At 36.3% G+C, this 65,000-nt stretch overlaps 1 protein-coding gene and 1 non-coding gene across 3 annotated transcripts; both read left to right on the forward strand.

The window, feature by feature from the left end:
• The first annotated feature begins 11,605 nt into the window (after window positions 1–11,605).
• Window positions 11,606–43,303, forward strand: LOC115224228 (alcohol dehydrogenase). 2 transcript variants are annotated; one of them, XM_029795012.2, is made up of 9 exons: window positions 11,606–11,758; window positions 33,828–33,962; window positions 34,501–34,682; window positions 37,132–37,292; window positions 37,748–37,866; window positions 38,480–38,543; window positions 39,267–39,385; window positions 40,506–40,655; window positions 41,613–43,303. In XM_029795012.2, exons 2-9 carry the CDS (start codon window positions 33,837–33,839, stop codon window positions 41,736–41,738), a joined length of 1,047 nt encoding a protein of 348 aa, XP_029650872.1. In that variant the 5' UTR covers window positions 11,606–11,758; window positions 33,828–33,836; the 3' UTR covers window positions 41,739–43,303. The 2 variants fall into 2 exon arrangements, with proteins under 2 accessions (XP_029650872.1, XP_029650871.1); XM_029795011.2 differs by lacking the exon at window positions 11,606–11,758 and having other exon boundaries at window positions 33,373–33,962.
• Window positions 43,304–52,824: 9,521 nt separating this feature from the next.
• Window positions 52,825–52,899, forward strand: Trnai-aau. The gene has a single exon. It is a non-coding gene; the product is annotated as a tRNA-Ile (tRNA).
• Window positions 52,900–65,000: the final 12,101 nt, after the last annotated feature.

Consider the following 65,000-nt stretch of genomic DNA (forward strand, 5'->3'; position numbering starts at 1 on the left):
TAGGACAGCATTCCTCGGACTATAATTCCTCTTCAGCTCCCAACGATTACTGACATTCTACAAAGCTCAAGTGAGGATCAAAATGGAGTACTGCAACCACATTCTGGGCCACATACAGAGAAGGATCATTCAACTGATTGGTGCCAAATCATCCACAGACACGCCCCAGATAATCGACCCCAAAAGCGTACTGTCTCCTCACTAGGTCTTTTCCATCCCTACTATAATGACCCCTGGCCTTCAAAGCTGATAGATCTTGTACGTCCTACATTCGTTTCTCTGACTCATATCTCAAGGTTGACATAAGACAGAGAGTCAACCAGAAGTCCCATGCAAAGCACTATGTCGAGTTCTTTGGGTTTTTTTTTTTTTACCAAAATATAAGCAAGTTTGAACGGAATCGTTATGCCTTAAGATGATTGGTTTGGGGTTCTGAAGGGTCATGGGATCTGTCTCTGGCATCAGACTCAGTAGATAGAGGGAGTTTCTGTTATTCCTTATAATGTCAACAGCTTCTTGCTTCTCTGCCAGTCCTTCTTTTAAATATATTATAAGGTATTTCTTTAGCTCTGTAGGAACATTTCCACTTCGCTCGATTGTTGAATACTGAGTCACAAGAATATAAAACGCCATTTGACTGTGCTTCAACTAGACCAGCGGTTCTCAACTAGGGGCCACATGGCCCTCGGGGATCCATATAAGATTTTGTTGTTAAATTTTAAGTGCAATAAATTACTCTCTTTTACTCTCTTTTACTTGTTTCAGTCAGTTGACTGTGGCCATGCTGGAGCACCGCCTTTAGTCGAGCACGTCGAACCCAGGGCTTATTCTTTGTTAGCCTAGTACTTATTCTACCGGTCTCTTTTGCCGAACCGCTAAGTTGCGGGGACGTAAACACCAGCATCGGTTGGCAAGCGATGTTGGGGGGGGGGACAAACACAGACACACAAACATATACACACACACACATATATATATACATATATACGACGGGCTTCTTTCAGTTTCCGTCTACCAAAATCCACTCACAAGGCTTTGGTTGGCCCTGGCTATAGTAGGAGACACTTGCCCAAAATGCCACGCAGTGGGACTGAACCCGGAACCATGTAGTTCATAAGCAAGCTACTTACCACACAACCACTCCTGCGCCTATATTTGTCAGCAACTAGCCATGAGACTCGAACTTGCATCCTTTTGATTACTGGTCAAATGCTTTATCAATTATGCTAAACTGCCCACTGACATTGGTTAAATTTCTACAATACACAAGATATTTTAACAATTTTTCATAGAATTCCAAATAATATTCAATCATGAAAATATAATAGGACTTTTTTAGACATCGAACAGCTATAAGGATCTACCGAAGTAAAACAAGTATCAAAGGGATCCATAGGTAAAAACAAATGGTTGAGAACCACTGATCTGGATCTTTAACCCTTTTGTTACCATATTTCTGTTGAGATGCTCTGTGTTTCTTTCAATTAATTTAAAATATAACAAAGAATTTAGTAAAATAACTTAGTTATCATTAAGCTTCGGTACATAAAGCTTCGGTACATTGAGGTACAGCCCAAATTTCTCACTCTCCCTCTTGACCAGCAGGACAAGATCCTCCAGATCCTTACCACTCTCCGCCAGCAGGGTTGTATCATCTGCATAGCGAAGGTTATTAATATTTCTTTCTCCAATCCTCACTCCAATGCTGTTATCCCCCAGGCCTGCAGTCCTCATGACCTTTTCAGCGTACATGTTGAAGGCTGCTGGTGACACGATGCAACCTTGCCAAGTACCTTTTCCAATCTCAAACCAATCAGTGTCGCCAAGAGTGATACCGGAATGGACATAGCGAATCTGAAATAAGCGGCCCAGGATAGAACTGACTGGAGGACACTGATCCATGGAGTAACCGAGGGTCGACTTCGACTGAGCGGATAGATAGATAGATCATTAAGCTAGTGTTAGGAACACAAATTGTGATTAAGGTTTGGTGGAAGATTTTAATTCATAACTTATGAAAACAAGACATTTGTACTACAGAGCCAGAGCCGGTTTTGGCCAGGTTGGTAACGAAAGGGTTAAGAGGGGAGATATGACACAGAAGTCTCTTTGTTACCTCTGTTTTGTTTTTTTTTAGCCTTTTCCAGAAAGTTCATCTCTTATAGTCTTTTAGTGACTTTGGATTGTTGACACAATTCACATGCGTGCGGCTGATCCCATTATCTCCACTTGTATTACTTCCAAACAATAACACTAATTCATCTTTAGCAACTAAAAAAAAAAGATCTTAGCATTAAAAATTTATCATTGCTCTGTCTATGAGATTTCTTGCTGGTATGCGCCTCCAAAATTGGCGTCTTTCATTATCATTAACAATTTGTGGAACATGTGAAACTATAGTCTTCTGTTATTTCTTTCAATTATTCCGTGAATATGTTTGTTGCTGAAATATCAGCTCTCGCAGCTTCCTACAATTCTTGCCAGCCAGCTCATAAAAGCAGTCATTGCATACTGTACATGTTTCTTTACAGCCACATTTTTTCTTGTCTTTAAGTAACTTAAAAATAGAGAAAGCCTTAACACAACAGTTTATGGACGCGTGCAAGTATCGTGTTTAATCGGTTATCCATCTCGATAACTGCAAGAAATTCGGCTGACTATTTCTGAATCATGCACTCTTGTAGACCGTAAAGCTTGCGGACTTTTCATTTGTTTCAGACAGTTTTTGATCTATTATAATCGCACACGTAGCTAATTGAGCAAGAAAATTTGAAGGTTATATTTTATATGTGTGTGTGTGTGTGTGTGTGTGTGTGTGTGTGTGTGTGTGTGTGTGCGTGCGTGTGCGTGTGTGTGTGTGTGTGTGTGTGTGTGTGGTGTGTGTGTGTGTGTGAAGGCTCGTCGTTCAGTGAGTTCGTTTCCCGGATTGGGCTGTGTTGTGTTCTTGAGCAAGACACTTTATTTCACGTTGCTCCAGTTCACTCAGCTGTAGAAATGAGCTGTTACGTCACTAGTGCTAAGCTGTATCGGCCCCTTTGCCTTTCCCTTGGTTAACATTGGTGGCGTAGAGAGGGGAGGCTGATATGCATGGGCGACTTTTTGCCTTCCATAAACAACCTCACCCGGACTTGCGCCTAAGAGGGTAACTTTCAAGGTGCAATACCATGGTCATTCATGACCGAAGGGAGTCTTTACCCTATTTATATTCACACGCATTTATATTCGCCATGATTGATCGCTAGCCACTAAACCATTTTCCATTTTCTCTCTCTGTTTATTTCTGTTACTTTCTGTTGAAGAGCGTAGGCTCGAAACGTAAAAGACTTTCTAACTTCCCAAGCGTTAAACTAATACATTTGTTTGTTGTTTACGCACTCGTCTTCGTCTTTTGTTTTGTTTGTTTCTTTTTTGGGAAATTCCAACTATATATATATTTAAATAATGAGGGAGATAAATTTAATATTCATTTAATTAATATCAATTTAAAACCAGTAGCCTAGCATACAAAAATCTGAAAAATCAGAGAAAATTCTAATACATGTGTATATTCAAAGGGCAAGACTACAAGGTAGTCGGCCGTATGCTAGAAATAGATCACCTACGATCAAACTACAAAGAAAAGAATGTTCTCTTGAGGAAAATTCAGCGGACACCAGAACAATTAGGCGGGCAAGACAGATGAAAATTCAGAATTACTCACAGACCAGCGGTTTCATCTATTAACAAATGAATTGCTTATATAATCCAATTGTCCGTAGACTCGTCAGTGCGATCGTTCCACAGGTAATGTAATTTGTAAAACTAACCACCAGCTTTCCGTACCAAAACAGACACGTGTTTAGTTTTACCGATTACATTAGGGATAATTTCAAATGTCTAATACATGTGTATTAAAAAGACTCGTTTGAAACAGCTGTAGTGAATGAACCAATTCCCATCTGTTGTTTTATATATATATATAAAACAACAGATGGGAATTGGTTCATTCACTACAGCTGTTTCAAACGAGTCTTTTTATTGATGAACAGAGTTATTACAGCATGCGAAATAAAAACATTTTCTTCGGGTGAATATACACGAATTCAACATCTTTTAAAAAAAAACATTTCAATAGTCAACATTATGTGCCACTTCATAATTCATGGCTAGCTTCAGCTAAAGAATGATTCACTTACCTTAGTTAGTAGTTTATACAGGAAAAAAAATTAGGGTGACAGGAGGGGAAAGGAAAGTAGGGAAGAAATAGTAGTGGAAGTAAGAAAACAAAATGGGAAGGCGTATAAAATATTCTGCTCTAACTACAAAAGATCAGGTAATTATATCTTACCTATAATCTTTAGCTCTCTGGGCGACAAAGTTCAAGTAAAACAAAGAGATAATGGGGGAGGTAAAAGGTATGTTGTATAGGGAGAAGAGGATATATATATATATATATATATATATATATATATATATATATATATAATATATATATATACTTTATTTAAAAGCAGCAGAAAATTCAACAAAACCTTTTACTCTGAGTTTCACGTTCCCGTTCGTCGGACAGTTTCTGCTGCTTTTAAATAAAGCATATTACTCTACCCCTGGTATTTGAGTACTCTTTTTTTCACCTTGTTTCACATTTATGTGTTTACTCCGGTATATATATATATATATATATATAAAATGAGATAGGGGTTGAAAATTCAACCCACCATGGGATAATATATATCCATATACTGCTAGATAGGTACCCAACAAAATTATACATAGATGTTAAAATTGTCAAACAATCAGTTCATCTATTGCATTATATGGGTAAAGGTAATATATAACCGTAAATTAATACTACAAAATTAGAGAATGGAGAAATATACTTAAATCAGTAAAACATCAACTATCCGATGATACTCAATCCATACTTTAATACACATTACATATGAGTAAAGGCAATACATAAAATGAAATGAATATACAGTAATAGTAAAAGATAAAGAGATATAAGTAAAAAATTTTTCAAATATAATATGCAAATAAATCAAAACTGACAGCTGTTTCGGCAGTGAGACAGTCATACCTCATTTAACCTATAAGCCATAAAGGCAGGTATAAATAGGCATTAAAAGGATGCCCCACGGCCTCTTCAGAGAATTAAATTAAATTTGTTATAATAGTGAAAAATATTATACAATCATATACATATAAATATAAAAATATAAAAATTAAAATATAAAAGCTTATACATCATAAAGCTACACTTATATAATATAAACACATTTGTACAAAAAAGGAAGGTAAACAGAACAAAATAAAAAATATATAATAGTGTATATATTAATATCAATAAGTACCGATATTATACATATTGGCTAATAGTTTTTTTATATATATAAAAAAAAGGCTAACATATATGGAGATGAAAAATAATAATTAAATCCGTGGTACAGTTCATAAGATTCTAAAGCTATAAAAGTTAATAAAAATTACTATTAATAATAATAATAATATAATAATAATAATATAATAATAATAATAATAATAAAAAATATAATAAAAAATAGATACAGTTAAGTTAGCCCCAAGTCCATCCTTACAAGATCGAAATAACTATGAGTTAAGAAATGCTGACCACTCAGTGGTCAGCATTCTTAACTCATAGTTATTTCGATCTTGTAAGGATGGACTTGGTGCTAACTTAACTGTATCTATTTTTTATTATATTTTTTTTATTATTATTATTATTATTATATTATTATTATTATTATTATTATTATATTATTATTATTATTAATAGTAATTTTTATTAACTTTTATAGCTTTAGAATCTTATGAACTGTACCACGGATTTAATTATTATTTTCATCTCCATATATGTTAGCCTTTTTTTATATATATAAAAAAAACTATTAGCCAAATATGTATAATATCGGTACTTATTGATATAATATATACACTATTATATATTTTTTTTATTTTGTTCTGTTTACCTTCCTTTTTTGTACAAATGTGTATTATATTATATAAGTGTAGCTTTATGATGTATAAGCTTTTATATTTTACATTTTTATATTTTTATATTTATATGTATATGATTTATATATTTTTCACTATTATAACAAATTAATTTAATTCTCTGAAGAGGCCGTGGGGCATCCTTGTTAATGCCTCATTTATACCTGCCTTTATGGCTTATAGGTTAAATGAGGTATGACTGTCCTCACTGCCGAAACAGCTGTCAGTTTTGATTTATTTGCATATGATATTTGAAAAATTTTTTACTTATATCTCTTTATCTTTTTTACTATACTGTATTCTCATTTCATTTTATGTATTGCCTTTACTCATATGTAATGGTGTATTAAAGTATGGATTGAGTATCATCGGATAGTTGATGTTTTACTGATTTAAGTATATTTCTCCATTCTCTAATTTTGTAGTTATATATATATATATATATATATATATATATATATTTATAACTCTTTTTCTTTACCCTTTTTATTTGTTTCAGCCATTTGACTGCGGCCATGCTGGAGTACCGCCTTTGGTCGAGCAAATCGACCCCAGGACTTATTCTTTGTAAGCCTATTACTTATTTTATCGGTCTCTTTTGCCGAACCGCTAAGTTACGGGGACGTATACACACCATCATCGGTTGTCAAACGATGTTGGGGGAGGGAAAACACAGACACACAAACATATAGACACACACAAACACACACACACATATATATATATGCCAAGCTTCTTTCAGTTTCCGTCTACCAAATCCACTCACAAGGCTTTGGTCAGCCCGGGGCTATAGTAGAAGACACTTACCCAAGGTGCCACACAATGGGACTGAATCCGGAACCATGTGGTTAGGAAGCAAGCTACTTACCACACAGCCACTCCTGCGCCTATATATATATATATATATATACATACATACATACATACATACATACATACATACATACATACATACATACATACACATACACACATACAACATACATACATACATACATACATACATACATACTGAGCGAATGGACAAATGAAAGAAAAGGGCAATAAACACATTTAATAAGAGTTACATGTATTTTTTAAAACAATTTGATTCGAAATCCATGCTACTTCAAGTTTCGCAAGCCCCTAACGGAGCCTAACTCGTTCAGGCTTCTGGAATAACCAAATCCCAAATCGAAGACCCTTTACAAATCCCTGCATCAAAGTGACCTCCACCAAAGTCGTGAGTCGACCAAGCAGTTATTCCAGAAGCCCGAACGAGTCGGGTACGGTTAGGGGCCTGCGAAACTTTAAGTAGCATGGAAACCGATTCAAACTGTTTCAGATGAGGGTTAGGGTGTATCTCCACCGGTAGCACATACAAAAAAAATTACATAAAGATCACAGAGTTCTTCAGTACTACAGCCTATTCCATCACTGCTATCTGGAAAACAACGCGACACTTTCAAAGTATGTTTGGAAATCGAGAGCCAAGTAGTGATAAGAACTTGTGAAAGTGCCGTGTCAAATGTCTATCTGAAAAACACCATATTATTTGACTTAATCCATTAACAAGTGTAATACCTATTTCTTTATTACACACAAGGGGATAAACACAGAGGGGACAAACAAGGACAGACATAGGTATTAAGTCGATTACATCGACCCCAGTGCGTAACTGGTACTTAATTTATCGACCCCGAAAGGATGAAAGGCAAAGTCGACCTCGGCGGAATTTGAACTCACAACGTAACGCAGACGAAATACCTATTTCTTTATTACCCACAAGGGAAACATAGAGGGGACAAACAACGACAGACATAGGTATTAAGTCGATTACATCGACCCCAGTGCGTAACTGGTACTTAATTTATCGACCCCGAAAGGATGAAAGGCAAAGTCGACCTCGGCGGAATTTGAACTCACAACGTAACGACAGACGAAATACCGCTAAGCATTTCGCCCGGCGTGCTAACGTTTCTGCCAGCTCGCCGCCTTTTAATACTACCGCTTCGTTCATACTTGACTTTGATGGTAACCATTTTGTTGCAGAGATTCGTAAATGTCTTCGGTCTGAGGACAACTGTCTCCATTTCTTCACCAGTCGCAGAGGTCCTGAAAAAGCGACATGCGCAATAATCGGTATAGAATGCTTTTCTGTAGGTATTCTCATTTTGCATGTTCCTATATTTGGGAATGTTAAATTCGATCTATGTTTGGTTTCAATATTTTTTTGCGAAGATCTTGATAAAAGCATTGTATATCGTGTTGTCACCTCGCTGGCAACAAATCACAAGCAGCACAGGGCTTAGGGAATATTTATTTAAAAAACTACCTTTGCATATACATACATACATATTCAAAAATTATCTTTGTATGTATGTATGTATGTATATATATATATATGTGTTGTGTGTGTATGTGTGTGTGTGTATGTGTGTGTGTGTGTGTGTGTGTGTGTGTGTGTGTGTGACTACGTGTGTATCGTTAGTGATTTTCTTTCTCCGTCTTCCCTTCTTTGGACTTTTTCTATATTTCTGATGAAGAGCTCCGCTCGAGACGTGAAATCGCCTTTCTTTTCTTTCCTTGTTTTTTGCATATACATACATACATATATACATATATATATATATATATATATATATATATATATATTATATATATATATATAATTATATATATATATATATTGTATGGTATATATATTATATATATATATATATGATGTGTATATATATATATATACTCACTTGCATACACATATCACAGATATATTTGTGTATGTGTGTGTATGCATACATGTGTATATTTATATATATATGTGTGTGTGTGTGTGTGTGTGTATGAAGAGAGCAAAGCAAATACAAATAACTGAAAGACAATAAAAGTCCATTTAGTTAATATAATTACGTCGACGTTCAAAGAATGAGAAAAAATAGAGGAAAAGTATAACGTTTCGGACTTAGTCCTTCATCGAATTCTAGAGGAAAGTCCACATGAGGCTGGAAAGAAAGTAAAGGAGAAGAAAAATAGAAAGCCAAGGGTAAAACACATGGGTTAGGTTCACATATATATTATATATACATTTTAATAATCCTTTCTACAATAGACACAAGGCTTGGAATTTTAGGGGAAAGGACTAATTAATTACTCCGTTCTCAATACTTGACTGGTATTTATTTCATCGACTGCGAAAGGATCAAAGATAAAGTAGACCTCGTGTGGAATTTGGACTCAGGACGCAAAGAAAGACGGACTACTGCTGCTAAGCCTCTTTGTCCGGAGTGTTAACGAGTCTACCAGCAAGCCTTCGTAAAATTTAATGCTGAACTAAAGTAAGTCACAGTATTGCTGTGGAGGCGCAATGGCCCAGTGGTTAGGGCAGCGGAATCGCGGTTTCGATTCCCAGACCGGGCGTTGTGAGTATTTATTGAGCGAAAACATCTAAAAGCTCCACGACGCTCCGGCAGGGGATGGTGGTGATCCCTGCTGTACTCTTTCACAACTTTCTCTCACTCTTACTTCCTGTTTCTGTTGTACCTTGTATTTCAAAGGGCCGGCCTTGTCACTCTCTGTGTCACGCTGAATAATCCCCGAGAACTACGTTAAGGGTACACGTGTCTGTGGAGTGCTCAGCCACTTACACGTTAATTTCACGAGCAGGCTGTTCCGTTGATTCGGATCAACCGGAACCCTCGTCGTCGTAACCGACGGAGTGCTTCCCACACACAGTATGACAGCTAGCCTAATATAATTTTGCTACAGGATTATTTATTTGGTTCTTCGTTTTCTGAAGGTTATAAGACGATTTGAAATGTAAACAAAAACATTTATCCAGGATAGGAGTGAATAGACGAAAAGAATGTTATTACCTTTAAGAATTGTCACACCTCGTTTACCATAAAATCGTAAAGTATATCACTGATTTCATAGCAACGACCTTTATGTAAATATAAACGAAAATATAGTACAAGCTTTCAAAAAAAACATGTTGAAATGTAAGTATTTCTAAACATTTAGAAGAATAACATCACATAAGAAGCGAAGCAAAAACATTTTGTTTTTTACCAGCAACGATGTTTATTTAGTATAAAGTGATGTTTAAATATATATATAGAGAGATTGGGAGGTAGTATATCGTATGTTGTTGGTTGTATTTAATAACCCCAACCACAATATTTTATAACTTTTCTTGCCCTTTGAGATAATTAACCCGTTCCCCCACACGTGATAGATATCTAGCCTAGCAACAAAGAGAGAGAGAGAGAGAGAGAGAGAGAGAGAGGAGAGAGAGAAAGAAACATTTATACGAGAGAGAGGAGAGCAAAAACGATATACGTGTATATTTATTTTATTTTATTTTATTTTATCTAGTTTCAGCTCACGAGCTGTGGCCATGCTGGGGCACCATATATATATATATATGCACACACACATACACACATGTATATATGGCGGGCTGCCCATATCGGAGCAATCTCAAGATTAATCAGCCGAAATTGCTAAGATGATCTGGTTTTGACTGATGACTGAGGGCTTCGAATGTCCTGTCCTGTGGTTCTTGTGTCGTCTCTGTGGTGTTTCATGTTCTTGTCCAGGCTGTAATTATTTTTACTGTTTACCTATATATATATATATATATATATATACACATACACAACGTTATATATATATATATATATATATATATATGCACACCACACACATGTAATATATATATATATATATATATATATATATACATACACACGTCTATATATATATATGCATATATGCATGTATATATATTATATATATGTATATATGCATATGTATCATATATATATATATGTATGTATGTGTATATATATATATGTATGTATGTGTATATATATATATGTATGTATGTATGCATATATATATATATATGTGTATATATATGTATACATATATATAAACACACATTTTACAGAGAGAGTGAAAGATAGATAGATAGACAGAGAGAGAGAGAGAACGAGCGAGAAAGAGAGAGAAGGTGAGGAAACGGTTACATGGCAGTCAGTCGAGACGTGTTTTTCATATCATTTACTCTTTGCAAATAATCACACCGTGTGCACGTGATCAGAAAATGTTAAGCATTTAGGAGAAAAAAGTTCGTGCAGCTGTCAACTGCCGACCACCACCACCACCACCACCACCACGACTCCAACTACTACTGCCACTACTACTCCTCCTTACTACCAACCAGCAGCAGCAGCATCAGTATCACCACCATTGTCACCATCACCGTCACCACCAACACCGCCACCACCACCACCACCGCCATCACCACCACCATCACCACCGCTATCGCCACCACCGCCACCAGCATCATTATCAGTGTTCCATCCACCCATCCCCTTATTCTTCCACCACCACCACCACCACCACCACCACCACCACCACCACCACCACCCCGATGTGATTTTTTTTTTTTGATTTTTTTTTGTATTTTATGTTATTTCTTTCCATTTATCTACAGAGTATATCTGCCAGACTCCCAGACAAATCTTAGTCAGTTCTAAAGCTAAAGTTGGAGCAGAGCAGGCCTGTGTTCTGCTCAGAACTAGAATTATATAGTTATATATAGTGTATATATATACACACCACTTTACTGATTCTTAAATTTATATATATATAATATATATATACACACACACATACATAAATATATTGTTATATTTATATATACACCCACTCACACACACACATAAAGATATATAGTCTCTGATATCTGGGGACTATATTCCGATGCAGAACATTTAAGGTAGGCCACGTTTTAATAATAATTCCTTACTAAACAATGTAAGATTTCTTTGTATCTTTGATGGAGTAAAGGAAGATGTAAATTGTCTGTGATGTAGTATTGTTCATGCATTTCACCCTAAAGGATGCTAAGCGGGGTGGCATGTGAAGTGAAATAGATTTAAATTAGAGCCCCATAAATTGAGTGTCCTAACCAGCCAGAATGCGAACCTGGATCGCCAGAATGGGACGGCTATGTGTACCACAGCATACTTTATTTTTTTTTTGTTTATAAGTTGATATGCAAATAAAAAGATAATTCCCTTCATTAAAAAAACATGTACAGCAATTAATTTAAATTAGCCCCTAAATTGAATGTCCTAACCAGCCAGAATGCGAACTTGGATCGCCAGAATGGGACTGCTATGTGTACCACAGCATACTTTTTTGTTGTTGTTTATAAGTTGATATGCAAATAAAAAGATAATACCTTTCATAAAAAAACAAAAACATGTACAGCAATTAATTAAATTAATTATGCACCCACACACCCGTCCTTTCTAATTTAATTGCCATGTACCACCATCATAATCATTATTTTCTTCATATTGATATCAACTTCAATACTGCTACTGTTACTACTACTACTACTACTACTATGAGTGAGAGAGCATCACACGCCATCATAGTGATGCTGGGATGCAAATATACAAAGCCAATATACCCGTCATGACTACACGTCTACTTAGGGTACACCAGGCACATGCATCACAACAATATGTGCATGAAATGGTGGCATCATATCAAGATAAACAGTGCATAGCCTTGGAAGTGGTACCCTGGTCCCTGAATAAGGGTTGTTTGAGGATGATAAATTAAAACACCCATGTTTCCAGGGGTGATTTATTCAAACCCCAAAGAATCCCTCTCGACACATGGCTATGATGCTCCCCCACTACTTCTGCTCGCGATCAGAGATGCACATAACGTCAGCCACTAAGGAACAGGCTCAACTGGTTATGCTCAAGCAACTGACAAGCAAATCTGTGGTATTGAGCAAAATATTGATTGTAGCAAGAGTTCAAATTCCACCAGGGACGACTTTACCTTTTCATCCTTTCAGGGTCAATAAATTAAGTACCAGTTGCACATTGAGGTTGGTGTAACTAACTCGTCCCCTCCCCCAAAATTGCTTCCCTTGTGGCAAAATTTGAAGCCACTATTATTATTATTATTATTGAGTGAGAGAGCAGTGCATGTTATCAAAGTGACCCTGGGGTAAAATATACAAAGCCCGGTTAATATCTAGATCCGCACCCGGTGGAAAAAATGGAAACGCAAATGTGTAACAGTATATATATGTGTGTGTGTATATATATGTGTGTGTATATATATATGTGTATGTATATATGTGTGTGTATGTATATATATGTGTGTGTATGTATATATGTGTGTGTATGTATATATGTGTGTATGTATATATGTGTGTATGTATATATATGTGTGTGTATGTATATATATGTGTATGTATATATGTGTATGTATATATGTGTATTTTTTCCACCGGGTGCGGATCTAGATATTAACCCGACATGGTGATCTCAGCGCATGACCTTGCAGGTGGGGCCCAGTTAGAATCTTCTTCTGGTCAAGTAGCCCATCATGCTCAAAAGGTCCCTGAATAAGGATTGTTTAAAGATGTTGAACGAACCACCCATGTTTCCAAAGGTGAATTATCCAAACCCCAAAGAATTCCTCTCAACCCACGGCTATGATGCTCTCCCACTATATTATTATTATTATTATTCCTAAGATTCCAGGCTTTGTGCCAAAATAACAAAATGTATTACATTTATAATGTATGTACAAACATAGAACAGGGCTAGCTATAATATTTTGTTTCAGAGAAACTTGAAACGTTCATATCGTTCTGAGCATACCTTATTTTTGACAAGCACAGTATCGCCAGAGAAGTTTCTCTCCAACACAAAACGTTACAGCGAGCAATGCCTTACTTTTCTATTTTCATTATAAATGAACTACACATCGTTGTTTTAATCTAGTGCTGGTTTTAAATGTGTATATTGATTTAACTCCTGCTTGCTTCCATACAAATCAACGAATATTTTATTTGCTGATTTCTATATCAGAGCAAAAGCACAGAGTGACCGGTGGTGTTTGTGACTGAGGAGGTTAAATTAAGCCAAAAAACCAGTGTCGGATGATTCGCTGGCGTTATTCTGTGCGAGTTCTGTTTTTAATGCACAAAGCTATGTAAGAAAAGTTTCTCTGAAGCAAAAATATTATAGCAAATGCTGTTTAATGTTTTTATAAACATCCAGAATATTACACGCTACTTAATTTAATGTAATATTGTTTCAAGTACATGTTTTTAACAGCTGTAGCTACTCTAGTCTAGGTATTTAGAAAGTATCAGGAAAAGTGTCGGCAAGACTTCTGCCCGTCCCCCACCCCAAAAGCACCCTTTAAAAAAATTTTTTGCCCCCCCCCCCACCTTTTCGGCTATGGAAAATACGAATCTGCGAAAAATTTGGCAAAAATCGACATTACTAAATTACCCCACCCCCATTTCCTTCATTTTTAACTTTTTCAAATTTTTTATTCAAAATAAGCGTAAAAATATGGAGATTATGATTCTGGAAAAAATTTCCAAGAATCTTTGTAAAATTTTTTTTAAGAACTTTTTTTTCTAAATATACGGACATCATGATTTGGACAAACATTTCAAAACATTTCTGGGCGAAGTTTCGCATGTCGTAGCACAGATTTCCGTCGATTTCCGTAAAAAACTTTTATTTTTTTACATAAGTCATGAGAGCGAAAGAGACTAAGAGGAAGCGATTTTATGACGAGAAGGTTTCTCTTTGAAATCGGCCTGTGTATGTTTGATGGGGTGTGGGAGACAGGCAGTATGTTGTTGTAAGTGAAGTGCTTCTGTTAGTGTGTGCGAAGAGACAGAGAGAGTAATGTGTGAAAGAGAGAGATAACTGATTTTTTTACTCGGTGTATGTGTATATGTATGTCTGCATGTATTGTGTGTGTGTATGTATCTATGTGTGTGTGTGTGTGTGTAAGTATGTGTGTGTGTATGTATGTATGTTATGTGTGGTGTGTGTATGTATGTATGTGTGTGTGTGTATGTATCTATGTGTGTGTGGGTGTGTGTAAGTATGTGTGTGTGTATGTATGTATGTATGTGGTGTGTGTATGTATGTATGTGTGTGGTGTGTATGTATGTATGTATGTACTCGTGTATGTGTATATGTATGTCTGTCTCTTCGCACACACTAACAGAAGCACTCACTTACACAACATACTGTCTGTCTCCCACACCCATCAAACCACACAGGCCGACTTCAAAGTGAAACCTTCTCGTCGTAAAATCGCTTCCTCTTAGTCCCTTTCGCTCTCATTACTTATGTAAAAAAATAAAAGTTTTTTACGGAAATCGACGGAAATCTGTGCTACTACAACCGAAACTATGCCCATTTCGGTACTTACGGTTAGGGTTTTAGGGTTAGTGTTGGGGGAAAAAGTCAAAATCGAAGAAGTTGGGAGGGATGGGAATGGGGGGGGGATTTCACAATGCTAATTTTTAGCAATTTTCCGGAACCTCTGAATCCAAAAATGGGGATTTTTGGCAAAAAAAATTACAAAAATAAACAAATTTGGGAGAAAATGGGGGAGGGGCAGAAGTCTTTCCAAAATACCATATTCTATAACCTTGGCAAAATGTGCCCCTATGCAAAATTTCAGCTCCCTAGATACAAACTTGTGGCCTACAGCTTTAAGCATAATGTAAACAGAGATACATACATATAATGCAAACATACATGTTTATATACATTTGTACATTCATAGTACATATATAGGTACATACAAACACTTAAATATATACATCTATGCAAGCACAGACATGATAAGAATATAATGTCCATACCTATATAGATCCTTCTTACATACAAACATATAGGGTGTCCCAAAAAAATGTATACACATAGTGGTTCGGCAAAAGAGAACGATAGAATAAGTACTAGGCTTACAAAGAATAACAAATTTACAATTATTTAAGGTGTGTATACATTTTTTTGGGACACCCTGTATGTATGAACGCACATACAAACAGGCATACATTTATGTGTACGTACATACATACATACATGCATACTACATACAGACAGAAACTTGCATACATACCTCCCCACATACGTATATACCTACTTACATACATACATTCATACATACTTGCATGCCTGCATAGTCACTTCTATATATCACAGTACTAGTAGTATAGCCTGGCGTTGCTCGGGTTTGTTTTCTTTTCGACCCTTTAGAATTGGAATTTTTGAAAAGTAAAAATTTTGCATTATGTAGCTTGTTATTCTCTTTAAGTGAACATTTTTCTGGTTCAAATACACCGAAAAATGGCGACACAGCAGTAAAAAAAATCGTAAAAAATAGGGCTTTTCATAGATATAAAGCAGCTTTTTGGTGTTAACAGGGTCCGATTTGAATTTTTTCTTCTATGGAATGAAGAGCAAGCCTCCTTCTATCATACTCTTAATTTTGGGCAACTTGTGCCGCAGGGTCTCCGAGGAGATAGTGTTAGTAGAAGGCTACCAAACCTGCCACACACACACACAGACAACTTCAGCTTTATATATAAAGATTATCAGCTGATGTTATTGTTTAGCCCAAGGTCAGTTCTGATTGAGTAGACTCATGATCAAAGATCTTCTATCTGTCATGATGTATATGATCAACTATAATTCCCTAAATGTTGCTGTCAATCCATGGCTGAACAAAAGTCTCAATATGCCATTATCATCTTATTGATGCTGGTTGCAGAGTTGCCTGTTGACAGAGGCCAATTGTTGGGTGGACAAGGTACTCATATATTTAAGTGATTAGTTCTCGCCATTGGCAACAATATACATTAGTTTATTAAAACTAGAATATCTTATTAGTCTTTGATTGACATCTAGAATGACTTAGTGGAATATTAAATCGACTTTATTATTATGTAACTGGTACCTTACTTTATCATTCCCCAATTGAATTCAAAACATAGAGGCACAGAATGAACCTTTTGGTCTGTCCTCTGGTGACTTTGGGGGGACGAGATAGATAGAGGGGGTGGAGAATTAGAAAAGAAAGTTTATTGGGTGATACACTGATAGGCTTCCTTCTTCTCTACTTTGGGAAGGTGGTAGTAGAAATGTCAGTGAAAACACTCGATAATTACTGAGTACTCCCACTGGCTACAAAGTTTTCAAAAATGTAATTATTTTCTCATTTTTTTCAAGGAGATAGAATGAGCCATCTATAAGTTTCAGTGTCTAATCCCTAGGGAATCTGCAAGCTCAATTTGATGTCCTTCATCTTGTTTAATGATTGATGTGAATAAAATATTTATTTGATTATACTTTCTAACGTAAATACAAAATATCAGATTATGGGTTAGGGGCTATTGATGGTGCTAAACATTTTTTGCTGAGGCCTTGGCCATAAGGGGCCAAGACCTTGAGGATGATATAAGGATGAAATGCGACCCACAAAGATCAAGTTTGCATTGAAAAAAAAAAAAGAAATGAACAAAACTAAAAGATAAAAGAAAAAATTTCAACAAGAAAATATTCTGCAATAGAGGGGAAGATCACTTAGGGTAATTCTAGGAAAACCTGAAATAAAAACCCCAAAAGAACTGCAATATTGTTACATGCGCAGCATCAAAAGTGTTCTGTCCTTGTTTCTTTCCTCTTGCTTGAAAAGCATACTCAGAGTAGGCCAGTTCAGCATCACTAGTGTTGCCACTTTTGTGCACCTTTTGATTATAAACATACTAAGAAAACAGCACCGTCTTCTCCACCCTTGTCTTCTTCTTTGAGTGGTACTTGAAGAAGTTGATTGAGAGTTTGGCCAGAAAGGAAATGTTCTCTCTTGAAACCTTTCAGACGAGGTCACTATGCAATCTCTTTCGCCACAGCCACAAGTAGAGGAAAACTAGCCATCTTTCCTTGTCTCCACTCCACCCTCAATAACAAAAATATTGTGCATCGATTTTTCACTGTAGATTTGGCCCCACAGGCGAAAGTAACCATTCTCTATAATCTCACAAGTCACTAGTGCAGTTAATCTGTAAAATAGCACGATTACATTACCCTGTATGCATCTTAGACAAATTCAGCTGTTGGCACTTCCATGTCTGTAGAACTTGTGTCGAACAGGAAATGCTTTTCTGTAGCACTGCAATGCTAAGGACTTTTAGATGTTACTCTTTTACTCTTTTACTTGTTTCAGTCATTTGACTGCAGCCATGCTGGAGCACCGCCTTTAGTCGAGCAAATCAACCCCGAGACTTATTCTTTGTAAGCCCAGTACTTATTCTATCAGTCGCTTTTGCCGAACCGCTAAGTAACGGGGACATAAACACACCAGCATCGGTTGTCAAGCAATGCTAGAGGGACAAACACAGACACACAAACACATACATACATATACATATATACACATATATACGACAGGCTTCTTTCAGTTTCCGTCTACCAAATCCACTCACAAGGCATTGGTCGGCCCGGGGCTATAGCAGAAGACATTTGCCCAAGATGCCATGCAGTGGGACTGAACCCGGAACCATGTGGTTGGTAAGCAAGCTACTTACCACACAGCCACTCCTGCGACTATGTTGTTCATAGTCTTTAATTTGAAAGTTCTTTAGAAGAGGTTGCTCAGATATTTTTCATCAATGTCCAAAGTCATTCCTAAGCTGTTGCAACTCATGCTGTCCTCTAAATCTCTATAGAAAATCAAGAGTTGTTTTTGATTCTTGTTCACAGCAGGAGTGGCTGTGTGGTAAGTAGCTTGCTTACCAACCATATGGTTCCGGGTTCAGTTCCACTCCGTGGCACTTTGGACAAATGTCTTCTACTATAGCCTCGGGCCGACCAAAGCCTTGTGAGTAGATTTGGTAGACAGAAACTGAAAGAAGCCCGTCGTATATATGTGTATATATATATATGTGTGTGTGTGTTTGTCCCCCACTAACATCGCTTGACAACCGATGGTAGTGTGTTTACGTCCACGTAACTTAGCAGTTTGGCAAAAGAGCCCGATAGAATAAGTACTAGGTTTACAAAGAATAAGTTCCTAGGGTCGATTTGCTCAACTAAAGGCGGTGCTCCAGCATGGCCACAGTCAAAAGACTGAAACAAGTAAAAGAGTAAAAAAAGAAGAAAGAGCATTGTACATATGGTAGAGTACTGTGAGAGTGATGGAATATTCTAGATAACAAATGCCCAAACTTAGTCTATGCCTGACCCAAGATTGCAGCTTGGTCAAAAAGAAGAGCCGAGGAAGGATGTATTGTATGAAAAATGGCCAAACGAGTTTGCACTCATTTTTGTCATTGTTGCTACCATCGCAGTGATCCAGATAATACTTCTGGCGCTCTTCCCGAATGGTACCAACCACCTCAATTTCTAATGTATCCAACACCATAATGATGGCGTCGTCATCCTCACATAAAGATACCAGTCTTCTGTGCCCTAGATCAAACAGGATGAACTTCACCATCTCTAGCTCCTCAGTATAGTTGACCAGGGGCTAACAAAAGCAGTAATTTATTAATTAGATGTTACTAGAATAAAAAAGCAGTAATTTACTAATTAGATATTACTAGAATAAACTCTAGAATATTATTTACATTATTTACATTATTTAAATTCGATGGATATTTGTCCTCATCTTGTTTGTTGTTAAGACAACGTTTCAGCTGTCTTGGGGAAATTTCGAACCTGGGTTCTCATTCCTAAGCAGACCGAGTGCAGATATGAGCAGCATATGGGAACTGGTATTAAGGAAGGATAGAAAAATATTAGATTTATAAGCCCTAAAATTCACTCCATAATTGCCTATGGGCATAAGGTGGAGTGGTTAAGAGCGCAGGCTACTAACCCCAAGATTCCGAGTTTGATTCCAAGCTGTAACCTGAACAATAACAATGATAATAATAATAATAACAACAACAACATCGAAAAATACCTTAGGAATGAGAACCCAGGTTCGAAATTTCCCCAAGACACCTGATGAAGGCTGGAGGGTATATCAGCCGAAACGTTGTGTTAGCAACTTAAATATCCATGCAACTTAAATATCTGTCAAATGTAAATAATGTAAATATTGTAAATAATTCCTCATCTCTTAAATATAGAACTGTAAAATTCTAGATACTCAGTCTCATCTTTGTCAGTTGAACTCAAAATCTTGAAGTGTTATCTCCTGTATTGGAAAGTATCTTGCCAGACACTGTCTACCTCTGGATCTGATTGTCAGCATTACTATAATTACATCAATTCTGAACAACCGGGAACAAAACTAGAGGAACATCTACATGTTTCAATTGTAGGATACAGCTTCTTGTTCAGTACTGTTAACATTTGGTTCTTGGGTGATAAAGACATACCACAACTCTTGGTTTAATAACTCTCTTGAATACCCGGGAGGCAGGACATATCACAGATTCTTATTTAACCCTTTAGCATTCAGGTTTTTCTGTCAAATGCAATGCTTGAAATTACAGCTAAATATCCCTCAAATTGCATCCATCTGACTGTCATTATTCTAATTTTCCATCTCTTCTGATGAGACAGAGAGGTTAGTCAGTAACCTTAAAGACATGTAAAAATTTGAAGTGCGGTGCATCTTACTGAATGGTGATTTGTCCAACATCAGCTTCTTGTTCAGTACTGTTAACATTTGGTTCTTGGGTGATAAACACATACCACAACTCTTAGTTTAATAACTCTGTTTAGTACCCAGGAGGCAGGACATATCACAGATTCTTATTTAACCATTTAGCATTCAGGTTTTTCTGTCAAATGCAATGCTTCTTTATTCACATTGTTTTGAATTAATCAAGTATTATCTCGTAACTTTGAGATTTTGATAATGTGATTGTTTATTTATTTGTTAGACTGACATTGTCAGTTAGGTGTGAGAGGCCAGATCAAGCCAGTTCAAACAGAAAACAGGTGGAATATTTTGGCTGGATATTGCCAGTTTAAATGTCTAAAGGGTAAACACTCTCACCCAGTCCTTAGATGAAAGGTCATAACACAATTTCTGGTTTAACGTCACCACCTGATTCTTATTTTTTTATTGCCCACAAGGGGCTAAACATAGAGGGGACAAACAAGGACATTAAGTTGATTACATTGACCCCAGTGCATAACTTAATTTATCGATCCCTGAAAGGATGAAAGGCAAAGTCGACCTCGGCGGAATTTGAACTCAGAACGTAACGGCAGATGAAATACCTATTTCTTTACTACCCACAAGGGACTAAACACAGAGGGGATAAACAAGGACAGACAAAGGGATAAAGTTGATTACATCAACCCCAGGTCGTAACTGGTACTTATTTAATCGACCCCGAAAGGATGAAAGGCAAAGTCGACCTCCGTGGAATTTGAACTCAGAACATAACGGCAGATGAAATACTGCTGAGCATTTCGCTAGCTCGCCACCTGATTCTACCCATTTTAATACCATAAAGTAGTTGTTGGATATCTTTGGTAGAATTCTCTCTGTTCTAAGTACCTGAATCTACCCCACATTTGTTTTTTTTTTTTTTTTGTTTTTTTTTTACCTGTAGACATTAATCGACAGATGTTCAGGTTGGCTATTATTAATACCAATGTAACCTGTTTGGTGGTGTTGGGGTGGAACAGCAAAGATCAATGTTACTGTCCCTCTCTCCTTGAAATAACTCATACAAATGTTGTTACAATGATTCAGGCTATTCTATCACGTGTTAAGCCAATGTTAATAATAATAATAATAATAATAATAATAATAATAATAACAATAACAATAATGATCATGTTTTATTTCTCAATAAGTTTTCGAAGAATGTGACGGTTTTCCATTTAATCGGGTGTGGTGCAGGTACAAACGTCATAGGAATGGTGTGGGTGTAATAGGAGTGGTGTGCACAGGATAGGACCGTGTGAATGTAATCATTGGTGTACATCCGTCTGTAATATCTATGATATGGATCCCTGTGGTTGGGAGTTCCATATATGTGATTTTGGTGGGTGGGGTCCATGCAAGCGAAATTTTGAAGTAGTATTTTGAGGGTCGACGTAAACATTTTGGTTTAGACATATTTATAGCAAGAAAAGGACACGTAAAACTTGATGTCCAGTGCATCTTATTGACAAATGAAATAGGAATTTTGAAAGAGGTATCTATAAAACTAGTTTCTAAATGTCAAATGGCTATAGGGGGGGGGATTCACCAGGGTAAGATAGTAATCAAAGGGGTCCATAGATTAAAAAAACAAAAAAAACTGGTGTAAGTTGAAAGAAATGTCAGCCTTAAGTTTCATTAATTGTTTCATTAATTGTTTTTTATGATGATAGCAACAGTGGTGGTGGCTGTGGGGGTGGCAGTAGGGGTGGTGGTGGCGGTGGGGTGGTGATGATGGTGGTGGTGGTGGTGGCAGTGGGGTGGTGGTGATGATGATGATGGTGGTGGAGGTGGTGGTGGTGGTGATGATTACGAGGTTGCTGCCTTCATACATCAGCACGTGATATCAGGGTCAGAGCTCTGAGGTTGCATGCAGGTCAACTTGATCGCCCAAGTTCAACAGATAGGATCATTGCATCTTTAATTACAATTGTTTATCTGTACAGAAGGACTTTTATAAGAGCCTTATTAAACCAACAGAACCATGACCAACAGACAGACATCAAGCTAGTTTGACAGACAGGTAGCAAAACCCACACACACACACATCTATGTAATTAAAGGAAGGTTAAATACTTAATATATGAGGACCTCATTGGTGAAACAGTTTGCAAATTAACAGGCAAAGAAATGACTCGAAAACTATATAATTTTGGCATGGAAATAATTCAATAATTAACGAATGTAAAATAATTCACTAATTGACCAATTAAAATTATTCACTAATTAGCAAATTTAAAACCATTACAGGTATAATTTCAATGTTTAATTGTTTTTTTTCTTGTAATCTCCATTAGGTAGTTTGGATAAGTCTTAATTATGTGTTTGTACATGCTGCACTCAAAGGAAAAACCCTAATGTACATGTGTGTGTGTGTGTGTTTGTGCTTGTGTATGTATGTATAGGTAGGTACAGTTAGACATGTACTGGACAGGTATGTTTCTCATAGTGCTTTCTCATGTGTGTATAAGTTTCTTAGTATTTATTATAAAACAGCCCTCTAAACAGCACCTTGTCTGACTCTATCAATCTATACTCTAAGAGCACATAGTTAAGTATGAGCTAACGCATACATGCACACCCACACTCACACACACATACACACCTCTCTCTCTCTATCTATTTATCTATCTATCTGTATGTATGTATAATATATATTGCATATATATATATCTACTTGCACAATATATATATTTCATACACAGATGACTATCTATCTGTTATATCATCATCATCATCATCATCAACATCATCATTGTTATTATTATTCCGGCGGGGTAAACTTTGCCTTTCATCCTTTCGGAGTCGATAAATTAAGTACCAGTGAAACACTGGGGTCAATGTAATTGACTAGTCCCCTCCCCACAAATTTCAGGCATTGTGCTTCCAGTAGAAAGGATTATTATTATTATTATTGAGTGAGAGAGCAGTGCATGCCATCAAAGTGACACAGGGGTAAAATATACGAAGCCCAGTATACCCATCATGACTACCCGTCTGATGAGGGTACACTAGGCACATGCATCACAACCATATGTGCGCGACATGGTGATCTCATAACAAGATAAATAGCGCATGACCTTGCAGGTGGGGCCCAGTTAGAATTTTCTTCTGGTCGAGTAGCCCATCCCGCTCAAAAGGTCCCTGAATAAGGGTTGTTTAAGAATGTTGAAAGAACCACCCATGTTTCCAGAGGTGAATTATTCAAACCCCAAAGAATTCCTCTCAACACATGGCTATGATGCTCCCCCACTACTTCTGCTCGTGATCAGAGATGCACATATCGTCAGCCACTAAGGGACATGCTCAACTGGTTATGGTCAAACAACTGACAAGCAAATCTGTGGTATTGAGCAAAATATTTGCTGTAGCCCATCTTTTATACCAAGACAAAACAATGTACATGATAACACTTTTATTATTATTATTATTATTATTATTATTATTAATAAGGCGGCCCCTCTCTAAACCCCACTTTTCACATTCTTTCACTACCTCATAGTGCTGCCACAACTCATAATGATTTTGGACAAGTTTAAGGCATTTGCTCATGATATTGGCAAAGGTTTCCTCCACTCTATTATACTGTGTACACTGTATCAAGCTGTGTACAACAAGCCCTGATGGAGAAGATATATTTGGGAAACAGTGGAAACATTCGCTCATTCCTAAGCTTGACCCTCCAGCTTCTGGCCAAAACCTTGGTCTTGCACTACCAGTATGGTGCTCTCTGTGTCTTTTTTCGGTGCTCCTTTCTTCAGCCAATCCAATCTGTTTTCCATTAACTTCAATTAAGGTTACATGGAATTACTTGAATTGTCCCTTGTTGCATAGACTTCATGTCCCTTTTGTATTTCTTGCTGTGTTTCAATTTATTTTCCTTTGCTTTCAATATGCTCTCATCCCCTAACTGACACTAGCATGCTTTCCTTTCTTTGGGGGTAGGCATCTCAACTATCATCATCATCATCATCATCATCATTATTGTTAGGTGGAGAGCTGGCAGAAACATTAGCATGCCAGACAAAATGCTTAGCGGTATATTGTCTGTCTTTACGCTCTGAGTTCAAATTCCACCAAGGTCGACTTCACCTTTCATCCTTTTGGGGTTGAGAAATTAAGTACCAGTTGCATACTGGGGTCGATCTAATCGACTGGACCCCCTCCCCTAAAATTTCAGGCCTTGTGCCTTTAGTAGAAAGGATTATTATTGTTGTTGTTGTTATCATCATCATCATCATCAAATTATTATTATTTATTATTATTATTATTATTATTATTATATTATATTATTATTAATTATTATTATTATTATTATTATTATTAATATTATTATTATTATATTATTATTATTATTATTATTATTATTATTATTATTATTATTAATTATTCTGCCGAGATCGACTGTTGCCTTTCATCCTTTCATCCCTTGCCCCAAAATGTGAGGCTTTGTGCTTCCAACAGAAAGGATATATTATTATTATTATTACCACCGAGGTCGATCTTGCCTTTCATTCTTTCAGGGTCGATATATATATATATAGATATATATATATATATATATATATATATTATATATAATATATATATATATATATAGATATAAATTAAATTAGAGATAAAACCACTATTAGCAAATCAAACAGTGAAAAACATAAACCAAAACAGAAATAAAATTAATTAATATAAAATACAAAATATATAAAATATAAAATTTAAATTATTTAAATTATTTAAATTTAAAATTAAAACTATTAATTTATATTTATAATTTTTTTATGTATATATGTGCGTGTGTGTGTATATGAATATGGTGCCCCAGCATGGCCGCGGCCTTCGGGCTAAAACATTTTTAAGGATTTAAGGATTTATACATTTATGTATATATGTATGTATATATATGTATATATGTATGTATATATATATGTGTATATATGTATGTATATATATGTATGTATATATATATATATACATACATACATACATACATCATACATACATACATACACACATACACATACACACACACACACATACATACACATACACACACACACACACATACACACATACATACATACAAACAAAACCTCGGAGTCGCTGTCAACAACATTCTTGTAATAAATTTGTTCTTTACAAACGTATATATATATATATATGCATGTGCGCGTGCTTTTAATCTAATTCGCATATTCAGAAGCGAGTATATATATATATATAAAGATAGATAGAACGACAAGCAGATAGGGAGTTGTGTAAGACAACCGTTCCTCTCTCTCTCGCTCTCTCTCTCTGTCTTTTGTCTAGAGAGCAGTTTATCAATCAGCTGACACAGAGCTGCTGAACACGCGCTGGAAGCGTGGATCGGACCTGAATTAAGCGTGATCGCTGCAATGGTTGTACAGTAACACTTTAACTTACTCATCACTCGCATTGATTCACTCACTCACTCACTCACTCTCTTGCTCGTTTACTCATTCATTCACTCACTCACTCTCTGTCTATTTTCTCTCTTCGCACCACACATAGTTGTGCACTTGTCTCTTTTGGATGGATGCCTCACCTATTAGAAATAGCAGTTAAATCTCCTCCTTTAATGCATACCTTCAAAGATGAATAAAGGGATATAAACATCGGATAATATAATGCTAGATAGATAATATGTGAATTATGTGAATTAAAGACGAGATGGGCACAGCTGGAAAGTCGTTTAAAATAAATTCCAGTCGATCAAAGGGATTATTTCTTTTCGTTCTTAGCTAGGTATTATGTATGATATACACACCTGTAAATTGTATACATATGTATATATATATATATATGCATATATATTTATATGTGTGTGTGTGTGTGTGTGTTTGTCTCCCCACCACCGTTTGACGACCGGTGTTGGTGTATTTGCATCCCCGTTGTCTCGCAGTTCGACGAAAGAGACCGACAAAATGAATACCTGGCTTAAAAATTAAGAACGGGGGTCGATTCAGTTGACTAAAGATTCAAGGCGGTGCCCCAGCATGGCCGTAGTCAAATGACTGAAACGAGTAATTGATACACACACATTCAGATAGATAGATAGATAGATAGATAGATAGATAGATGACAGACAGACAGATAGATAGATGCAAGTATTGTATTTCGGAACGGTCATTTTTTTTTTTTTTTTGACAAATAAATACACGCACTCTATATTCGTTCTTCACACGTTTATTAATGTTCTTATTTTAACTCATATCCATTGTCCGGAAATCTTTCGTCACACACCTGTGACCTCTTCAGCGACACTTTCCGTTCTCGTGTATCCTTCTGTTCCGCTCAGTCCATTCTCAACAGAAACTCATATATGTGTAAGCTCATATGTTTTAAGATTATATTTATAAGAAAAAAGGCGACAAAGGAATAACGGATTATCTTACGAACTTCATTAGCTTACAGCTGTTTCCATTATCAGATACGGTGGACTCATAGTTAAGTGCCTGAATAACACCTCACAGTTTCATCAGAGCCCCAGACATGAAGTGCACTTAGGCACTCATCTGAGAGTCCACCGGGTCCAGTAGCGGAAACAGCTGTGAGCTATTGAAGGTCATAAGATAATTATTCCATTATCACATCTTTTTTCTTATTATTGCTCTGTACTCGTCTAACACTTCGTTCTGAAACATACGCATGGAGTTCTACGTCAGGTTATTAGTACAGGAATGCCTGAGCGAAATATATATCTGCTAGCTGACCCCGTGCTGTCAAAAATGACGGATAACTGTAGTATTTTATATATAAATATGGTTGGTAAACCAAATTAATACACTTGTCAATGTTATCTAGTGGTTGTCTTTTGAGATGTGACATCAATCATCGTTTGTTACTGAAAGAACACTGGTTCACACATACAACCATTCACATATACTTCCCTTGTACACGCACACGCATACATACACATATATATTCACGCAGAGTTGAAACGCTGTTTGACTTTTCTTTTCAGCGTTGAATGTTCACCACCCCACTTCTATTGCACACACACACACACACATATGCTCACATGGAGTTGAAACGCTTCCACTACCAGTTTGCCATCACCCCCTCCCTTCCTCATTCATCCGTCACCCCTTCCTTTCTCATTCATATGTTGTGACGGCGAAAAACAAGAGTTTTATTATAGTAGATATTTCTCACTCCCTCATCTTTCTACTATCACGTCGCTCTCTTACCAGAATTTCCCCTTTTTCTTCAACCTACTCTGGTCTCTCTGTCTACATATTTCTCCCCCCCTCCACTGCAATCACATCTTCCTTTCTTCTCCCTCTTTCTTTTTATACCACATTTTCTCCCCCATTACTTCCTTCTTGCTCCTCACACTATCACACCGTTTGTTTCCTTCTACAGAAACCATCAACATTTCGCCCCTTGTTGAAAGATATTTTTTATCCTTACCCTCAACTGCCACCACCTCCGTCTCTGTCTTTGTGGTTCGCCCTGTTATTTACATAAACGTACATTGACTCATACATACACATATGTGCACATGCTCACACTCAATGCACTCAAACATCATATATATATATATATATACATATATACTTTATTTCAAAGCAGCAGAAATTCAACAAAACCTGTTACTCGGAGTGGGAACGTGAAACTCCGAGTAACAGGTTTTGTTGAATTTCTCCTGCTTTTAAATAAAGCATATTACTCTACCCTGGTATTTGAGTACTCTTTTTTTTCACCTGTTTCACATTTATGCGTTTACTCCGGTATATATATATATATATATATATATATATATATATATAGATATATATATATAATATATATATATATATATATATATACATATATATATATAATATATATATATATATATATATATGGAGTTAATCCAAACATGAAAACACAACGCGAGGACGTGAAACAAGTATAGTATTATTGGACGTTCATATATATATATGTATATACACCCACGTATATGCACACGTGTATACACATGTATATGTGCACACCACATACGCGTGGTTGGTGTTGACAGTTTCATGTCTGACCGAAATTTGAGCCTCGCACCCCGTTACATTTACTAACACACCCCCCCCCAACTTTCTCTCTCATCCCCATCTCTCTCTCACACACACGTACACACACAGTGCGTATTACTGTACACCAGTCGGGTGCATTTGTACTAATAACTAGTCATGCAATCTGCTTCGAAGAAGCACTGCACACTTCGATAGGTTTTGTAAGCAAGGCGAGCACTGTGATGTAAGATAGTAAGAAAGCTGAGGGGAAGCCAGGAGGGGAGTAGTATGTACCAGTAATAGGATCTTTTCGGTTTGAACGGCAGTTTTTTAACATAATTTCTAGGTAACTAAAAAATTGTAAACTTCGTATACTGGTAGAATGTGTTTATAAAACATCTTTTTCTCTTGGCTTTATTGAGAAAATTCTATAGTTTGTAAGATATTTGTTGTTTTTTTTTTCTTCTTCAATTTCTGCAATTTCAACCAATCAATGACGTCCATTGAGGTAAAAAACATTCTGTGCTGTATGAATATGTCCCTCGTTTAAGAAACAGATTGGGTTTAATTTACATTTGTGAAGAAAAAAAAGCTACCCTTTCCCCAACCCTAACCCTAACCCTAAAACATTTTGAAATGCAATAGATCGATACTAGGGTCATAATTATGGGTGACAATTTCATATGACACCGCTAGAAAAAACTGCCGTTCAAACCGAAAAGATCCCAGTAATATATTAAGGTTGGTTTACAAAAACAAAATATTACGACTTAGACTACCTTACTATCAGGTTCTAACGTAAGTTCTGTCCGTTTTTAAGGCTCAATAAAGCAATTAAAAAGCAAAACAAAGCAATATCTGATTTTTTTCAATCGTTAATAGAATCACCATTCTTCTTTATGACATCATGCCATCAGTCAATGAGCTTTTTAATGTCGTCTTTATAAAATTCCTTAGGTTTACAAATGAAAAAGGAAATTAACTCATTTTTTTTTTCTTTTGCTCTTGAAGTAAGTCTTAATCCAATCAAAGGGTTTTTTTTTTCTTTTAAACTTCTAATGGAGATTTGAAACATTTTCTGAATTAAACGTCGGTTCAGAAAAAAAAAAAAAAATAAAGACAATATATCTCGAACAGAAATGATAGTTGTAGGATGGTCAGAAAATCACGGATAGGGTAGTGGGAAGAGAGAAATCAAAGTTAGTCAGCTTATTCTGACGCTGGTGTACATTTCAAAAGTTTAGCAGGTACTTCTGGATGTATGGGCATCTCGTAAATATCTCTGATCTTGTGATAACAGTTTAGAAAATAGACGTAACTGTTGGTGTTATGTACTCTGAGCCGTTTTCAACTTTAGATAAGTTGCATCTTTTAGATCGATTTATGTATGGTCTACTCATCACTAAAATTTTCCACTTGATGTCTTTTTAAATGCCAGATGAAACCTGAAGGAGCAGGATATTGGCTTTGACATCAGGTGGAAATAGTAGAAAGGAGCATACACAAATTAGTCTAAAATGTGCAACTTATGTACAGCTGTATTGAGTACACTGTTCGCAGTAGTGTGAATTCATTAACTATATATATATTATATATCGAGAGAGAAAGAGATATATACATATATATGTATACACACACATTTGCATATATACCTATACATATATGCATGCGTGTATATATATGCATATATATATATACATATATATATATTATATATATATATATATATATATATATGCATATATATATATGCATATAATATATATATATTATATAATATATATATATATATATATATATATATATAATATATATATATATATATATACATTATATATATACATACATACATACACACACACACACACACTCACACTCAAACGCACGCACGCGCGTATCAGATGCGTATATTCTGCGTGTGGTAGGTGTATACAGCACTCTCACTGAAGAAGGTGAAATACATCGTAATTTTATAAAATTCAAAAATATAATCACAGCTCACAAAAGAAATCAAAATCTCCCTGTCTCTTCTTAATGAAATATTGTAACAGTTGCCTCGAGACAGTAGTGTGTGTGTGTGTGTGTGTGTGTATGTGTGTCCTACATCTAATTGTATCACGATATGGTATTGCCCCGACGAGGAAATGAAAAAAACAAGGGGAAATATATTCGGTGACCGACATTCCGACAGCTCACATAAATTTTTACGAATACTGATTTTCTTTGATTCTCTTCACCATAATTCTAATTTTGCAGTATCGCGATTTGATATGATCTTAATTATTTATCATAACAAACTCTCAGAAATAAATATATATATATATATATATATATATGGTTTATTTTTTTCGTGTAATAGTTTATTGCCAGTTAGATAGCAGTAGATTTAGCACGAGAGAAAACAGTGCACAGCATGTGATTGCCACACGCAGGTAATCATATATATATATATATATATGTGTGTGTGTGTGTGTGTGTGTGTGTTGATAAAAATGGTAAGACAACAAAGGAATGAAAGAGACCTCGATATTATGTAAATAGAGGAATTTATCTGTAAATGTAATACGTGACAATTATTCAGTTTACAGATATATACATATATATGGTGGTGCCCCAGCATGACCGCAGCTTTAAAACTGAAACGATTTAAAGAAGATATATATATATATACACACACACATGCATATATGTATGCATGTATGTACGTGTGTAGGTATTTGTGCGTATGTAATATATATATATATCATATATTATTTATATTATATACATGCATACATCAATCTGCACACCACTTTAAACAATCTATATACATACATGCATATGTATATATGCAGAGAAAAGAATAGAACCAAACTCATGTATTGTATATATTCTACACACAGGTAATAATATATATAATGCAAACTTATACGCACACACACAAACACTGTATTTTATAAAAATACATACACAGATATATTTACACACGCACTAGTCACTTGACTGCGGCCATGACTGCGGCCATGCTGGAGTGCTGCCTTTAGTCGAACAAATCGGCCCCAGGACATATTCTGTGTAAGCCTAGTACTTATCCTATCGGTCTCTTTCGCCGAACCGCTAAGTTATACATATATATATATATATATATATATACAGTGGCGTACTGGTTCTAAAAATATTGGTTGCCAGGAGACTTAGCAACCATAATGCTATCATTAAAGTACCTGCAACTATAATGCTATCATTAAATTATTTTTTGTTGTTAAAAGTATTCTTTTCGAATGTCTACAAACACAGCCAGGCTGAAATAATTAATGCATTCTTCCAGGAGTGAATGAAAAATTCTCAAATTTGAGGAGATGGGCCCCTTAGATACTAACAGCCCCCCCCCCCATCGGGCAAGCTGGGAATCTGGCCATTCCGCTATTGTATGTATATATATATATATATATATATATATATATATATATATATATATATATATAATATATATGTAGGGGAAAATACACACATCTATTTGCATATATAAATAGATGTATATATATAAATATATGTATATATATGTGTATATATATATATATATATATATATACACACACACACACATATATATATACATCTATTTATATATAAATAGATGTGTGTATTTTTCCCTTGTTAACAATTAACAGGGAAAAATAGATAAATAGTTACCAGGGTAGCAAAAAAAAATCACTCCTTGTTTTTTTTATGGTGGAAACATGTATCGAAAGTAAAAGAATTTGAATAACACCTGCGTTTAACTCCATTTATATGTATGTGCCCCAGCATGGCCGCGGCCTTCGAGCTGAAAAATTTTAAAGGATATATATATATATAATATTCATAAATATAAATACACACACACATATATAGGTGGAGGTAAAGAATACGTACCCCACCCGTTTTCGGCGTAACAAAAACCCTAGCCCTAAACCTTAACCCTAAAAACCTAACCCTTACCACTGGGTGCCCGTGTCCTTTACCTTCGCCCACATATACATACATACTCATATTTATAAATGTACACACTTGTTTATACAAACACGCATGCAATCTTAAGCTTTTAATATCTTGAAAGCTTTAACCATTATAGAAACAGCGATCTATTTCAAAAATGTTCTGAATATTCTTCCTGGATGTTATGTAAAATTTTTTGAAGAGCGTGGAATTTAAGTTTCTGTGATGTATATATTTATAAATATATATCTATATATATATATATAAAGGGAGAAAGGGGGGGTGAAGAGTGAGAGAATTACTTCACTATATATCACTATATATATATATACTATATATATATATATATATACTATATATATATATATATGTGTGTGTGTGTGTGTGTGTAAAATTTTTGAAGAGCGTTGAGTTTAAGTTTCTGTGATGTATATATTTATAAATATTTATATATCTCTCTCTCTCTATATATATATAAAGGGAGAAAGAGAGGGTGAAGAGTGAGAGAGAATTACTTCACTATATATATATATTTATTTCTTATACATACATATTTTGTATGTGTGTGTGTGTGTTGTGTACAGAGAAAATCTGGAAGAGAGAGGAGAAAATTGGATAACGACACGGTTTTGGAGTCAGCCACTGGGCACGTGGACTGTGTTGTGTTTATGAGTAAGAAACAATACATCTGATTGTATATACACACACACATATATATATATACACAGCCTTCTCTTCCTATCAGGCAATAACAGCATGTTTATACCATGTGGCTTGGCTGATGAAGCCAGCTCATTGCTACGACGGCGGTACGAGCCGTGTGTTCACGGTATCGGCAGTGACTGTTCACTCGCTGATCACGCACTTGTCTAACGTCCTTGACAGTCAATACAGCTGCCATGACCGACCAAAATTGTAGCTTAGCACGAGGTAGACGCCTCTTTCCAGCCGAACAGCCAATCAGATTGCAGTAAAATTTTTTCGGGGTAAACAAGCACATTGAATCAACGCGGTTTCTCCTAAGAAGCTGCTTCAGTGCGTCATAACATCCCGAGCTGGAAGCATCGTCTTCTTAATCGATCTGCTATTATAAAACCCAATACTTTTTCAATTCTTTCTGCATATATAATAAATATATGTAGAACTGACAACTTATATACAACAGTTCCTATATATTGCATTACCAACGACCATTTGATTTAATATTTTTAAAAACCTGAGAAAGAAATCCCTTTATTATTTTGTCTTTGTGAGGACAATTTAGGGATTGATTCTTCTGTTATATTTTTGTGGAAGGCAGACAGAGACATCGTTAATTATCCTTTGACTTTTTTGTTTACCGTGTTTTTACCAAAACAGTTCCTCGCCATGCCACAGCTTGAAGTTCTTTCCAACAACGAAATGAATCTAAACAGGAATTTAGGCTTGCTCCAAGCTTCCGTATCTTCAATTCTGCAACAACCTGAGGTACCCAAAGGTGGTGCACTTGTTAAGGTAAATAAATGTCTTTCATTTAGTTTCCTTCGTTTAAATGTAGTTTGAAATAATTTAGTAAAAAGAAGAAAAAAATATCAATCAATTAATAAATAAATTTAAATGTAATAAAAAGATATATTTTGTAATTAATAAGTAAAATCGTTCTGTAATTTGAACTTGGAGTTCTTTGGATCAAATTTCGAATGTGATAATCTATGTTACTTTTCAAGTTCTTTTAATTAGGAAAATGTGAATATTTGAAAGAAATGCAAGATCGGTGTTATGAACTTCGGTTTGCTTTCATATATGAAACATCAGATAATATAATATTCTTAAGTCTGTTTGGAGAAAAACAAGTGGATATTTATACAAATTCTCTGAACCCCTTAACATATTAATTCATATATGAAAAACCTACTTAAGAGTCATAGCACAGTTCTTGCATAATAGATAGATAGACACGTTGTTTCATGAGGTAACACTAATTAAACTTATTTTAATTAATGATGAAATAATCATTTCGTAACTGAAGTTTTATTATTTATTATTGCTGCAGGTGTGTTTCGCTGGTGCCTGCTATTCTGAGGGACATGTACGTAGGAAGGGCTACCGACCTCGTTTTCCTGGTTACGAAATATCTGGCATCATTTATGAGGTTTGCAATTCTCTCCCAAACCGAAACCTTAACCCTGGAGATCGGATCATCCTTTACCCCGACGAAGAAATCGCTGATTCCGGGTAAGTTCTGTCATTCATTCTATTAAAAACTATTTGATACATTATCACTACAGAAATTCGTTTTAATATTTTGTGGTATTTTATGGATGTATAATTTGTTAGGTGAATATAGGATTAAATACTCAATATGTAGTGTATTGTTTTCGATATGTTTTGGACGAGTTTCGCTATATTTAGTGTGTGAATGTTACGGCCGATTTCTATTGAGAAACACGCACGTCAATAATATTTTCTAAAGAAACAAAGAAAGATGCTTCAAATATGTGAATCTAATAGTGTGCCCAGATTTTTAGAATAAGCGGTCTCTCAAAATTCTCTTACTTTTTACGAAAAGATAGTTTACTATTAAAAAAAAAATTGAAGGAAAAATTAGGGTGATTTTTTTCGTGTAAATAATCCAGAAAATAAAACCACTGAAGTTCGTTTTTTTTTAAAAAATAAAGCCTATCCTTTTTCCGTTCCTATGAGATTGTGTGGGACTTCGAAAGACAGCTATACAAAAACTCCATCCACTTTAATGCTCCCAAGTATAAAATATATATTTAGCAAATGCTGTATTATGGGATCCAAATGTAATAAATAACTCCACACTATTCTTGTATATAAATAAAATAGATTTTTTTATTTGCTCTGTGCGTGTTGCTGCAGCAGAGATACCTTCAATTTATCGTATGCAATTACATATTTGATACTATATAAATAATGATATTAAATTATATATTTAAAGTATTATTCCTTATATTGAATGCTGTTTTTCTGGGTTGTATTTGTGTCATAGAAACGTTATGTTGAAACCAAAACACTGAAGTAAACTTTAAAACTTCATAAAATAATTTATGTCGAGTCGAACGAATAATGAATAGGAAACATTTAACTTTGAATTAAACACAGCTTGATGTGTTTTTTCGTTTTTCTGCCTCATTTAATACGAAACCAATTAAAATTTGATAAAGGCTATATTAAGACATGCTCAGTTAAACTTCGTGTGAGTTAGATATTAAAAAATGAATAATAGCTGGAGCTAATCTTTTTAATGCTTATATTATTATAAATTTTATTGGCAGCAGTTCCTCTTAATGTTTTTAATGCACAGCAACAATAGAAAAAGGCACAGCTATACACGTTCGCTTGGGCGATCTTTCGTTTCTAGTAGACCTTTCCGTCGATTTCCGGAAAAAAAAATTTTTTTTTTTTACATATGGGCTTGCGAGAACTTTTGAAGTAATATACATACATATACACTACCCCGAGTAAAAAATTTCAATTATTGGCAGCAGTTCCTCTTAAGATTTTTAACGCACAGCAACAATAGAAAAAGGCACAGCTATACACGTTCGCTTGATTTGTTAATTGAAAAAAAAAACAACCTATCAAATTTCTCTCAAACCTCTATTAGTCTTACGTAAGGGTACATTAGGTAGTGTTGTGGTCCGACGTACTCTAACGAAATAAGTAAAAAAAAAACAACAGAAGAAAGACAAGGTAGTGATAGGCAAGCCTGCTGGGTCGGTGCTGAGATTGGGTTTTCGTTTTCAACAACACAAAGTTAGTTGCCTTGTAATAGTTTCTTGTAATAGTTTCTTGTTTGGGGTTACTTGGCAGCTTGTTGTTTTGCTATGAAAAGTATGTCAAGAAAGCTGATTGGTTAATTTCTCCAACTTACCCCCCCTATCCTCCATTAAACTAGGATAATTTATGCAATTTATCAATGAATTCGGTGTAAACAATGTAGTCGTGTTTACTACGGCTTTAATTTGTAATGATGTCAGAACAGAAAGTAAAAAAACCAGTTTCATATCGTAATTTTTTCTTTTCTTTTAATTTAATTCTCTCAATTGTCTGGAAAGAACGATAACATTATTATTATAATATACTGATGGCCTTGGGCCAAAATTAGAATTTTGATTTACTGTTGATCTTATTTGTTATCACCTCCACTCCTGTGTTTTTTAAAAAAAATCTATCTGAACCCGAATGTCTTTAGTATTTCGTCCTTGTACTTACTCTTTGCAACTTTAGAAAATTATCGAGGTCAACTTCGCCTTTCATCCTTGGGGCTGATGGTATTCACTACACACACACACACACACACACACAAGTACCAGCCTTATGCCTGAATAGGAAACCAGTTGATTACTGAGATCGATGTCATGGACTTAACCCCTCAAAATCCCTGGCCTTGTACGAGAATTAGAAAGAATTATACCTGTAAAAAGAATATATAGAAAGGCTCTTGCTCTGTTGATGATGACGCCTTTTGAGGGTTTTTTCCACGACTGCCCTTAAAACGTCCCTCTCCCCATTGAGAGTTCTGTCTTATTTTATTTATACGCTTTAGAACCCTTTGTATCGTCCTGTTTTTTTCATTTTATGTTGCTTTTATTTTAGCCCTTGTGGCCAATAAAGGAATAAATTATTATTATTATTCCAATAATTCTATTTTTGACAGTTACACCGAATTCTTACCAATAAGTGATGTGTCTAAGATATACCAGATACCTTCCAACATGTCCTTAGCAGTCGCTGCCATGATACCCGGAGGTGGTCTTACTGGCTTCAGCGCCGTCCTCAAGGCTAAACCACATATCGAAAAACTTGCTGAAGTCAAACGTAAGTTTTTATCACAATCTGACATATTTTCAACTTTAATCAATTCACCAGTGTTTTGCTGGGAGGTGGGGAGAGCGGTGGATTAATTCTTATATAAGATATAAAGCGAATGAGTCATAGGGATATGTAAATGATATACGGGGAAATTTTATCACCAGAGGTCGAAGCTATTTTGAGAAGGTAGCTCAACCAGCTAGATGTAGCAGCCAGATCACTTTTGAAAATGGAAAAACATTTCGAAAAAATATAATTTCGATCGGGATAGCGGTCGTAATTTGCGAGTCTAATTGATGAACATTTACCTGGTGTTAACCGTTTTTGATCATATATCTGCTATATAAAAGTTGACCTTGGGCTAAAATACTTTTTTGTTTTGTTCGTATTTTGCTGTTGTCTTTCTAATTTTTTTTATTTATGAAGTTTTACTCACCTGACGTTTGTTTTATTTTGTACAGCTATTGTAAACGTGTTAGTGGTCGGAGCAGGTGGTCTGGGACTCTGGACTCTCAGAATGGCCGAATATTTACTTGGAGAACACAACACCAATGTCCGAGTGTTCGTGGCCGACAGCAATGTAAGTAGACTGTAATTAGATATACCTTTAGGATGCTTTATAATAATTTTAAATCGTTGTAATGCTAGCTTCAGTTAAGCTTGTATTGTAGCATTGTTATACAACCCGGCGCCCTTCCTGCCTCTATTCCATACCTGTTTTCAAGTAAGGGTTCTTAATTCCTCAATCGGGATTGACCCTGTTGAGGGTCAAATAAGGTACCTTATTTCAGGACATTATACAGTGTGATTTGACCTATCAACTGCAATGTTTGAAAGGAAATTGCATACAGTTTCTTGTGTATTGATCACCTTAGTAATGTGATTCATAAAGAACTGTTTGTCATATATATATTTAATTTATGGATTGCTGACTCGTAATAATCCTCTTCCTCAAATGTCCTTGTAGATCTGTGCTCTTGACATAGACGATTCACAGCTTGACTAATATATGCCATGGTAGAAATCTAGTTTGACCCCTCCTCCCACTCAAAGTTAATCGAAATAAATACCTGTAATATTCTAGGTGTTTTTGCCTCAAATAATTATCCCTATCCGCCACCTCAAAAAATATAGGAAATTATCTTTGTGTCTTTGAAATAAAATTTCTTACAAGTTTTTTGTCACCATTTCAGATTGACCGCTTGTTGACTGCTCAGGACCATGGCTGTTACGATATCATCCACTGGAATGAAGAAGGTACGTTACTATATCAGTTTCTATTTTAAGGGGATTTGCCTTTGACCTTCCAACATTTGCATACAGTCCAGATAGCAAAGTTATTAACTATGTTAGTCATTGAGACATTGAGTCCAACTTTTTGTTGGATTGGGTGTTCCTTGTTAAAGTACAACATACAGTTGGTTCAGATGTAGAATGATCTGACCCGGTGAAGCAGTTGCTAATTAGTACTATAATTAATAGTAACTTTTTACTGACAGGTTTTCTGAACCATTTGACTTGCAGACCTTGACAATTTTACATTTTGCTCCTGTCTGCCATTGCACTTTGTATTTGTGTAGATTCTGAAAGAATATTTGCAAAATTAATTTAATGTTCATTAGATCTGGGGGAAAAAAATACAAGAAATTCCAATAGGGAGTCGGGGACATTTAACCCTTTCGTTACCAACCCAGCTGAAACTGGCCCTGGCTACAAATGTCTTGTTTTCATAAGTTCTGAATTAAAATCTTCCACCAAACCTTGGTCACAATTTATGTTCCTAACTCTAGCTTAATGATAACTAAGTTATTTTACTAAATTCTTTGTTATATTTAAAGTAATTGAAAGAAACACAGCATCTCAAAATAAATACAGTAACGAAAGAGTTTTTAAAAAAACGGTTGTTGCTTATTTCTTGTTGCAAATAATTCTTGTCTTCAAATGACATTTTCATCTTATAATTTTTTAAATTTTTTGCAGACCATGAAGAATACATTTGTGAACGAACAATTGAGGCTTGCCATGGTGGACTTGATGTTGTTATCGATTTTGTTAGTTCACGTCGTACAATGAACAGATCTCTGCAAGTTCTCAATAGAGTAAGTATATCCATTCTAAACTCTATCTGTTGTCCATCTTTTTTTCCCCCTGGATATTTGTCAAACTTAACCTTAGGTTCACCAAGGTTTTGTGAGGGAAATTTGGTACACTGAATCTATAAGGACCTCTGATGGAGGGACCATTCGTTTTCATATACTGTAGACTTTATTTGTTTCCCGATTTAACGCCATAATTTGGCCTTTAGGTGCCCTTTAAAAGAGTTCTCTACTTTGCTGACATTCAGGTTAAATCTCCAGTTTAAGGTTATTTTCTTTATAACCATTCTTGGGTTCTCTGGGAGTGTTTATAGGGGCTTCCCTGGAATGTTCAATTTCTCAATGAGCCTTACTTAGTTTTATTTTCATTCCTTTTCATTTCATTTAGTAAAATTAGCTAATGCCCTTCTAGAAGGGCTTGATCTTGAACGAAAAAGGTTGATAGATTAATCTCACAGCCCTTGCCCTTTTTATGACTTGTTTCTGAAATTGTCTGCAATACGTGACTGTAGCTTTAGCATTTAACTTCACAAATATGTCTCCCCACCTGCCTGGCTAAGGTAGAAGCATGAATATTACAAGCTTTTTTTTCTTTTATTATTATTATTATCAAAGGTGGTTGAGCTGGTAGAATCATTAGCATGCCAGGCAAAATACTTGGTAGTATTTCATCTCTTGCTACATTCCAAGTTGAAATTCCACTGAAGTTGATTTTGCCTTCCTTCCTCTCAGGGTTAATGTAATCGACTAGTCTCCTCCCCACAAATTTCAGGCTTTGTGCCTATAGTAGAAAGGATTATTATTATTATTATTAAAAGGCAGTGAGCTGGCAGAATTGTTAACATGCCACACAGAAAGGTTAGCTGTATTTTGTCTGTCCTTATGTTCCGAGGTCGACTTTGCCTTTCATTTTTTCGGGGGTCGATAAATTAGGTACCAGTTTCGCACTGGGGTCGATATAATCATTCATCTCCTCCCCAAAAATTGTTGCCCTTGTGGCAAAATTTGAAACCCTTATTTATTATTTTCTATTGTAAAATAGATATATTTGTGTTAGGTTTGTGGAACCATATGAGCATTTGACATTGATCTTTTTTTTTTTTTTATCTTTGTGTATCAACAGGAAGGTCTCATAATCGTAGGTGGAAGCTCAGTCACAGAAATGAGTATCAACTTAAATGTATTATCAGCTAAACAGCAGAGTATTACCAGTATACCTAAAGGATCTCCAGAAGAATTGGCAGAATTAGTACAGTGCGTGGCATCTGGACGGGTAAGTTCTCTGCTCCTATCTACCTCTCTCTCTTGCTCTCATTGTTCATTCATCAAAACCTCTAACACTTGCTGAATCCTTCCTTTCAGCAACATAATTAAAACCATTAAGTCTGAACTTTAATTGACTCAAGGTTGCTGCTCTGTTCCCTCATCCACCAGCTACAAGTTCAATGGTGTTCTGTATATTTTACAGAAGCAACCTGTAATTTAGACCTGTGGAACTATTTTCCCATTTAGCTTAGATTAGATGAATGTTATTGAGGCATTATTACCTTGCTACGATATGGGCGAGGATTGGTGACAGAAAAAAACATCTGGGCACTTAAAGTCTGCCTCAACAGATTGGATCACACAGACCTGGAAAAGTGGACATTTGGTGATTTAGTGTGTGTGTGTGCATAAATAGTCAATTTGTGTCTGGTCATCACAATCCAGATCAGTTCTTATTTCGTTACTGCCCGTTTAGATGGACTGGTGACTGCATGTCCTTTTTACAATATATATATATATAAAAGCACCAACTACACTCTTGGAGTGGTTGGCGTTAGGAAGGCATCCAGCTGTAGAAACTGTCAGATCAAGATTGGAGCCTGGTGCAGCCAGCCTTCAGTCAAAATCATCGTCCAACCCATGCTAGCATGGAAAGCGGACGTTAAACGATGATGATGATGAGATATATATATATGTATATATAATGGCATCCGTCCATACAAACCATGCCAGAACAGCTAATGGAGCCTGGTACAGCCCTCGGCCTTACCATCTCTGGTCAAACTGTCCAACCTACACTGGCATGGAAAGCAGAAATTAAATGATGATATATATATAAACACCCACTTAGATTAATTTCAGTAAACATTGGTGTATATGTAGTAGACACATGCATAAATAAATATATACACTCACTTCCCTGCATTTTATTAATGAAATATTTCTTTTCTATTTATTTTGACAGGTCAGTCCACCAACATATGCTGTATTCCCTGTTGAAAATGCAAATCAAGTGTTTGAAGATTTAACGCTGGCCAGAATCACAGGACGAGCAGTCTTGCGGCTAGGGAACACAAATGTTGACAATTAAGGAAGCATCCTTACCCCTCCCCTAATAAGACAGACTTTCTTAACATCTGAGAAGAATCTGTTTTTACCTTTTCACTTCAAAAAGGCTGTGATCTATCAAACATTGAACTTGTTCTTCTTGCACACAAGTATCGTAAAAAATATATTCCTGCTGATATTTGGTTTGTGCAGAACAATTATCTAAACGACAGCAACAAATGGCCATTGCTGCACAGTTGGCTCCTACAATCATTGGTGATAATTCTAGGACAAGGTTGTCTCTCCACTATTCTTTTTCTTCAAATTTTTGTTCTCAAAGTTACCTTTGACTTTTTGACACACATTGCCAGCAGTGTGGATGTATTTGTGGTGGTGGGCGGGGGGAATTCCCTCCCACCGACAAATTTCCATATCAGATCAGATTTTTTTTTTTTTTCTGCTGGAAGAAAGTTTTTGTTTATTGTGTGGAGGGCATGTGAGAGCAATCTGTTGTTGTTGTAGTAGTAGTATCATATTGATGCTATATGGAACAAATATATATATATATACTGAAGCTGTCCGAAAAGCACACACATTTATATATATTGTGATATATTAATGATTAGCAGCCAATTCCCAAATCTCTTGTCAGTTTAGTCAACAGAAATTAAATGTTCTCTTGACCCAAATTCTTCATTGTCACACATACAAATACGTCAAAGAAAAGGCTTCTTTGATATAAAATATATATATATACACATGTATTTATATATAATGGGTCTATGATAGTGAAAGCTTGACTAAACGTTTTGCAGCTTCAAAGCCTCATTGCATTTGGAGATTTTTTTTTTTTTATAACATTCGTGATGTGCGGAAACTTTGCTGATAGTTTGACCATGAGTAGTTTGGCTATGGTATTTTGACCACAGGAAATAGCTAGTGCACTTCAACTTCTTTGCATTCCTAGAATCTCGGACTCTCTGTCGTCTTCGGTAGTCCTAAGTGGAACTTAGCTTGACCTTGTCAAACCGACAACACTCTTCACTTCCAACCATTCACCTTGTTCACAAAGGGTCTTGTGACGATGGATGGACTTTTTTTTTTTTTTTTTTTTTTTTATTTTATACTGATTACATCTATTTGATGTCTGTTACACCCAGGTAATTAGCAATGCTATCATATTTCCTGTTGCGAAAATCAGTGATTGTATGAGCTCAGTATTTATCGAATTTGTACAAAAAAAAAAAACTGGGAAGTTGAACCAAGAGAAAAAAAAGCTTACCGAACATGACTTAGAGTTGTTAGTTTAATGTGAAAGTATCCCAACATTTCTCTCTATAGTGTTGATTTAGTAAACCGTGAATTTGAACGTGGTCTCCCTGAGCCCCTAATCCTTGCTCCTTCTCCACCTTGATTTATGTTGAGATACTGTAGATTGAATGGTCTTCTAGACACAGGACTGGCCAGCTGGTCTATAACACTGATATTATGTCTGCTGACAGCAGGGCTTTCAACAAATTGTAGACTTATAAAGTGTACAAATTTCACTTTTCATTTATATATATTAAAAAATGTATAAAACCAGAATAAATTATTTTGTATAATATATTGGCTTCTTTCTGTTTTCTTTATTTAAATCTTTCCAATTGTTTTAACCCTTTCGTTACTGTATTTATTTTGTATTTTAGATGTAACAAGGAATTTAGTAAAATAACTTCGTTATCATTAAGTTAGTGTTCGGAACATAAATTGTGACTAAAGTTTCTACCAAATCCACTCAAGGCTTTGGTCGGCCCGAGGCTATAGAAGACACTTGCCCAAGGTGCCATGCAGTGGGACTGAACCCAGAACCGTGTAGTTGGTAAGCAAGCTACTTACGACAAAGCCACTCCTGACAAGAAAAAAAAGCTGGTGCAATTTCTCTCTTCTAGTTATATACAGGACTTGTCATATATTCCATTTATTTCTCTTAACACTTGAAAGAATAGTCAAAATTTCATACAAAAGCAAGCAAGATAGCAATTAATTGATTTTTCTGATTAATGAATTTCTGGATGTTTTTCCCTTTCAATGTGACCCTCAAATATGGTATGGAATACTGATGAGGGGAAATCATGTATTTTAACCAGTTGATCGCTGGAAATTTCCCACTCCACAGAAAGACAATGGACAAATCTACAAAAGTTCAATTCTGTAATGGGATTTTATTACTTGTGATAGGCAAAGGTCACAAATAGAACCATTAATGTAATGGAAAGCATGTTCTAGAGTGGTTTAGTCCATCTCATTGTTAATGCTATCACATTTTTAACTTCACATGTATTTGGAGAGTGACATGGTTTACATATATTAAATATTCTAATGTTGTTAGTGGAGGCACGTGGCTTAGTGGTTAGGGGGTCAGCAGCATGATCATAAGATTGTGGTTTCGATTCCTGGAACGGGCGACGCGTTGTGTTCTTGAGCAAAACACTTCATTTCACGCTGCTCCAGTCCACTTTGCCTGGCAAAAATGAGTAACGCTGCGATAGACTGGCGTCCCGTCCAGCTGGGGAACATATACGCCATAGAAACCGGGCCCATGCACTTGGCTAGGCTTTAAAAGGGCGCAAGGAAGGAGGAAGGAATAATGTTAAATGATAAAATTGAATAGAATAAACGGATTTGGTATATGACTAAATTTATCATGTAGCAAACAGACTAAAACACCGAACGAGGCTCAGATCTGAGCCAACGAGTGGTCACTTGATTTACTAGAGATAGTTGCCAAATCTGCAAATCGCACTCTACTGAATTGAACAAAGTGGAACACCGAGCATAAAGTGGCCTTAGATTTACTGTCTGAAAATACGACTGGATTGTCATTGCTGCAATATCTGTTGCTTTATTACCAACAAGGGGATAAACAAAGAGGGGACAGACACACGGATTAAGTCGATTCCAGTGCGTAACTGGTACTTAATTTATCGACCCCGAAAGGATGAAAGGCAAAGTCGACCTCGGCGGAATCTGAACTCAGAACGCAGCGGCAGATGAAATACGGCTACGCATTTCGCCCGGCGTGCTAACGTTTCTGCCTGATCGTATAGCAACCATTGGGTTTTACAACAACTAGAGATAGCTGCAAATCATACACGAACAAGACAGAACACTGCATATAAAGTGGTCCTAGATATTATTGTCTGAAAAATATGAAAGGATTGCCGTAGCTGCAACGTCTTTGACCAAATATTAGATATTGGGCTTTATAACAGTTAGCTCCTGTGTAAATTGCTGAACAGTGGTGAGTATGCGTTGTCAACGTCGAATGTCACCAAACGAATGTCACCGAAATACGAGAACTTTGACGAGTCCGAGAATATTCTGAAATTGTAATGGAGTTAATATAAAATGTCTGTCTCAAGAGCAGCCAAAAATTGTCCCAGTTTTTGTTACTCAATACTGTGGTGGTGGCGGTGGTTGTATGGGGAGGTAGCTCTGTTTAAGCTGACCTTTGACAATGCGATAATTGTCTATTGTTCTTTCTGTTGTTTACACACACCTAGGTCAACTCTTCGAACAAATAATTCGTCACAAAAAATAACAATTCTGTCAGTTTCACTTTTCACTACCTTCAATTTTGTTCCAATTGATTTCGAATTTGGTATATTGATGTAGTTTTATTGCTAATTATGGAAATGAAATTCTTTTTTTTTTTTTTGCCTTAAATTAATAAATGAAAGCTAATAGCTACATTGTGGAGGAACGTGGTTTAGTGGTTAGGGTGTCAGCATCATGATCGTAAGATTGTGGTTTCGATTTCTGGACCGGGCCACGCGTTGCGTTCTTGAGCAAAACACTTCATTTCACGTTGCTCCAGTCCACTCAGCTGGCAAAAATGAGTAACGTTGCGATGGACTGGCGTCCCGTCCAGCTGGGGAACACATACGCCATAGAAACCGGAAAACCGGGCCCGTGAGCCTGGCTAGGCTTTAAAAAAGGGCGCATTTATTTATTTGTGGAGGTACAATGGCACACAGACCGGGCATTGTGTGTGTTTATTGAGCGAAAACACCTAAAGCTGGCGTCCCGTCCAGCCGGGGGGAACACATGCCATGGAAACCGGTTAATTTGTTCGACTAAAACCCTTTAAAGCGGTGCTCCAGTATGGCCAGATGATTGGTCTGAAGCAAGTAACAGAGTATATATATATATATATATATAATTTCAACAATTGAGGGTAAAATTAATTAATTATTAATCAATTTCACCAAGTATTCAGTATGCAAAGGGACCATTTAAGGCGAATTCAAATTATTACATTATATAAAAGGGCTTAGTAAAATAAATTATTTTGCCGCATACTGAACTCATTAGAAATAGTAGCTAAAAAAACTTTTTTAAAACTATTTCTAATACTTAAAGAAAACCTCTCTCATATAGTGTTTGCTCAATTCAACTCACAAAAGTATGGGGGTAAAGACATTAAAAAATCAAATGCAAAGGTTATTTGAGAACGTACGTTTCAAGATTAGTCAACTCGACATTTCTATCATCAGCTCAGAACTCCTTGGTTTGGATTTGAAAACACTGAAAGTGGGAGCATACCCTTTCGGCTTCTTATCGCTTCTGAAGATCTGCTCGAAACTAACAGTGCCAGCAAACTCAAATATGCAAGCGAAGAATTTCTGCTCTCCCCTTTCCACCAGCGTGGGTTAAAATCAGTAAACACTATGCTTTTTTCGGTAAAATCCGAGGCATTAAATAGAGAGAGATGAATTATAATTTCGACAATTGAGGGTAAAATTAATTAATTATTAATCAATTTCACCAAGTATTCAGTATGCAAAGGGACCATTTAAGGCGAATTCAAATTATTACATTATATAAAAGGGCTTAGTAAAATAAATTACTTTGCCGCATACTGAACTTATTAGAAATAGTAGCTAAAAAAACTTTTTTAAAACTATTTCTAATACTTAAAGAAAACCTCTCTCATATAGTGTTTGCTCAATTCAACTCACAAAAGTATGGGGGTAAAGACATTAAAAATCAAATGCAAAGGTTATTTGAGAACGTACGTTTCAAGATTAGTCAACTCGACATTTCTATCATCAGCTCAGAACTCCTTGGTTTGGATTTGAAAACACTGAAAGTGGGAGCATACCCTTTCGGCTTCTTATCGCTTCTGAAGATCTGCTCGAAACTAACAGTGCCAGCAAACTCAAATAACCTTTGCATTTGATTTTTTAATGTCTTTACCCCCATACTTTTGTGAGTTGAATTGAGCAAACACTATATGAGAGAGGTTTTCTTTAAGTATTAGAAATAGTTTTAAAAAAGTTTTTTTAGCTACTATTTCTAATGAGTTCAGTATGCGGCAAAGTAATTTATTTTACTAAGCCCTTTTATATAATATATATATATATATATATATATATATATATACACACACACATTTATATATGTACATAAAGAATAACACACAGTACTTGTGGAGGCGCAGTGGTTAGGGCAGCGGACTCGCGGTCGGAGGATCGCGGTTTCGATTCCCAGACCGAGCGTTCTGTGCGTTTGATAAGCGAAAACACCTAAAAGCTCCACGAAGGCACCGGCAGGGGATGGTGGTGACCCCTGTTGTACTCTTTCGCCACAGCTTTCTCTCACCCTCTCTCTCTTCCTGTTTCTCGAGTAACGCTGCGATGGACTGGCGTCCCGTCCAGCTGGGGGATGGGGGAGACACATACGCCATAGAAACCAGGAAGCCGGGCCCATGAGAGATGTGCACACCCCTATAATGAATGGTTTCAAATTTTGGAAGAAGGCCAATAATTTTGATGGGGGGGGGGAGTAAGTTAGCATGAATCTCATTTACATTTTCACAATTCCCTGGGACTTAATTTGACTCAAACAAAAAGGTTTTCTCATTTTGTTAATGACAGGGAAAAAACACATACAAAAAAAATATGAATGACTCCGTGTGTGTGTGTGTGTGAGTGAGTGCAGCTGTGTTTTGCGCACACCTGTGCATACGTATACATACACATTTCCCACGCTGCTGCTGCTGCTACTACTACTACTACTACCACCACACACTACTACTACTACTACTACTGCATCGATCGACTTGCTAAATGTAGCAGTTAAACATAAACATATGCATTATAGTATTTATTATACGTGTCGCTTTATATTTGTGTTTGTTCCACTCATGGCCACGGTTCAGTGACTGAAATAGAAATAAAAAGAAAACAACAACAAAAACAAGTTAAACGATAGGAAGTTAGACGTGCAGGCGTGGCTGAGTTGTCAGAAGTTTACTTCTCAACCACATGGTACCGGGTTCAGTCCCACTGCACGAACCTTTGGACATGTGTCTTCAACTATAGCCTCGGACCTTCAAAGAAAACTCAGTGAGTGGATTTGGTAGACGGAAGCTGAAAAAGAAGCCAGTTGTATATGTTGTTGTTATATATATATAATGTATTGAGTATTAAAGGAAGTAGTGAGTACTTAGTATGAAAGATTAAGAAAATGAGAGAGACTGAAACAACGTGTTAACGATACAAGATACTTTATTCGACTGCCGTTGTTGTACAAGTTAATTGTTTTGGCGGGAAACAAAGTGAAAGTCCTTTTATCAAGGGAGACAATGGGCGACGTTGATTGTTCATGTTTGTTGTGATGATTATATAACATCTTCCTTTTTTTTTTTTTTATTTTTTTTATATCATCTGTATCTACAGGGAATAATTATTCGTCGTCCACTTTTTGTGGTTTTATTATTTTGTAGTGTTGAATTCTGTAGTTGTGCTGTTTTTGTTTTTTCATGCGTGTTTGTTGACTTTGGAAATATATTTTCATAATCTAATTCTTCTGTTATGCGAACGTGTTCGTTTGTTTTAAGAATATTGTCTATTTCGTTTGACTGTATTTCCTTCCTCTGTTATTACTAAGTATGAACGAGGTTGCTCTAGTTTTTTAATTATTTTGCCCCTTCTAAACCAATTGTTGTTAAACTTAATTCTAACCGTGTCGTGTGGTTTTAACTCTGGGAGTTCTGTTGTAATGTTTGATTTCTTCTTTTCGTGAGGCCTGATACCAATTTTGTCGTGTAGTATGTTTGGGAGATTTGTTCGCAATGTTCTATTCATTATTTGATTTGCAGGGGATGGTGCACCATTTTGTAATTTAGTCGTGCGTAATGCTAAGAGCGCTAACTGAGGTTCTTCGTCACTTTTGAATGCCTTTTTTAGCGTCTTTTTTATTGTCTGTATATTTCTCTCAACCATGCCATTCGCTTGATGATAATGCGGGCTTGTCTTCGTGTGATGAAAATGCCAATTTTTTGCAAATTTTTTGAATTCAGCCGAATTGAATTCTGGACCGTTGTCACTTACAACTGTTTGCGGAATTCCGAATTTAGCAAAAGTTTCTTTTAATTTTTTGATTACGGTTTTTGACTGGCAATCATTTATTTCGTGTAGATCAAAAAATCTTGTTGTATAGTCAATAATTGTGACATACGAATTTCCAGACAGGTGAAATACGTCTGTACCCACTTTGGTCCATGGTGTAGTAGGTATTTCATGATTTATTAGTGGTTCGGCTGCTTGTTGATTTTTGTAGTCAATGCAGTATGAGCATGTGTTAATCATGTCTTTGATTTGAGCGTTAATGCCGGGCCAGTATATACATTCCTTCGCTCTCTCTATGCATTTTTCGATACCCATGTGTCCGGTATGTATTTCCTGTAGAGCTTCTCTACGTAATGACTTAGGTACTATTATTCTTGAACCTTTTAGAACGAGACCATTGACGATTGATATTTCATCACGAGCAGATACGAATGGTTTGATGTTTATTGGTTTGTCTTTTGGGGGCCATTCTGTTCTTGTAAATGTGACGAGTGTCTGTAGAGACGGGTCGTCTGCAGTGGCTTCTTTATACTCGTTTAATTTAGTGTCGGTTATGGGGTATTTTTTATTACTGCATGAATGTGCGATTTCATATCTTCGTCTGATACTTCTGGAGTATTTTGCTCAAGGTATGCACGTGATAGGGTATCTGCAACAATTGATTCTTTACCAGGTATGTGGTTTAGGTCAAAATCATATCTTTGTAATGTTAGTAGAAATCTTTGGATTCTGGGGGGGCATTTAGTGATCGATTTTTTGAATATTTGCTTCAACGGTTTATGGTCATTTTCGATTCTGAAATGAGTTCCGTATATAAACTGATGAAATTTCTTGCATGCGAAAACTATACTGAGAGCTTCGCTCTCTATCGGACAGTAGTTTTGTCCGCTTGAGTTGTTGCACGAGATGCAAACGAAACAGGTAGCCATCTTCGTTGTGTTTCTGCTCAAGTATCGCTCCGAGCCCATGCTTACTAGCATCTGTAGTTATTTTTATTGGTAGATCTGGATTATAAAATTTAGCACTGGTTTTCTGGTAATCATTTCTTTTAGCTTTTTTATTGCTTCGATTTGTGGTTTGTCGAATGACCATAACGTGTCACTCTGTAGAAGCTGGCGCAATGGTGCTGTGACTTCGGAGTAATTAGATAAAAATTTACATAGGTAATTTGTCATACCTAGGAATCTTTGTAATTCTTTTTTACTTGTTGGCAGTGGCATGTGAATGATTGCTTGTACCTTGGTTGGATCTTGTTTTATCCCTTCTGGTTAATATATGCCCAAGGTACTTGATTTGTGATTCATAGAAGATACACTTTGATTTATTTAACTTTAATCCGTGCTTTCGGATTCGATCGAAAACTTGTTGTAGTCTATTTGTGTGTTCTTCTAAAGTGTTGGACCAGATTATGATGTCATCCTGTGAATTTCTTGCTCCTTCTATGCCCTCTATTATTTTGAAATTTCTTTTTGGAAAACTTCACTGGCGCTGTGAATTCCAAAGGGTAGTCGTGTGAAGCGATACCTTCCAAAAGGTGTGTTGAACGTTAAAAGATGGGAGCTTTCTTCGTCAACTGGAATTTGCCAGTATCCATTAGATGCATCGAGTTTTGAAAAATATTTAGGGTTATGCATTTGTGCAAAAATGTCCTCGCTGTAGGGAGTTTGAAATGTTGCCTTTTTATGGCTTTGTTTAGATTCTTGGGGTCTAAACAGAGTCGGAGTTTTCCGTTGGCTTTTTCAACGATGACTAGGGAATTTACCCAGTCTGTAGGTTCACTAACAGGTTTTATGATATCTAATTCTGTCATTCTTTTTAATTCTTTGTTGAGTTTTTCTTTTATAGAAAAAGGAACCGATCTTGGTGGATGAATTACAGGAGTTATTTGTGGATCCACTGTGATATGATGTGTTATTGACAAAGTGCCGATTTCTCCGAAACAGTCTTCATATTTTTCTAATATGTCGTTTGTGTTCGACGAATTTATTTTTGAAATTCTCTGAATCAGGTTCAGATCTTTAGCTGTCTTTGCATCTATAACTGCGTGCGAGTTTGTTTTTGCAACAATGAATTTTATTTGCTTTGATAATTCTTTGTATTTAATGACTGCTGTGCATTTTCCTAGCACTTTTATAGCTGTGTTATTGTAAGCTGATAATCGAGTTGAGGTTTTTTGCAGTTGTGGTTTTGGAATTATATTTCTATATTCTCTGAATGGCAGTACGGTTACGTCTGCTCCTGTATCTATTTTGAATGTTACATTCGAGTTGTTCACTTTTAGTTCGACCGTCCAAATGTCTTTTGGAGTCTTGAACTTTTCGATTTTGTGCACGCGGGAATTATTTGCAGTGATCATTTCGAGTGCATGTGTATCGTCATCTGATTCATCGTCGGTATGTATCTCTACTTTATGTACAAATTTTCTTGATTTGCACATTTTTGCATAGTGTCCTTGTTTCTTGCATTTTTCACATGTCTGTGAAATGCTGGGCATTTATTTCTTTTGTGATTATAACCACAATAGTGACAGTTAGTGACGTAGTGTTGACTTGGCGCTTGAAACTTCGCGGGCTTTCTGTCACTTCCGCCTTGTTCGTTTTGATGTCTGAATTGCATATGGCGGGTTATTTGAGTTTTGGCGCCTTTTCTGTCGTGTTGACTATATACCCTCGAGATTTCGTTATCTCTTGTTTCGGATGTGACATTTAGCATCCTTGATTGGAGTCGTGTTTGCTCTGCACTCTGACCTGCTTGAATTGTTTTTTGTAGGTCTAAATTTGGTTCTCTCAATAATCTTTCTCGTAATCTCATGTCTCTGATTCCACATATCAGAATATCTTTGGTGAGACTGTCTGTGAGGTTGCCGAATTCGCACTGTTGTGCCTTTTGGCGCAACTCTACTACGTACTCATCGAATTTTTGATGTTCCGCTTGTCCACATGTGAAGAATTTGTGTCTTAGGAAAGTTGTGTTTTTCCTGGGTTCACAATATGCATCGAATTTTTCGATTACTGTCTGAAGGTTCATTCTTCGTCGGGTGAATCGAAATCCAGTGTGGAATGGATATCTCGGCCTTTAGAACCGATGCAAGTTAAAAACATTGAAGTTTTTACTTTGTCTGGCTTCATGTCACTTTCTGTTGCTATCAAAAAGAGATTGAATTCTTTTTTCCACTTTTCCATGCTGCGGCTAGATTTTCCTGATTAAAGTCTAGGTCTTTTGGATGCGGTAAATTTTCCATTTCGTCTTTGAAGTATGATTTCAACTTCTTTTTTCCTTTGGTTTCTGTATTTTGGGTTCTTTTAGTATTCTGACACCATGTTGTTGTTATATATATATATGTATTGAGTATTAAAGGAAGTAGTGAGTACTTAGTATGAAAGATTAAGAAAATGAGAGAGACTGAAACAACGTGTTAACGATACAAGATACTTTATTCGACTGCCGTTGTTGTACAAGTTAATTGTTTTGGCGGGAAACAAAGTGAAAGTCCTTTTATCAAGGGAGACAATGGGCGACGTTGATTGTTCATGTTGTTGTGATGATTATATAACAGTATATATATATATATATATATATATATTATGTATATATATATATATATATATGTATATATATATATATATGTATATATAATATATATGTATGTATGTATGTATGTATATATGTACGTATGTATATATAATATATATATATATATATATATTATATATATATATATATATAGATAGATGGCCGGTAGCTCAGTTGGTTAGAGCGTCGTGCTAATAACGCAAATGTCGTGGGTTCGATCCCCATACTGGCCAATTCGTTTAGCCCCTTGTGGGTAGTAAAGGTCACGTGATATATATATATATATATAAAGGGAAAGTTTACGAAAATAAACAAAAGACGAAGACAGGTGGTGTACAAAACAAACAAATGTATTAGTATAGCGCTCAGGAATAGAAAAAGTCTTTTACGTTTCGAGCCTACGCTCTTCTACAGAAAGATACACAGAAACAAACAAGGAGAGAAAAAAAATGTATATATATATATATATATATACGTGGAGTAGATGAAACAAAGGCGACTGTTTTGTATATCCTGTACTCTATTTTTTTCGTTGTTTAAGAAAAATGTCCATTTCCTTGGTTTTGTGTTTATGTTTTCGTTTCTCATTGTGTTCGACGTTTTTTTGGTGTCCTGTACCCATATATGCATGTATATATACATGTGGAGATAGGTACGTACATATATATGTATATATGCATGTTTTATTTTATTTATTAATTTATATTATATATATATAATATATATATATATATATATATATATATATATATATATATATATATATATATTATATATATATATATATATATATATATATATGTATATATGTTTGTATGTATGCATGTACATACAGGGTGCAATGTGTAAAATGTCGCCATTTTATATTTTAAATTTCGTGCATGTGCATTGTTTGTTTTTGATTTTGTCGACTACACAGTATGGTAGGGTCAGTTGAGCACCGTCTGTGAGAAAAACACCACCATAACGTAATTCACTCAACCATAAATTTGGAAACGACATGCTGCACTGCTTGACATTGAGTCGGAAGCTCCAATACAAACATTTCAGAGTGTTTGGGTGTCAGTCTTAGGACATGTACCAAGAGTGATAAAGACCAAACATCCAGTAAACATCATTGTGTTTGGGGCGATGGCGACGTTATGCCGCCATTTATCTTCTCACGCTGCCTCAAACTCAACACAGAGGCCTATATCAAGTACCTGGAGGAAATAGTGCTGCCTTAGGTGTGTGTGTGTGTGTGTGTGTGTGTATAAAAGTAAAGAAATAAGATGTATATATATATATACATATAAGGTGTATATATATATATATATATATATATATATATATATATATACCGGAGTAAACACATAAATGTGAAACAAGGTGGAAAAAAGAGTACTCAAATACCAGTGGTAGAGTAATATGCTTTATTTAAAGCAGCAGAAAATTCAACAAAACCTGTTACTCTGAGTTTCACGCTGACGTTCATCGGACATTTTTTGCTAGTATATATATATATATATATATATATATATATATAACTAATGTAGGATAAAAATTTTTTCGAGAATACTAAGTCCGTAATCAGTTCGAGTCCTTGACCTTGTGCATGATATGAATTTCATATGGAACAGCGACAGTTGCTCTGGTGCACATTGCTGCACATACTGATATATATGTGCACATGTCCACGTGTTATTGCAAAGTTAAGATACTAGTGAGGTGATACACACGTATTCACAGCCATATTTGTGTGTATGTTGGTATGTAAATACACACACGCGCACCCCCCCCACACACACTGAGGGTGGGGATGCAAAACTTGCAAAATTGCTGTCACATTTGAAACTCTTCTCATTGCGCATCAATAGTCATTCAAAAACAGGTTAATAACATTCAGGTCTATCAATCTATATTATACAAACACCCAAAGTTCGTCTGTCTGTTTTCCTGCCATTCAATTAAGATGATAAAGATAATAAATAAAATAGTCGTTTCCCCCTTTAAGGAAAAAAAAATCCAGTTGAAAATGTCGACACTTCAAAGAGTCGTGTCAGCTACCGCCGTCCGTTCTTTTTTCTTACTTTCTTTTTTCTTTCCTTAATCATTTATACATTTTTCGGAGCGCCGTGGACTTGAAAAATAGAAATTCTACCAATGTTTATATGAGATATTTTGGAATCAAAATTACTTGATTTTTTTTTTCTTAAAGGGGAATATTACTATTTTATTTAGAATGAAATATTAACCTACCACGTAAAGTGTACTAGCCATCTGAATGTGGCTAGCCACTGGGGGTGGGTGTTACTGACGCTTTTAGCCCCAGGAGATCGACGTCTCCAGCTGGCTTTAGACACAATTTCTGTGCACTTACGAACTATAGTTTCAAGGTTTTTGCCTCTCGTCAACGCATGGTAAACACCGGTTTTCGATGAAGGAGACCTGTTTGCAAATAACTATTTAATGTTTTTCCCAGCAACCACAGTCACTGATTTAGAAAAACTGTCTGAAAGCACGGAGATTTATAGAAATATTAACCTTTATCATCTTAATCGAAAAGCTGGAAAACAGCGAGACTATCTCTTTAAAGACGAAGATCAGTTGTAATAGGAGGCATCTCGTCCGCCTTTACGTTCTGAGTTCAAATAGTCAATTAGACCGACACAGTACTCAACTGGTGCTTATTTGATTAACCTCGAAAGGATGAAAGGCAAAGTCAACCTCGGCGGAATTTGAACTCAGAACATAAAGACAGACGAAATGCCGCTAAGCCCTTGGCTTGGCATGCTAACGAGTCTGCCGTTTCGCCACCTTAATAATAATAATGATGATAATAATAATAGTCTCACTCAAGCCATGCCCACGGTGCTGTATTGGCTTGAGGGCTTGACCGATGTGATTTGAAGCGTACCAACGAAAGTCCGATCACTGCTGCACAAGACCAGGCTCTTGCTACCAATTCAGTGAAGTATAACATCTATAAAACTTCTGACACCCAGAAATGCAGACTCTGTGGAAAGAGTGTGGAAAATGTGACTCACTTGGTAAGTGGATGTGAGAGCCTTGCACAAAAAGTAAAAGAATAAACGAATATGTATATATATATATATATATATATATATATATAATATATATATATATATATATATATATATATATATAAATATATATATATATATATATGGTTATCAGTGACAATAAAGGGTGAAATTAATTAATTGGAATAATTATTAATTACACCAAGTAGATTTCGGCATGTAAAAGCCTCATTCGAGGAAAATTTAAGTAATACTAAGCAATTAAGGGTTTAGCAACGAATTGCCTCACCACACACCGAATTTAGAAATAGCAGTCAAAGAGTTATAGCTATATATATATATATATTGGGAGAGAGAGAAGTCATAAGTCATAAAAATAGGTACTTTTTTTCTATGTCCATAGAGTGTTATGTGAATCAAAGTAGACAGTGTTATATAGATCCATTACAGCCGATCAGACAAATAGGTTTTGTGCCCGATAAAAGGACGGTTACCTAATAACCATAGATTTGCAGTTCTTTCATGTTACCTTTTATGCAGTTTTTGTACCTTTTTTTGTTTTGGTTTGTGTTGATAATGCTTCCCAATCCACGAATCACTGTAGAACAGCTGCTTTAGGATTCTATCATCTTCTGTTCATACAATATGGCTGGCCCAACACATCTCAGTAGATATGTAGTGGATCTTGCAAGCATGAAGTGGATTCGATCCACCATAGCCAAATTTAAATTAACACTGCAACAGAACCTTTCCCACGGTGGAACAATGGTTTTTCTCTGACAGCAGTTTTACATTTTCCAGATGCCTTTAGCTAGGCCGAAATAATGTCTTCACCACTTGACCTTTTCTAACCTCTTCTACTTCACCAAAAGCTAAAATAGAGATAGCAAGATCACCAACTAAATCTAGTATTCTCAATGATATACCTATCCTTCTGGATAGTTATAAAAGCAAGAACACCCCAAGCAAAAATCAGTCGGTGACGACTCAACGAGTCCAGTCACACGGTGACGACTCAACCAGTTAGTCATAACGGTGACAACGAAGTCTGGCTGACTAGCTAGAACCTTGGTCAGGGGGAGAAACGAACTTTACTGTCAGCAACTGTGAGACAACGTCTCACATCCTACAACCCTCACTAGCTCTAATTCTGTTCTTTTACAACATCATTCTATCTCTCTCTCTCTCTCTCTCTCTGTAATTACTACTAAACGACGAAGAGGACACAAACACAAACTTTATTTCGCATGCTTTTGGATTTATCATAACCTGCCAGTCGAGGCAAGGTATTGTAACGTAACGGTAAATAAACATTTCCTTAAAACCTCATGCATTGTTCATCTTTCACATCTTAAAACATGCAACAACAACAATAACTTATAATCGTAACAACTGCTGACCACAATATTTCATAATATTGTTTGCCAATCAATTTCTGCCGTTACAATTTGGTGACCCTCGACTTCAACAAAAAACTTCATCGTTACAAATACTCTAATAAAAACTTTTTATTGTTACAACTGTTGACTTCGACACATTTTATAATATTGTGGACCTAACAATCTATGCCGTTACAAATATTTCCTTAAAACTTCATGCATTGTCCATCTGTCACATCCATGCCGTTACAACAACAAATTTTTATCGTAACAAATGCTAACCACATTTCATAATATTGTTTGCCAATCAATTTCAGCCGTCACAATTGGTGACCCTCGACTTCAACTAAAAACTTTATCGTTAGATATGACGAGTCCTTTGCAAGGATTCTCTGTCTGGTGTTTTCATTTTGCCATTTGATGTATGCATCTCAAATATTGTTGACAAAAGAGTCATTTATACGTTCGCATGTGAATATATGTTCAAGGGAAAATATGCATGCGTGATTTTATGTCTATAGACATATATCAGTATATTTATGATAATGTATGAATATGTACGTGTATGTAAACTGATGCTTGTATAAGCCTCAGTATCGTGTGTGCGCGCGCTTATGTGTATGTCCTTGTTCAGATTTAGTTCAAGATTTCTTAACAATGGCATACACACACACACACACAGGTATGTATGTATGTATGTATGTATGTATGCATCTGTCTGTCTGTCCGTCTGTCTGTCTGTCTATCTATCTATCTATCTATCTATCTATCTATCTATCTATCTATCTATCTATCTATCTATCTATCTATCTATCTCTGTCTACCTGTCTGTCTGTCTATCTATCTATCTATCTATCTATCTATCTATCTATCTATCTATCTATCTATCTATCTATCTGTCTGTCTGTCTGTTTGTCTACCTGTCTGTCTGTCTATCTATCTATCATCTATTCTATCTATCTATCTATCTATCTATCTATCTATCTATCTATCTATCTATCTATCTATCTATCTATTATCTATCTCTCTGTCTACCTGTCTGTCTGTCTATCTATCTATCTATCTATCTATCTATCTATCTATCTATCTATCTATCTATCTATCTATCTGTCTGTCTGTCTGTTTGTCTACCTGTCTGTCTGTCTATCTATCTATCTATCTATCTATCTATCTATCTATCTATCTGTCTGTCTGTCTGTCTGTTTGTCTACCTGTCTGTCTATCTATCTATCTATCTATCTATCTATCTATCTATCTATCTATCTATCTATCTATCTATGCATGAATGTATGCATATATATAAATGTATGTTTGTGAGATTCTCCGTGCGCCTGTGTGTATATGTGTATATATATAAATATATATATGTGTGTGTGTGTTTGTGTGCGTGTATGTGCATTTGTACGGATGAATGTTTGTATGTATATAAATGTATGAATGTATGCGTGTTTATCTGCTTCTCTGAGTGTGTGCATTGCATGCATGTATATGTGTACGCATCCCTGTATAGGGATATGTGTGTGCACGTATATATATATATATATGTGTGTGTGTGTGTGTGTGTTTCTGTGTTTTGACCGAAATCATCAGATATTTATTGTCTACGGTGTTATTCTAATGTAACATTATATAATATACATACATCAATCTTATGTATGCGTGCATACACGAACGTATAAATGTATGTATGTATATATATACGTATGTATGAATGTACGTATGTATGTGTGTGTGTATGTATGATGTATGTATGCATGTATGTATGTATGTATGTACGTATATATATATGTGTGTGTTATAGGTTAAAAGTAGTGTTTACCAGCGAAGGCCGCCAGGTAATCAAATTCTTTATCGGCTGCTATGTTGTTTATGATGTAACCTTATCTTCTGCTTTTCTTCTTACAGAGATAACCTTGTCATTGTGAAATATGATAAATAGTATCATTCTCAACTCATTCTTATCTCAGTCTATTGTTGTACAAACAATTATTTCCTCTGAAAACATCCCTCCATATTCTTCCCCCCTTCTTCATTACCTCTCTTTCATCCCCTCCGCCGGTAAGCAAGGTAGTAGTGGTGATGGTGATGGTAGTGGTGGTGATGGCGGCAGTGACGATGATGGCTGTAGATATGATTCGGCACGGGGCCGCACATGCATCAAAACTGTATTTCAAGATCTAATTCTATTAGATTTTATCTTGGGCGCCGGAATGAAAACATGGTTTGAAGGGGCCATCCATACTGATGGCCATAAAATCACTAATCTACTCTTAATGATGGCAAGACACCTCATCCATCCCACATCAAATAATGACATTATATTACCATTATATTACAAATCCACCCGCAATAATAACATTGCACTTTAGATTAATCCCACCCCTAATAATGATAATACTCAGCAGAACCGCCCTCAATGGTGACATTACACTTCAGATTATCCCATTAATGCACCGAATATCCACCCCGTCCTTGCATCACAGATCCACCCTCAGTGAGGGCAATATATCAAAAATCCACCCGTTTTGAGGACAATACACGACAGGCTCTTCCTCAATAGTGACAGTATACCAGTGATGACAATATACCGCAATTCTGCACCCAATGAGGGGAACATATCACAGATCCTATACCTGTGACCACAATATATCACAGATCCATCCATCTTCAAACGAGTAAGAATGGAAAAACTTCCGAGTGTAGAAAAAAATGAAGAAAAAAAACGAGGGTGGGGGGCGGAAGTTTTGCTGCATCTACATAACTGCTTGAACTGCTAGAAATAGCAACTAAATCTCCCCTTAATCACACCCTGTGCATTTGGGAAATGAAATGATACAACAGATTGTACACTTTAGTACTTAATACATGTCAATATGCTGTGGGGATGGCTACGGCTGGAATGTCTATGGTTGGTCTGCTCGATTCGATCAGCTTTAGCTTGGAGGCTAAATAACTACTACCACCACCACCACTGCTATCTTTTACATAGACCAACGAGAGAGCCTACAGGTAGTTGATCAACATAGCAGCTAAATATCCCTCAAGGCGTCATTTATACTCTACTAGCACTAGTGCATGCATATACAGCTGCGTGCGTGCGCACATACACGCGAGTACTGTCCAAATCTCCGACCAATCACATACAGCTAGCTGGCATTCAATTGGCGTATCAAGTTTCGAGCATTTTGATTGGGTTTTGGATAGAAAATTCACAAAAAAGTCAGTTCTATTGATTTTTTAATGGCTTTGCGGGGTGATTGGGGAAATGTAAAGATGTGCACGACCACCCTTGGACGGTTTTGAATGACCATAGAAAGTGCGAACGTTCTAACTGAAAAATTGTGGATTTGTATTGACACACACGCAGACATTTTGCCGTTTATATATATAGAGAGATAACAACAACGGGTAAAGATAGGATATAATGACCACTGGTGGACACTATATCCTGTCTTGTCATGCCTGAAGGTTTTCGGTCTTACCACTGACTCAGTAATGCTAATCTGATGTTGAGTAGGTGCTTCAGCAATCTTGATACTCATTTTTGCTGGCTGAGTGGACAGGAAACACCTGGAATAAAGTACATCGCTCAAGGACACAACGCTTCTCCCATACCGAGAATCGAACCCATGATTTCATGATCTAGAACCCAATTGACTGACTTCAAAACTACACAATAGCACATTATATTTTTTTATATATATTTTTTTATATTTGTCTCAGTCATTTGACTGCGGCCATGCTTATTCTTTGTAAGCCTAGTACTTACACCGCTAAGTTACGGGGACGTAAACACACCACCATCGGTTGTCAAGCAATGGTGGGGGTACGAACACAGACACGCAAACATATACACACATACATATATATATATATATATATACATATATACGACGGGCTTCTTTCAGTTTCTGTCTACCAAGTCCACTCACAAGGCTTTGGTCGGTCCGAGGCTATAGTAGAAGACACTTGCCCAAGATGCCACGCAGTGGGACTAAACCCGGAACCATGTGGTTGATAAGCAAGCTACTTACCACACAGCCACTCCTGCGCCTATCTGCAATCTTAGATACACTATGCCTGAAAGAAAAACAATGATGAGGGCTGTCCTTGGCACTAGCGTAGCTAAGTGACGGAGGCTATTGCTGTAGTCAATATGTTTTTTGTTTTTTTGGGGGGGCGTCTTTTTAAGACGGTGAGCTGGCAGAAACGTTAGCACGCCGGACGAAACGCTCAGCAGTATTTCGTCTACCGTCACGTTCTGAGTTCAAATTCCGCCGAGATCGACTTTGCCTTTTATCCTTTCGGGGTCGACTCGACTTAATCCCTTTGTCTGTCCTTGTTTTTCCCCCGCTATGTTTAACTCCCTGTGGGTAATAAAGAAATAAATATGTGTTTTTTTGTGGGTCTGGGGGTGGCGAACGGAAGGGCACCCCTGGCGGCACACGCACACACACATTAGCTACGCTAGTAGTCCTAGGGCTAAACAACACCATGCACTCTTACAAGATATTAAGTTAGTATTTAAAAAAAGGTCAGCAGCATCTAAGATAATAATTAATTTAATCTAAATCTTAACAAATTAACAACAAAAGCTGATAACGATTGACGTCAATGACATCTACTCAATGTATTCAAAAGAATCACTTTCCAACAACAAACAACAACAACAACAACCGACAATGAATTGTGTCTTCATCGTGGGGCTGGTTAAAAAATAACCCTGATCATGAGTAGCAAATTTTGTCCTTCGGTAGCAACTGCTTTACTTGTTTCAGTCATTTGACTGTGGTCATGCTGGAGCACTGGCTTTTGGCCGAGCAAATCGACAAACAGGACTTATTCTTTGTAAGCCCAGTACTTACTCTATCGGACTCTTTTCCCGAATCGCTAAGTTACGGGGACGTAAACACGCCAGCATCGGTTGTCAAGCGACGTGGGGTGGGGGGGGGAAACACAGACACACACACACACTCACATATACACACATTTCAGTTTCCGTCTACCAAATCCACTCACAAGGCTTTGGTCTACACGAGGCTATAGTAGAAGACACTTGCCCAATGTGCCACGTAGTGGGACTGAACCCGAAACCATGTGGTTGGTAAGCAAGCTACTTACCACACAGAACTCCTACGCCTATATATATATATATATATATTATATATATATATATATATATATATATATATATATATATAATGGAACAAAAACGCAGTAGAAGACAATAAAACATTCGGACAGATATACGATAGGGTTAGGGTTATATATATATATATATGCGGGGTTGTTGGGGACCGCTTGTGAAATCCACATATTCCCACGAAACTTCTTCCATGAATTCCCAATGGCGAATACAATGGCAACATCGGCCTGCACCGATGGAACCGTGACTGGCTCGCTATCTCCAGTGAACTGGCGCAGGACCGTCTTGCGTGGGCTGCTATGGTTCGAGATGCCTCGAGGGTGGTAGAAGAAGCCGACTCAACCCGCCCAGGGTGAATGTCACCACAAGTACAAGTACAAGTAAGTGTGTGTGTGTGTGTTTAGTAACACACACACACACACACACTAATACAGTGTGTTCAAAAAGTCTCTCCGCAGTAAGTATTTTATTGCAAAATAAATATTTATAAGATGGTATAAGATTACAAAAGAATATATTAGACTTTAGAAGACTTCAAAATCTTTATAAGAGGTGTTGAAAGTGCCGTCCTTCATTTTCAGTACATAAGTTGACTCTTCTACCCATGTTTTGAAATACATCTTGATGCGGTATGGACCGTGTGAAGGTTATGATTGCGTCTTTTAGCTCATTAATGGTTTTGGGGCGATTATTGTACACTGATCCTTTCCTTGCTCCATAGAAAAAATGTATGGCGGTATTAAATCGGGTGATTTTGATGGCCAACGTCCCTTCGAAATAATCCGTTCTCCGAAAAACTCTTGAAGTGGCACCATGGTGATGCGCGAATTATGTGCTGTAGCTCCATCTTGCTGAAAGTATGCCTTATTAATTTCTCTTTCTGTGAGTTGGCCTACAAATGGATAGACAATATTTGAGCAATACCTCTCGGTGTTGATGGTATCTTAAAAAAAATTTCGGTCCCACAATACGCTTTCTCGAAATTGCTATCCATACTCCAACTTTTTCGGGGTGCAAGAGTTACTCATGCGTCGCGTGTGGATTCGCAGTACTCCATTACCTTGTGTTTTGCAAATTTATGTGGCCCGACAGATGAAACCCAGCCACATCAGTGTAAAAACACCCACCCAGCACATCTCTACCTTTTTTGGCAACAAAGTTTTGGAATCAATGACAATAGAGAAGCCTTTTAGTATGAGCCATAGTCTTCAATTCTTGAAAGGCCAGCACTTTATATGGAAAGAAATTTAATTTCTTTTTTACTGCTGTCCGAAGACTTCCTAGGCTGATTTCCGTTTCCTGTGACAATTTGCGTAAGGACTTTGATGGGCTTGCCAACAGTTTATTAGAAATATTGGAGATTTTTTTTCGTCTGAAAGAACAGTAAGCCTACCGCTTCTTGCTGTGTCTTCCACTGAGCCTGCGTTTCTAAATTTTCTTATCAAATCCTGCACAGTGTCACGATGTGGAACAACAGTATTTGGAAAAGTTTCACTGAACTTCTGTGTATTTGTTTCCAGCTCGAAACACCCATTCAACTAAAAACGTATGTTTTTCAATGGTTAGCATGTCGACACGCTGAAGAATACGCAATGACTGAGGGACAATGGCTGACATGCAGCCGTCCACGCAGTGATAGCCAAGCTGCGCATGCGCAGGATGAAAAAGTTCACTGCGGGGAGACCTTTTGGACATGCAGATGTTCATATTCACGACACGGGCCACTTTGAGTTACTTTACTCTTTACTCTTTTACTCTTTTATTTGTTTCAGTCATTTGACTGCGGCCATGCTGGAGCACCGCCTTTAATCGAGCAACTCGACCCCGGGACTTATTCTTTTGTAAGCCCAGTACTTATTCTATCGGTCTCTTTTGCCGAACTGCTAAGTAACGGGGACATAAACACACCAGCATCGGTTGTCAAGCAATGCTAGGGGGACAAACACAGACACACAAACACACACGCACACACATATATATACATATATATACATATATACGACGGGCTTCTTTCAGTTTCCGTCTACCAAATCCACTCACAAGGTTTTGGTCGGCCCGAGGTTATAGTAGAAGACACTTGCCCAAGGTGCCACGCAGTGGGAATGAACCCGGAACCATGTGGTTGATAAACAAGCTACTTACCACACAGCCACACCTGCGCCTATGGTGCTAGTATATAAGTATGCGGTCTAACACGGTGTCAAACAGGGTTATCTACCTTATTTTCAGATATTTCAGAGATGAAACACTTCAGATATTTCAGAAATAAAATACTTCGTACATTATAAAGGAGTTACACAAATAAGAAAAATTGAATCTTATATTATTTTATATGATAAAGAAATTACATAGAGAAACCAAGACAATCCATTTTAACGATAAACACTTCTTGTGTCATTAAGGAGCGATACAAATAAATCAATTGAGTCTTTCCTCATCATATTTCAGCAGAAATGATCAATATTTGACTGGAAAAGCTCAGTACCAACGCCTCTCATTTTTCTCAGAGTTATAGTTTTAGTATCTAACTAGAATCACTCAATGGCCTGAGTGTGTGCTCCGGTCACTGGATCCACATAATATCATTGATGGTTCAATGTCAGATGATAATAACCTATGGCATATTATATATATATATATACATATATATCTTTCTCTTTTACTCTTTTTTCTCTTTTATACTTGTTTCAGTCATTTGACTGCGGCCATGCTGGAGCACCGCCTTTAATCGAGCAACTCGACCCCGGGACTTATTCTTTGTAAGCCCAGTACTTTTTCTATCGGTCT

The sequence above is a fragment of the Octopus sinensis genome, linkage group LG25 (genome assembly GCF_006345805.1).
Source record: "Octopus sinensis linkage group LG25, ASM634580v1, whole genome shotgun sequence".
NCBI classification, from domain to species: Eukaryota; Metazoa; Mollusca; class Cephalopoda; order Octopoda; family Octopodidae; genus Octopus; species Octopus sinensis.

Coding starts and splice junctions, on each gene's coding strand:
- LOC115224228 (XM_029795012.2), top strand. CDS start 33,837: ATGCCACAGCTTGAAGTTCTTTCCAACAACGAAATGAATCTAAACAGG. Junction 38,544..39,266: donor CATCCACTGGAATGAAGAAG/GTACGTTACTAT, acceptor AATTTTTTGCAG/ACCATGAAGAATACATTTGT. Junction 39,386..40,505: donor CTCTGCAAGTTCTCAATAGA/GTAAGTATATCC, acceptor GTGTATCAACAG/GAAGGTCTCATAATCGTAGG.